This window comes from Myripristis murdjan, chromosome 10 (genome assembly GCF_902150065.1).
Source record: "Myripristis murdjan chromosome 10, fMyrMur1.1, whole genome shotgun sequence".
In the NCBI taxonomy this organism is placed as follows: domain Eukaryota; kingdom Metazoa; phylum Chordata; class Actinopteri; order Holocentriformes; family Holocentridae; genus Myripristis; species Myripristis murdjan.
In genome coordinates, this window is record NC_043989.1 from 33,937,176 (window position 1) to 34,009,264 (window position 72,089).

At 39.8% G+C, this 72,089-nt stretch overlaps 1 protein-coding gene across 4 annotated transcripts; it reads left to right on the forward strand.

Moving 5' to 3' along the window:
* The first annotated feature begins 2,262 nt into the window (after nucleotides 1-2,262).
* csnk1a1 (casein kinase 1, alpha 1) lies at nucleotides 2,263-53,929 on the forward strand. 4 transcript variants are annotated; one of them, XM_030062316.1, is made up of 11 exons: nucleotides 2,264-2,973; nucleotides 3,316-3,422; nucleotides 18,801-18,927; nucleotides 19,771-19,869; nucleotides 27,191-27,274; nucleotides 37,218-37,357; nucleotides 37,781-37,859; nucleotides 39,692-39,766; nucleotides 39,882-39,988; nucleotides 41,316-41,464; nucleotides 51,233-53,929. In XM_030062316.1, exons 1-11 carry the CDS (start codon nucleotides 2,851-2,853, stop codon nucleotides 51,238-51,240), a joined length of 1,098 nt encoding a protein of 365 aa, XP_029918176.1. In that variant the 5' UTR covers nucleotides 2,264-2,850; the 3' UTR covers nucleotides 51,241-53,929. The 4 variants fall into 4 exon arrangements, with proteins under 4 accessions (XP_029918177.1, XP_029918176.1, XP_029918178.1 ...); XM_030062318.1 differs by having other exon boundaries at nucleotides 41,316-41,428; XM_030062317.1 differs by lacking the exon at nucleotides 51,233-53,929 and having other exon boundaries at nucleotides 2,263-2,973; nucleotides 41,316-41,469.
* The last annotated feature ends 18,160 nt before the right edge of the window (nucleotides 53,930-72,089 follow it).

Below are 72,089 nucleotides of genomic sequence, written 5' to 3' on the forward strand. Positions count from 1 at the left end.
GAATCAGTTCAATAAACTGTGAGCAACAGCAAGTTTTCATCCAATAGCCTATCTTGTAGCAAAAATGTAAGCTACAAAACAAATTTATATCCAATAGGCTACATTTCTGATGAATGACTGACAATACATTACTTGATCAGTGTGGTAATATTATTAGTGGGACATGTCCCAGACAGGAATTAACCCTAGTCACAGACTAAAATGCCCTTTTAAACTGGCATAACTCATGGATTGAAATAGTCCTAGATTTATCTTAATCTAGATTTTAATTATCTAATTTCTGGGTCAAAGTTTAGTGTTGGTCTTGAAGTAAAGGTTTAAAATAAACCTCCAACACAGCAGTTTTATCTTAAGATTTCTGCTGTTGCAGAAAAACACAGGAAACACAGGAAAAACAGCATCCATCTTCGGCCTCCCCTCCATTTCACAGACAGTTATGGACTTGTCAAGATCCAGTCCACACTTTACAATAAGTAAAGTCTTCACCGAGTGATTAACTGTGCAGGGATAGTGCTTGCTTTGAGTGATACACACCAAAGCAATAACTACTTCTCACCATTAAAAAATGGATCTGGTAGATCATCCCTTTAAATTCAATCAAGGACTCTATAATCCTTAAGTAGCAAATCTGAAGTTAGGTTGTGTTTAAGAAAGTCACTTTTTAACTTTAAGCCACGATTAGCAAGCCCTATATGTTGGAACTGACTACATTATTTGGTCAGAGTGACACATAATTAGTCCAAGGGACTGGTGTAGGCTATCAGTGGGATAAATTATTAGATGTAGCCTACGTTACAAAACTATAAAGAACATTGGTCAGTTGAGTTTTTATTTAAATGTTAAAACGTGTTTCAGCAATAGATGGCGTCATTGGACCAGTTAACAACCTGCTATTGAACTTCATGGCTTTTCACGCCTCTTGTTATGGACCCCTAAATTGACTGTCATTAAGCCCAGGACCCCGACTTGAAGGGAATTTACCCTCCCCCAGTATTCTGATGTGACACTGTAGACGGTGGTGAAGTTAAAACATAATCACTCGTACATATTTTTGTGTCAAAGAGTCAAGTGAATTAACCCTTTGAAATCTGAGCAAATTCACTTGATGTCTTTCAAAAAGAACAAAAATCCTTGTTAGCAACCCGTATTAGCAGAAAAGTGGCAAAAACTACCTGATATGTATCAAAAATAATTTACAAAATGACAAGAAAACTGTGTTTGTTAATTATTAAAATGATCTATTGAAAGGGCAGATTAGTGGTACTGGATCAGATTTCTCGTGTTTGAATGCATGTGGAAAGTTCAGACGCCTTCCACAAGACTTAAAATTACAGTGCATTTAAGCTAGTCCTCATTTTGCTGTGGACCCGAGTGGACCCGAATGGACCCCTGGGGCACCGAGTGCAGCAAAGGAATTTTTTCCAATAGGGGTGGTCATTTTGGGATCATTGGTTAAGGAGATGGTTAAGCATAAGTTAGTTCTGGCTAACATTTGTGAAAGGCTGTAGAGAATTAAGTCAATTGGAAATTTCGTCGCTGTACTTGGAAGCTTGAACTCGTTAGCCAGACTTGCGTGTCACAACACTACTGCGGCCCAACGAGGCGACCGTGCTGCACAGAACTTGCTGACAGGAATGTAACTGGCCACTAAGCAGCAGCTTTTGGTTAATATTTATGTTATATCGTTTAATTGATATTAGTGACTTAAGATAAGTACGTTTCGTGCCGGTACTTATTTAATCCATTCAGAGATTGCCAGTCGATATCTGCCTGAACCACAAGAAAAAACAAAGCGCGTTCCCGATCCCGTGCTCATTCCCTGTGGCGACTGTTGCCTTCAGGAGCGCCCCATAAGCTTGTAATTTCCAGCTCGTCAATCGTAATTATTAATTATCAGCGCATTCAAGTGCGTGGTGGGATGTAGAAATAAAATGGAACCTATAGTTTTGGCAGTTTCGTTAACCTGTTTCAGAAACCAAGATATAAGTTGTGTAGAAGTAGAATGGCCAAAAAGAAATACACAACAGGTCAACACAAGCACTACGTACTTGATGGTTTGATTAAAGTTTTAACCAGTTTTAACCTGAAGTGTATCACTTTTCCAACAGTCAGTCATTGACTACTATGGTATCATAAAATGTCCCCCTTTCCTCTCGTATTTACTACTTCGTTGGGTCCTTCGTGTGTTAATTTAGTAGATGTGGCATAATTCCGACAGCACGTGGAGGCAGCATAAAATAGCTAACGTTAGCTAATCGCTTCCAACGGAAACCAGCACAGAGAAAGACAAGTGAAGACAAAATGGCGGAGTGAGTGGGTTGCGCTTTGTAAAGACGGCTGTGACCCTTGAAGTTCGTCAAAATCGCGTTTAAAGGACTAAATAGTCTAAACAAGTAGTCAGCATAGGAAGTGCTGTTAAAAAGACTGATATTGTCCTTTAACACGGAGGAGGCTCGGACATTTTTCCGCGGTGGTCCTTGCGAAATCTTTAGCTTGATGCTAGCTACATTTGGCTAGCTGCTACTTCGAGGACCTGGATGATTGTTAACGGCCATCATCTTATCAGGATTTATTGTGGGACAAAAACGTTTTGATTTAGGCAGGGTATTTCATGTTCCGGTGGCGATATCATTTTAACAAAGAATTTTTTATATACTGCCGTGAATACAACGAGTGGGAGAAGCAGTTTTCCAGCTTGTTTGCTATCTGACCACAGTATTGTTAGTTCGCCCTTAATTGCCTCGACCATATATCCAGCACAGGACTCTGTATGTTCTGCTAACATTTGGGCCAGATTGTCCCTCAGAAAATTTCCTTAAGTGATCGAGTGGATATTGGGATTTGGTGGTTATGGCGAGCAGCAGTGGCTCCAAAGCCGAATTTATTGTCGGTGGAAAATACAAGCTTGTCAGAAAAATCGGATCAGGATCTTTTGGTGACATATATCTGGCCATCAACATCACAAATGGAGAGGTATTGAACTGAAATCGACACTCTTTGTATTTTATTTTTGTATTCAAGTTGTCATTTCCCTACGTAACGTATAACGTTAGCACAATGGTGGCTGACTCAGAAATATCTGAGCTAGCTAGCAAGGGTAGCTAGTTTCTCACCATCAATTTCTTTTCTTAAAATTGTTAACTCCACACATACATTGCATTTATCCAGTTGGCACTGCATGTCATTACGGTTTAGCTGGCATTAAACTGGTAACTTCATGGAATGTGATCTTAGGAGCCAGACTCTAAAATAACTGGTGCATTATCGGCCGTCCCTGAAAATATATTTAACCGATTATGTGTGTGTTGTTTTCAGGAAGTAGCAGTAAAACTGGAATCACAGAAAGCCAGACATCCACAGTTATTATACGAAAGCAAGCTGTATAAAATTCTACAAGGAGGCGTTGGGATTCCACATATAAGGTAAAAACAATCCATACATTTTTATTGTACCGTTAGTCTTGCCATGGTCAGGGGTGATTTGACAAGACGCCTGAAATACTGTCTTGTTTGATCTACAAAAATAGTTTTCGTAAATACAGTCAGCTGGAGTGACCACTCGTCCATCTATGGCAGCAGCCTTGCTGGCATTAGCCCTGCTAATCTCCCTAACGTCGCCTGCTCTGTCCTGCTGTCTTTACACCGACGCAAAAGCCATTTGTTTTTCAACTTTGCATAGTTTTGGCGTGTTTACGGTTGTAAGCGTCGTGTTTCGACACATATAGTGCCATTTCGCTGTCAGATTGCGGTAGTTGTGGATGGTAGAAGACCACTGTATGCTTGGAAATGGCCGCTCCTCTTTTGTTGTGTTTGCTCCCAACATGTCTCCCTCTGCCCTGTTAGAAAATGGCGGCGGAGCACAGCGGTGAAAACAACTCTCTAGACTTCGCGTTAGTGGTGGGCTTTCTCTGTGTAATTTCAGCCGAAGCGCACCTTTGATGTATCCATCTAACACCAGTATGCCAAATAGTGTGTATTTTGTTATTGTGGACAGTGCAGTGTGGGGCAGTGCTACGTAGCCCCTGACCTGTGGAGTACCCAGTAACACTAAAGAGACACTGACAACAAACAAATGGTAATACAGCTTTCAGAATATGTCGTCACTGATCGTCATGCTGCAGTGGGACTTCCACCATTACTAGAGGCTAGTAGATATTAGATACAGCAGAATGCTTTGTGGATTTGCTTCCATTATTTAAATTGTCTGGGATTTAACATTCATTAACAGTTCATAAGTGTATGCAAAGTCAAATGCCAGATATGCACCAATATCATTGACTGTTATTGCTATGTTAGTGTTGTGTCATTCACAAATGAATCCATTCTTTTGAATGGCTTGAGAGAAACTGAGTCGTACTGGCTGAGAGTTTATTTTCTTTATTTCTTATTGTACATGGCAGAGTCTCATTATGAAGATCAGTGAAGTTTTGAACAAAATATTCAATATGGTTAGCTTTAGGGTCTTAGTTGGGAGGCTGTATCTGACCCACAATTTTCAGAGTCCGCTAAGTGGACTTTCAATACAGTGAATTGAGATTTTGTCCACCCCCAGTAACTATTTGAATTAAAAAAAAAAAAAAAAAATCGATTCTGTCTTCTCATTCGACTTTGGAGGTCTACTCTTCATCTTTCTACTGTAAAGTTGATCATTTTTCTGCAAAGAATGACATTCTATTTACTATTAACTTACTAAAAGATTCAGTATTAAAGGGTAATCCTGGTGCTGAATCTCAGCTCTATTTTGCAGATAAACCAGGGCACATCCATCAAACCCCTGCAGCAAAAAAAAAAAAAAAAAGCAATAGGGCTTCGCACTGGGACAGTGCTCGGGCCCTAAAAAAAAAAAAGGAATGGATCCATAAGAACTGGTACCTGTGCAATAAACAATTTCCATTAGTACATCATATCACCTCTTGGCTTCCTTTGTGAGCATTTACTTTACACATTCCTTGTGCTCTAGTGTCCCAAAAACCCAACCATTCCATTAAATAGTGCAGCAGAACCAATGTGTACAGGATAGCAGTGGAATGTAAACAAAAATGCTACATTCAGGCAATTATTGTGCAATCCCTCAATGCAGCATGCCTTTCACCTACACAGTGACATTGATTCGCAGGCTCTATTGGGATATGACCACCCTGTCATACTGACATCATGTAATAATTTTTGGTGCTGGGAAGCCAGAATGATTTGAATATGATACTGTACTTCGTTTGAGTTTACATGGATCTTAAAGCAATATGTAAGGGTAGTAAAACATTTGCCTTTACATATTATTAAGCTAAGTATAATTGCATTTCCTGCCAGTCAGATTCATCCTTAGTTCTACTGTGCAAGGCAGGCCCGATGTTTTTCACCTCTCCTGGGGGTTTAAGGAAGCAAAGGCCTAATAGGTTGTGAATGTTGGTTGATGAGTTTTCATAATATAACTGTCTGAGGGAGAAAGTAGATCTGGCTACTAAACAACAATAATCAGCTCAAGTCAGTAACCTTTGTTAATAAAGGGGACCCACACAGCAGGCTTTGTTTTTATGATCTGTGTTCAATTGCACAACAAGTTCAGCAACATATGAATTTAAGATGAAGTAATATGTTTGCAACGGAGCAAACACGAAAGAGGGAAGTAGGGCAGGACAGAAAAAGGAAGCAGAGTAAACAGTGACAGTATAGCCTGTTTGGAGTCAGCCAGTCTGCAAACGCTATATGTTAAAGGAAAAATGGCCAGGATTTGTCTGAAATGAAATTACTTTTGGCCTGCTGGCAACTTCAGTGCTCACCAGCAGGTGAAAACCAACCCTAGATTCACTCTGGTTGTGGAAAGAGCTTTGTCTGCTTGGTGTTTTGCCCTGCTATATTTACTTTGTTAAATAGTGAAATTAGTGATGTTGGAAATTTCTTCTTGAATACTGAAATACACAGATGTGCTGTTTTCTGAGGAAAGTGAATCAAATTGAAAAAGAATAGGTATGAAGTTATCCAGCTGTTCAGTGTAAATGATGGTAAAATATCATCCCATCATGCTGCAGTCATCATGTATCATGTCTGTTCATAACCCATTTAATTATTTAATGTAGCATGGATGGGGCTATTGTGCAGATTGAAGGTCCATATCAGTGATTCTGCATGTTTAGCCTAATATTTACAAAATGTTTATGCTTCACGTTTCTGCTACTCTTTTGCGAAAGCAAGCAGTCATATTTTAGAACTGTTTTTTTTTTTGTTTGTTTGTTTTTGTTAACATTCATTCCACTACAGTATGAAAATGAACTTTCGGAGACTTCAGACTTTCTTGACACACACATATTTGGGGCAGTGCAGCTATTGATGAGATAGAAAAACTTAAAAAGGCACAGAATAAAGCAGCTGGAATAGGCTTGGTGTTAATGACACCCCAGTGACTGAATTACATAGTATTCCATGGTAGTTAATGATGATATAGTTATTTGCATATAAGGTGGTTTCCTTGCTGTTCAGGGTTAGGACTATTTGAAGAAAAGCCTAGTTGGGCAAAAGATGTCCTAATAAATCACATTAGTATTCTATCACCGTAATAAGCACTGAAGAAAAAGAGTGTCAGTTAAAGCTAGCAATGTAATAGGAATTAAAAATAGAAATTTGGCGTGTTAACAAACACAAAATGGCCAGTTTGTAACTCAGAAGTGTTGTGTTGGCTTCGACCGCCACCGTGTGTGCTGGCTTGGGCAGCCATGCTGTAGTGTCATCATTGTAGCTGGCCAGATTATTGGCCTGCTACTTACTCAACATTGTGAAAGCTTTCTGGCACACTGGCCACATACACAATCCTTTGGTAATCACAGAGCAGCACTAGTCTGGATTCCACACAACAAGACCAAATGTCTGAAATAATTTTGACACTGTTGACTGGTTTAAGATGATCAAACCACTGTCTGTCCCAGCTGCCCCAAATCTGCTTAGTCAGCACTGTCTTGACTGGGATGTCCATATAGGGCTAATAATCAGCTGGTACTTAAGTTGCTGAGTAGTTGAGGAAAACAAGTCTAGATTGATGGAGTAATTGCAGTTCCACTATATGTAATTGTGCAATTGAACACGATTCAAAGTTAACTGTTTAGATTTTTTTGATTTGCCCTTTTTGCTTACATCTTTTGTGTGCTTTTAAAATGTTTGGTGACAGTATTAAATATGGAGCTGAGGCAGGAGCAGCAGTACTGTTTACATCCTCTTAGCCACTCCTCCTCTGCTGCATTATTAGTAGCAGCAGGGGGGCATGTCTTGGTCAGCATGTAGACTAATTCTGGTCCCTGTGTTATTTCATAGAGGACATAACACCCTCCACCCCCGGAAAAAAAATCTTTAGTGTTGGTGAAAAGTAAAAACTGTTAATTTTTTCCCTCTAAGTAGGGAAATGTTAGAGATAAGAATCAAAGCAATTGGGAGTAGTTGGGTGCAAGCTGCACTTCTCCTCCCATTGCTGCCCTTACAACAGAAGGCCTGCTAGTATTAGCTTTGCTGAAAATGGATCACACCATTGTGTGTCTGGCTGGAATCCCAAATGGATTACTCAACCTGAATATAGCAGCTAGCTATACTGAACACAACGTGTGAATTGTAAAAGAAATTATTAAAGAAAAAATATCAAACTTGATCATTTGAATAAAAGACAACATATTTTGTTACAAGATTGTTCAGTAGACTTACAGGACACAGAAAACTGTAAAGTGTTGAAGAGAGCTCTTGTAGAGATACCTTGGACTAATGATAGGTAGGGTAGTCTCACCTGACTGATCCTAAGTGCTGCTCCCCATAGTTACTGTCACAAGCTCTGACAAGGTGTAGGTGCTTAGCTGTGTTCAAACTGAAAGTGAATTTCAGTGATAGTCTACTTTATGTGTTGTTTGGAGCAGTTTTAAACTAACATACACATTTTATATGTATATTTTAAGTGTCTTCAGGGCTCTATGCCCTTTTTACCTTTTTACCCAAGAGTACCTGTGCTTCTAAATGAAAAAAAAAAAAAAAAAAAAACAATAGGAGCACAAAAATAAATTATGGCACACAAATGTTCAAGTAACAGAGTTTATTAACAAATAATTTGTTGCATATACATATTATTAGGGCTGTGTGATATGGTAATATATATCATGTGCCGGGAGAAAAACATCTATCATTCCATGTTTTGCTCTGTCGTTTATGTCGACGTGTCACAAATCAGTTTGTTCTGGTCATTTCTTATGGCAGTCTATTTTCTGTAATTTGAGGATGCTTAGCATTCATCTGCTGTGCACACATGAGCCTATGCAACATAAGGTAAATGCACAACCTATGTAATACCAGTTTACAATAAAGTTGCAAAAAGTGCCAGACGAAACAGCATTTTTAGAGAAGTTAGGCAGGAGCTTGGCTCAATACGTCATATTCCATTGTTGGCTCACTACTACCCCCGTAATAACACAGTTTAAATAAATCCTTTGTCTTAAGTGTTGGCCGCAGTTTCGCTATACTGGACAGCAGTGTCAGGAGAGGTGCAGGAAGCCCTGGCAGCAGCCTCAGCAGGAGCCACACACACATGCAGTGTAGCCATGGCAGCGTATTGACAGAAAAGTAGATGGCCTCGGTAATTGACTGAAGAAGTGTTGCTCCACATGGTGCATTCACAGTACTGTTGTTGCCTGGGAAAAATTGTGTCAGCATCGGGAAGCATGTACATTGCACGTGCACCTATGCGCGAGCTTGTACTAAGGGACACAAATCTGTGCAGTAGCACATACCACCAAAATCACATTTTGGCCCATGCCTACTAGACACAAATGTTGCTGTATCATATTAAAAGCTTTCCATCAGCAAACCAGCAAGAGGCTTTTATTGTGAAGTAGCTACAGGAGATGTTATGTGTTTGCGAGTAAAAACTGGTAGTTTTAAACAACCAGATATTTTGTACTATTATGTTAGCAGACAGGTGGTTAGTTTATCTGCAACAACCAGTAAGTGTCTGTACTGTAAGCTTGAGTTAACGTTACCACTGTTGTTTTGCATTCAGCCAATATATAAATGTTTGTAACAAAAGATTACAATAAATTATAATCTTTACTTGCACACTACACTGTGCCCATAAGTTATTTTTTTTCGGTTCACACATCTATTTTTAGGCGCAAATGAAAATGAAAACCAGAGTGAGGCTGTCTTCTGCTGAATCTAACCATGCCAGGGTCATAGCAGTTTGACCTCTGCTTTTTACGAGATGACCTTTAAATGGTTCTTTCTTTCTGTGTTCGTTCTCACAGTTTCAAACATGCAACATTTTATATGTCAAAATGTTTACTGTCTTCTGCTGAATCTAAACATCTCATGGTCAAAGCAACTGTACTTCTTTTTACAGTACGTGTCAGAAGTTGTTTGCATCATCCAAGTTAAGCTACTAATAATATTAATTAATATTATTAATATTCATGTGTGTGGTGGGACATACAACTGAATCCAGACGAGGCTTTTGGCTTGGTCCTGTTTTTTAAGGCTTCAGCATAAACCTCTTAGAACACCTCAACATCTAGAGTAACTTCATTCACTTCACTGAGCATGTTTACATGCACACCATATTCCTGTATTAGTCGGAATATCCTCAATATTCTGGTTGCGCAAGAGTCATGTAAACACGCCCCAAACCCGATTAAGGTCATATTCCGGTTGGAAAATATTCCGAATAAGGCCCCTGGCATATGCCTGTTCTAACTGGAATATTGTGCCATGTAAACACCTTAATCAGAAAATGCCCGTACTGGAATATTCAGTTACATCTGCGCATGCTTGATTTGCAAGGAATCCTGGGGCGTCTTTGTTGCTATGGTTACTCCAAGCGGGGAGAATGACATGGCGAACAGCAGCAAGAGCCAGGAGACTGCAGTCTGCCTTCAGCTGATGAAAGACTTGAATATCATGGAGTATATGGGTGGGAGAAAACACAGAAATAGCGACTTCTTCTTCTTCTACTTCTGTATTTCCGGCAGACCAGACGCCTGTAGGCGTATTGCTGCCCCCCGCAGGTTGACTGTTGCATTAAATAAGAGTGTGGAATACGCCAAAACACGGAAATATGCCAAGTAACATGTAAACAGAATTTTCCAGTTGCTGCAGCGCATATAAATGTCAGAGGATAACATTTACTAAGTTTAATGAAGTCCATTTTGTAGAGAACAGCCTCACGTTACTGTAACAGTATTACTGCTTGAAAGCAAACAGTGATTGGCTGGTTTGGATTAAGGGGGTGGGCATAGCTAGTTGTCATGCCACCCTGGCACAATGTGGCCACACCACCTGCCTTGGAGCCCCCTCTGCTTGCTTGCCTAACTTCCTTTCTGGTAGAAACCCCGTAACCTGACAAACGACATAGTGAACAAGGTGTGCCACACAAATTTCTACTTTTATTTACTTTACTTTTACTTTTGGGAATGTTGTCAACATGAGGATTGCTGCTAGTAACCATTGCACACATAGAAAACCTCACCTATTTGGGGGTAAGAGAATTTAAAGACTGTTTTATCTCCTAAAATAGATACTCTGCTAACAAACGGAATCATAATTTAGCAACAAACTGAAGTTTTAATGTTGTTCAGATAAAAATCTGGTGTTTAAAGATTCTCCCGTGTATGAGCCATGTATACTTTTTCAGAGTACAGGAGTAGTATTTACCTAGTTACCTGCTAATTGTCTGACTAATAAACTTAGATACCACCATTTGGCAGGTGTTGATTTCCTACCCGGCTTAATATTTGGCTAACAGCCCAAACACACACCCACACACTCTGATCAATGGCACATGGCCAGTTGGGGATATAGTGGCTGTGGAGCCACTAAGGAATCACTGTTTTTTTTTTTTTTGTTTGTTTGTTTTTTAAGAAACCTGAACACACACACACACACGTATACCTGTCCTACAAATGAGGCTCGGTCTATGTTAGGTAACTGCTGTCATCAATATGTGGGTGGGAGTGTGTTTGTTGGGTGTCAGTTGTGCATTTTGGTCCTTCAGCGAATTGTACAATTCTTTGGTTCCACGTATTGTGTTTGATAGTTGGAATTTAGGAAGTGAGTCTAAACAGTATGTAAAAGTACCGCCACTGTGGCTCATTGGAGGCAGTATTAAAAATGGAAAAACAGATTTAATAAAAACTATAGGAATGTCTTCTGTTCAGGGCTAAAAGTTTTTTGTTTGGGTTTTTTTTTTTTTTTTTTTTTTTTGGTGGGTGGGGGGGTGGGGGGCTTACAGCTTGTCATTTGTTCGGAGAAACAGGCCCGCAGCTTAATTGGATCTGACCCATAGTTTGAGAAAGCCAAGATGAAAGATGGGAAACCCTGTTGTTTGCACTTTAGTGGTTTTGGTTCCATTTGGTTCTATGGTGACAGTTTTCAGTTTTATTGTATTGCAAGGTAAGAATTTCACTTTTTTGTCTTTGTGGTGCTAGCACTGGCTTTATGTGGCTGCTAGGTCCTGTCCAAGCCTGTCCAACCTGCTGATCCTGCTGCTCCTCCTCTAACACGTCATGTTCCTGTCTGTAGTCTCATTTGCAACCTTCCAGTGTTCCTTTCTTGCTCTATATGCTTGTTGTATGCTTGTCAGTTTTCAGTAGGTGAGGCTTTGGAGATGTTTTAAACAAGATGATCTCTCTCTCTCTCTCTCTCTCTCTCTCTCTCTCTCTCTCTCTCTCTCTCTCTCTCTCTCTCTCCCTCTCTCTCTCAGAGCTCACTTAATTTGTGGAGCTGTGGAACTTGAGTGAATTAAATTTGAACTGAAATTTGGAGAGCACATTTACACTATCCAAAGGATATATAGTGTTTCTGATACACAGACAATTCTGTGGCATCCGACCAAAACACTGACCACAACCAACAGAACTTCTTAAAATGTCTTTTGAAACTATTTCAAACAGAGAGAATTAATGTGCAGCTCTAAGCAATGCAGGGATGGAACACAATTCTTCCTAAAGATCCTGTACATAGACCAGTATATTATAGTTGGGCTGCAGTGCATAAAGCCCTCATTACAAAGACAAATGTGCATTTTAGAGTTAAGTGGCACTGGTCTGCAGTGATGAGGAAAAAGTGATTTGGTTGTGAGTCATCCTTCACCGTATTCTGGACAAGTGAGTACATGTTTGGCATCCACCAAGAGAACACTTGAGGTCTCAATGTTGGATCTCTACAGTGAGGCCTGGCTCTGTATGCTTTGGGTGTCATTGTCCACTTGTCCCCTAAGGACTTATTCAGACAGAATTGGGCATTGTGGCAGTGTGCCACAGGTCTGTGTGTTTTGGGCATGTCACTACAATGCCTGTTTGCCTGTTCAGTCTTTTTGCCAGCCACAAGATTGACTGCTGTAGCCTGACATTGGGTTTTGTTGTGGCAAAAATTGGTTCTGGTTAGAGTTGGGATGATGTCAGAATTTTCAGATTGATTTGATATTAAGCCAAGCACCAGACTGGACCAGCAGTGAACCCAGTTTTACGACTAGGTGTTGCACCTGACTTGGCCAGCCGTGAGCCACAAGAAGCCACAAGAAGCCCTGCAGTATGTTGTATAGTGTGTATTGAGAGGGGACTCCAATTAACTGTATTCCCTTCTTACTAATGGTTATAATTTAGAACATAACAAATTAGAACTAAATCTCTTCAGTAGCAAAAAAGAGATGTTGTTGTTGTGTTTTTTTGGGGTTTTTTTGAAGTTTTTTGGTTTTAAAAAATCCACCAAGTGTGTGGTGGGCACTCTCAAGTTTGCTTGCTTTGGGAATGCATTAGCGCCCATGCCCTCCTGCAGCAGTTCAGACATGAACTTGACCAGGTCCTGGCTATTTTTCTTCCCTTGGGGAATTTTACAGTTTTACGCTTGGACCAAGGGGATCTGTCCTGCATAATTCCTATGGGACTGCATAAGCCGGACCATAGCTGCTGGTAGCTAGTCTCAAGCAGGCCTCAGAATGTTCATCACTCATCATAGAATGGTATTTGGACTTAATAATCTTCATGTTAGAAAAGGCTGATGCACATAAGTTGTGGCGTAAAATGATGTCGGTGAGGTAGTACATTTCCTCATGTTTGGATGCTTGTCTGCCAGGAATACATTCCAAAACTGTACAGCATCAGTCTGCAACTTGAACTGAATGTCTGCCTGCAATGACAAGATTTCATCCTTCAGCACAGACGGGTTAATATGAAACAGAGTGGCAATTTTTGAGGCCAGGGACCTAACTTCAGTGTCTTTTCCAAATGGAAAGCACATGAATGTAGTGATTGGAGTAACACAAAATCTTGAACACATTTGTCAGTCTGACCGGACATTTTCAACCTGCTCAGTTTAGCATATACTGTCAAGTTACACAGTCCCTTCTTTGTTTCTCCAGATCAGATGCAAAGTTTTGGAAGATTCTCAAATTATGGTGTGGCAGCTTTTTGAAGACAGCACCTGTAGTTTTCCTGACACGGTGCAAATCATGTCAGCCACAGTTTTGTCTTTTCCTTGCATTTCTAATTTAAGCTCATTCAGCCAGTTGGTCAGATCTGCTAAAAATATCAAATCTAGCAGCCACTGATCATCGTCACGTTGCTTGTAATCTGCATGTGAAGTGCCAAGGAGAAATTCCCTTGTCTCTGGTAGGAGCTCTTGAAATCTCTGCAACAATTTGCCCCTACCAGAGCCATCTGATGTTGGTTTTTAGCAATAGGACAGTGTGGCTGCAGTCAGCCTCCTCTAGATATGCACAAAACAGTCATCTGTGACAAGATTTTGAATGAATGGAACAGGCAAATTTCATTGACACATCCATGGCATCTTTCATGAAGATTTTTTGCACATAGAGCTTGTTGGTGTATTATGCAGTGATGTTTAGTTTGGAAATGTCCTCCTTGCATCTGGCAATGAATCCATTCGCACAGCCCAAGTTTTTGAATGTCTAAAAATGTCATCATCCCCAGTGTGTTCTTTCTAGGTTTGATACCTTAATCTCTCTGTAATAACACAAAATGTAAAATCCAGTTGTAAAAAAATAGGTTTAAACTTATGTGTCAGCATTCATTATTTTTTAGGATTGTTATTTATTTAGAACATTTTGTTGCAAATGCACCACACTGCTGCCAAACCCTCCATATATGGGAGTTTGGCCCAAGGGAACCAAACATGGAAAGGGCCGAGCTAGCGCCATGGTCTGTCAACACACCACCACTGCCGGCTATGTGATATTCACAGCAGCTGGCATTGTGTCTCTACATTGGTCCTCATTGAGCACGTTTACATGCACACCTTATTCCTGTATTAACCGGAATATTCGCAATATTCTGGTTGCGCACGTGTCATGTAAACACGCATCGAACCCGATTAAGGTCATATTCCGGTTGGAGAGAATTCCGAATAAGACCCCTGGCATATGCCTGTTCCAACCGGAATATTGAGGCATGTAAACACCTTAGTCAGAAAATGCCCCAAACCGGAATATTCACTGCGCGTGCACGACTGGCAAGGAATTCTGTGGTGTTTTTGTTGCTATGGTTACTGCAAGCGGGGAAAACGGCATGGCAAACAGCAGCAAGAGCCAGGAGACTGCAGTCTGCCTTCAGCTAATGAAAGACTTCAATATCATGGAGGATATTGATGGGAGAAAACACAGAAATAGCGACAGAAAAAGAAGACTGTTTTTCCGGCAGACCAGATGCCTATATGCGTACTGCTGCCCCCACGGCTGAGTGTCACATTACGTAAGAGAGTGGAATACACCGAAACACGGGGGCATGCCAAGTAAAATGTAAACGGAATATTCCAGTTGCCGCAACGCAGTTAGCTTAACCGGAATATTGACCCGAACCGGAATAACTGAATTTCCCCTTGTGGGACAAATAAAGTGATTGATTGATTGATTGAATATGGTGTGCATGTAAACGTAGTCACTTACATCCCAAGCAGCATTGAACAAGGAGGAACGTGACTGAGACACACACCCCTCTCTTTAGTGTGTGCGTTGTAGCGTATTCCACACTAAAGAGGAGGGCTCTAGATACACCTCTCAACCGGAGCTTTGAACTGGGGCAGTGAGTACAGTGGAGTAATTTAGTCTCACTGACTCTCTTTGTCTCTGACGTGTACTCTCTCACCCAGATCCGCACTTGCAGCAAGTGGTAATGGATTGGTATAGTTGAGGGCCTGATGGCAAAAAAAAAAGGGTCATTTCGTGCAAATTCATCTACAAGCACCAAATTTGGCACAGATGTAGCTGAAGGCATACTGAAATGATTTAGCCAGGGCGCCCAAGCCAGAGACCCCTGGGGCCAAGTTGGCAGCCAAATCCAATATGGCCACCGCCTGAAAAGGGATTTGGCTATAGCTTTTGAACCAGTTGAGATACAAATACAGTCTTGATGTCTATTTTGCTTTTTTTGAGCATGGGGAACCCATAGAAATACTTACATTTGTGATTGGGTATACCAGGCCCCCAAATACCTTAAATCCAATATGGCCGCTGTCAAAAAAAAGGTTTGGCATCAACCTTTTTAACCAAATCAGCTGCAATTGAAAACTTAATGTCTATTTAAAATTGTTAACCATGACAAACACACAGGAATGCTTAAATTTATTGTTGACCATATTTAGACCCCAAATGTAGGCTACACATTTACAAGAAAGCAATTACCTGCCAATTGATACTTTCACAATATTCCCACAAAATTTCTAATTGAGAAAGCAGGGAATAATAGAGAATAGGGAATAGAAGGCATATGTCAGAATTCCAGTCTAGATTTGGGAAATATTAAGCAAATTAAGCATAATGTTGAGAATTCTGGTCGACTCTACATGTATGGAGAGCTCCATGGACAGTGACTTCCTGAAAAATGAAGACAACAAGGATGAACTATTTGGATATATCAGTGATGAGATAACAAAGCATGGCACGTCAGGTAAACTGCTCCTTCCTACCAAGAAAGACACTGTGCTCTCCAACAGATCAGGGTATGACATGTTTGCCTTTCAGCCGTGTAATCATCCAGAAGCAGATACAAGAATAATCCTGCATCTTGCACATGCTGGGTCCAGTGGCCATAAAAAGGCATTTGTACGGACCGTTGACAGCGATGTTGTCATCCTTGCCATCCGCTTCTTCAACACACTAGGCCTCACAGAGCTCTGGATTGGCTTTGCGGGTGGAAAGAACTACAGGGACATTCCTGCTCATGAGATCAGCAAGGTTCTTGGTCCCCAGAAGTCACTGGCCTTACCACTCTTCCATGCTTTAATAGGATGCAACACAACCTCAGCCTTCCTGGGCCATGGAAAAAAGAGTGCATGGGCAGCTTGGGAGGCAACACCAGATCTCATAGAATCCCTGGTTACCCTCACTTCAGACCCGGAACAGATCAACAATGATGTCCATGTACAAAGACTGGAGCATATGGTTGTCGTCATGTACAGCAAGAGCTGTGGTTGCAGCCATGTTGATAAAGCGGGACATCACCTTCTCACAACTGGTACCAAGTCCCTTGAAAACCTGCCTCCCACCCAAGCTGTACTGATACAGCACACCAAAAGGGCACTACTGCAATCCAGCTTCTTCTGGAACCAAGCAACAGCTGTGCAGCAAGATATCCCAGAGTTCAGTACATGGGGATGGCATAGGGACTTTATGAGCAAGACTTGGGAACCGTACTGGACCAATCTTGCAGATTCCAGTAAAGTTTGCACCATTCTCCTCCACTGTGGCTGGAAGAAGGCTTGTAGAAGGCGCTGCAAATGCTCAAAAGCTGGAGTTCATTGCACTTCTATATGTGAATGTGAGGGTGCCTGTACTAACAATGGTGGTGGAGACGATGAGTGATCTGTGCATGATTAGGATAATTCATATGAGAGACACCATGAAAATGAGAGAGAGATAATAAGAAAGAGAATTCATGTTGTTGCTGTTTGTTGTTATGCTAAGCAACCCTTTGTTTAACTGTTTTGGACAATTTGACAATTTTATTATTCTTTTAATAATTTTACCTTATATAAATATTGCCTGGCAAAAATGTGTCTTATGATTACACTTCTAATGCATACACATGGGTTACACTGAAAGCACTTCAGTTTTATAAGGAAATTAATCGACATTGAGAAAAACCTTCAAAGTTGTTAAGGTAAGTTAAGATTATTATTAAGTTAAGATTTTCAACCACAGCCTTGAAAAGAATAGAGGGTCCAGACTCACACAAGCATAAATATAAGAATACCAATGGACTTCCCATGGTCTGTAAACACAAAATAGACACCACATAGTCCTTTGTAGCTCATTTGGTTCAAAATCTGTAGCTAAAACTGTTTTTCGAACAGCGGCCATATTGGATTTTAGAAATTTGGGGTCCTGATATACCCAATCATAAATGTAAGTATTCCTATGGGTTTCCCATGGTCAAAAAAGTTAAAATAGACATCAAGTTTGTATTTGTATCTCATCTGGCTCAAATGTTATAGCCAAATCCCTTTCCAGGCGGCGGCCATATTGGATTTGGCCACCATCTTAGCCTCAGGTGTCTCTGGCTCGGGCACCCTGGCTAAATCATTTCAGTATGCCTGACAGCTACATCTGTGCCAAATTTGACACTTATAGATGGGTTTGTGCGAACTTTGCCGTAAGGCCCCCAACTAGTAGTGGTAGTGGATTTTTTAAAAATTCTTGTAAGGATTCTCATCGATATTTATTTGAATTCACAACACAGCCTGACTTCAGGGTACTGAAATTTAGCACCAATTGACCTAACATGAATATATTCAGTAGTACTGTCATATTGTGGCTGTTACCTTTAAAAGCGATGTCCAACCATAGTTCTTTAATTTGAAGTTGAAGTTGAACAGCTTTGTGAGATTTTGGAGTGACATGTTAGACAGCGCTCTCCAGTACCATCATCAAAACATCAATTGAGGGGGTATCTTTTGGATGAATGGAGCTCCATGCCTCCAGTGGAGTGCCAAGACTTTTGACCAGTCAGTGTCATCCTGTCTCATGATACTGTTTCAACCAGAAACACTGAAATGTCTTAACTTTATTCACTTTGCTTTGGGCCATTTTGTTTGCCCCCACCGTTTAATGTAAGGCAGTGCTGCCAGGCAATGTGTCTTAGTATAGACATGTTATGTACGTACTGCAGCTAAATGCAGTTGTCACATCTCCTTGGTGTACTTAATCCTGTTTAGTTCACATTCAGCTATTGCTGACAACTGCATTCTAAAACCACACTCGCTACCTGAAAAATCCATTTGTTTTTTTTGTTTTTGTTTTGTTTTGTTTTGTGGGGCGTTTCGTCAGGTATAGTTAGAAGTGGAGGTTGCTGTGCAACACCTCGGGAGATGAAACATGCAAAACTAAAGAATACTGCATATGTGAAAGTCCTCACAGCCCAAGAGAGCGAAAGTCTTAAGAGAGTGAAAGTCAGTGAAGAAGACGGAGTGAACTTGATCTTGTGTTAGAGAAGTGAGAAGCGGGATCCATCAGTTGTTTAGGAAAATCCATTTGTTGACTGGGATCAAATTTCATTGTAACTGCGTTTGTAAATTCATTCATATTAACAATTTGCAACTGCAGTTAGTATGCATTGTGTGCACCAGTTACTCATACATACTGTATACCTAACTGGGACAAGGACAGTAACCAGAGTGTGAGCTTTTGAGTCTGTTGGTTTCAACATCATATGGTTTTATGTGGTTGATAAGAGTCCAAAATTTCCTGACCTTTTCACCAGCCAAACAGATTTATAGTGCTTTTAGCAGTTTATCTTTATAGTACCCCCAGTAATAACACTTTTTTTCTTGTCATACCAGGTGGTATGGCCAGGAGAAGGACTACAATGTCCTAGTCATGGATCTGCTGGGACCCAGTCTGGAGGACCTGTTCAACTTCTGTTCTCGCCGCTTCACCATGAAGACAGTTCTTATGCTGGCAGACCAGGTAAAAACACACAGGGAAAACACCTGGGAAATTGGAAAGCTGAAAAAACATCCTGGAAATAATAGTGGGAATCTGGAACATGATATAGTTAGGCTGAGATTACATTTATTAAAGTTTACCTGAGCTCACGTTGCACATTTTTAGCCACTGATGCCCCATTTCAGTGCCTAGTCACTGCCAGCTGTTGTGTTTTGGCATTCTGCAGTGTCACATGTATGGAGGCCCAAACAGGTCAAAATTACACAAAGCAATGTTTTAATTAGTGCAGTGTATGGGTAATCAACGCATCTGTGCGCACAGGCCTACAGTGCAAAAACATGTTGATAACATGCAATTTTAGATGTCAGTTTCACACAGTTTTGAACTTTTTGGCTAAAATAACTTTCTGTGAGCAACAGCTAACATGTACGTAAGTCATTCAGTATGTCCTTGAAAAATCCTGGAAAATAATTTCCTTTTAAAAGAGTGGCAACCCTGTCATAGCACCATTTCTGAGTGTGCTATTATTGCAGCCACCTATGGAAAATTCCATTGAAGAGAACTGTGGTCATTTCTGTAAGCACCAAAAGTATGTTTAACCGTGCTGGCACCATGAGGTGACACAAATTTGAGGAAGACCTCCCAGTTTTGTGTAGAAAATAAATCTTGTTGAGGTTTGCTGTCAAAGCAGCAGTAGCTAGCTATAGTGGAGGCGTTGGGACTGTGATTCAAAGTTTGGTGGTGATAAAACTAGTTCACTAACATGTAATATAGGTACACTTTCAAGGTAACTCGTCCTCTGTATTGGAAATATGGCCCATGCACAAATTGTAACTTTGAGGTTTTTTTTCCTTTTATCTCCAGATGATCAGCAGAATTGAGTATGTACACACAAAGAACTTCATTCACAGAGACATCAAACCAGACAACTTCCTCATGGGCATTGGACGTCACTGTAACAAGGTAAGATTCATTCAGACACTTAGAGGGGCACCACTGCTCCATGGCTGTTGCTAAAGAATCTAGCATTACTAATCTCACAATGATGATGTCACAGATTGACACTTCATAACTCTAGGGAAGAAACTGTACGCACGTTCACACATACATTTTCATCTCCAAGTTTCACATTTATTTTTGGGAGGTCGGGGGTGGGTGGGACTTTGACCCTGGGGCTACCCTGGTACCTGGTGGGAATTTTTCATCCCAGGGAGAGGTTATTTTTCCGTTGGTGAAAAATGTAGTGTGAAAACAGGGGGTTGAGCTCACCCCATTTTGGCAGTATTCAGAGGAGCAGCTCATAGCTGACATCATCATGATATCTAATACACAAGAATGAGCATTTGTCTTTTCTGCCGTATCCATGTTGTGAACATACTGATAGCTAAATAGGCCCTTTCTGGCTTTCGTATACAATTTTCACATTACTGTGGTTACTCTGTAACCTAGATATTTCATTTGGCAAATTCTTCATTCTTCACAGCTCTTGCTGTACATGGCTTAAAATATTGTCTGATTGTGAAAATGCCTCATCTGTGGCTAAGACGTGGCCAGTAAATAGACAAGACCATGGATATTTTCTCGGGACAAATGGGCCAGTAATTTGTTTAAATCTACACCATGCAATTTTAGAACCAAATAACAATCCTGGAAACTAATGTGCCTTTTGTGGAGGCTTTGAGACACACACAGTACATGTTTAGATGTAAACTTGTTGCTACCCTGAATGCCATCAAGTGGTCAGATCAAATCACATAGTACATGCTGAGGGACAGCGTCTCTCAGGGATTTTTCCTGTAACCACAGCAGTGAAAATTACGGCTAGGATCAGTTCAAATAAACCATGGAAACTCGCAGTGTTTTGATAAGAGAACATTAATTCTCATTTCTTATTTAGAATTTTTTCATTAACTGAGCAATATCTTAGGTTTAATGAGACAGTATTCTCATGCAAGTTTTTTTCTGCCTCTGTGCTGGTGATAGCCAGCTGGTGATAGCTGGAGGCAGTGTGTTTTCATGTTCTCCGTACATCCATTCCTTTCTTGTGAACACGGTCTCTCAAGACTGCCTTGAGGGAGTTTCTTTAAATTTGGCACAAATGTACACTTGAACTCAGAGTTGAGATGATGTGATTTTGGTGGTTGAAGGTCAAAGTTATTGTGTCATCACAAAACACATTTCTGGCCAGAACTCAACAATTCATCCACTAAATATGACAAAGCTTCACACAAAAAACAAATAGGATAAAATGATGAAGTCATGGCATTTTATATCCATGGTATGTAAAACACTTTTGGCCATTAATCAATGCCATAACTCAGGATTTTTACTTCACTTATTGTCCCTAAATGACAACTGGGCCAGGGGGCCTCCTGTTTCTCTCGTAGTCCACCACAAGCTCATTGATTCTGCTGATATTGATCTTCAGGTGATAATTGTTGCACCTTGTGACCAAGGTCTCTATCAGTACTCAGTACTCTGTAAAAAAAAAAAAAAAAAAAAAAAAAAAAAAAAAAAATAGTCAAAGTGAAGACAGCTTCAGTTTCTCACTGGAAATTATTCACTGGAATCATACATGTCAGTACAGTGATAACTTCAGTTTCACCAAAAAATACACTTAATACCTTTTTATTAAATTCTTTCAAAGTCTTCATAACTGAGTCTGATTACAAATATGAGACAGTTGAGTCTGGACAGATATGGATGTAGACAGAAACTTGCGAGGTTTGCTGAGGCATTCAATCACAAGGCAATAATTCTAGTCTTAATATTTAAATGATAAGTAGCTTCCATCTGACTCAGCATAATTCAAATTGAATTTAAGCCAGCATCAAGTGTTCACATGCCTCTTGTGCTACCTGATTTGTGTGTTACAGCTTGTACTGATTATACAACTGATTATGTCATGCATATAAATTATTCTCTCTTCTGACTATTGATGAAAATAGAGAAAAAACATTTCACCTGGCTTAATGAAATAATTTATCTTTGTTTTAAGCCATGTGAGTCCAATAGATACACTCAAACAGGCAGCACATTTTGATCAAATGAGTAGAGAACAATGAAATTTATTTTTTCTTATTTCTTTGTAGAAAAGTTAAGCTGTTAGCTGTTTACTGTCTGTCTTAGTATTAGGACATATGGACATTTTGTATAGGCTTTGATGTCACACGCTCAGTGTCAAGAAGGTTATCAACATAAATGCCAAACTTAGCAGTGAATCCTTTGATATCAGCAGTAAGATAATACAAAAAAACTCTTAGAATATTTATGGTTGATTTAACATGTATAATTAACAGTGATTTTGAATTGAATTGAATTACACATTGAATTACACACATGACAGCCTACACGCTGTCATGTACTAAGACTGTTCCTCTGGTGTGTTGTGAATGTGGCAAGACCCTTTTCAAAGCCCTCCGCCCTAAAATGAGTTTAAGGCTGACATACTAGATTTGTTGCACTTAAAATTTAGCTAACAGTAATACAAACACTATGGCAGCATTCAAACATAAGATTATAACAAGATTACCATGTATCAAATCGACATGATGTCAAAAAAACAACTTCACTTATGAAGCTAATCCGTCATAGTTTGTACAGGCACACAAGGCAGCACTACAGTTTCTCTGTGAGAAGCAAGGGATAGCAGCCACCATGTGAGCACAAATAATGAAAAGTATCACTCTTTTTAACCAAGGATTCTAAGACAGTCAAGCACAGTCTCTGTTTTACCAGGGCTCTTTCTAAAAATCTGTCTCTGCATGCTAGACAGTAATTACACTGATTTTTTTTTTTTTTTTCCTTGCTCACATATCAACAGAATCATTCAAGACTGTTTACATTTTTTGTATCTGGTCAGAGGTATGTATCTGTGATCATGTTGCCTGAAATTAATTCTTATTTTGTACCTCCTTATTCTGAGCCGTTGCAGACAGGCAACATTTGGCCAAGTTAAAGCATGATGTATGGTTGAACTACCGCAATATGGCCTCTGCCACACAGGCACTCAACCAGAGCCCAGCCAGAGCTGAAGTCAGTAAAGTCATATCAGCCTTCATTGTGTTTCCTGCTCACTGTAGCCTTGTCTGTCTAGTTCAGGGTATCTATGGTCGCCAAAAGTTAATTTGTTTATAGGCAGGCTTTGCACTGTTCATGGAATTTTTGAAATATTGAGCAATAATGTTGTTGTTTTTTTGCCAGAAAGTGAATGTCAAGAAATTTAATTAATTCTCTAGAAAAATGGGCAAATATTATGGGACTGTACAAGTGGGCCGTTTTGCAGGAATATAACTGAGCGCGCTTTATAACTTATTTCATATACTTATTGCATCAGATGGGTTTCAGCCCAACAGGGGAGACTGAGCATTAACAAAGTCAAAAGCAAACATTTCCTGATGAAGGAAGTGCTCTGACTTAGTATGGAAAGTCATCTAGAAGTGATGGTATGTTATAGTCCAGCTCCTCTGGTCATAACAGGTTACCATGTTTATGTTACCTCAGATATGTTGTACAGATTAGTAGGAAATTATTATATCAACAACCCAGTATGATGTGCTTTTTTATTTTTTTTTTATTTTACTTTATTTATTTAGATTTTTTTTTTATTTTTTTCTGGACAGGGCCCTATGAAATCCATTTAAATTTTTTCCAGAATCTGTGCCTGTGTAGGTTGGTCCCAGTTAATTTTTTCTGATTTCTGCGTTGTACGATTTAAGCACATTTGTCATCAGAAAGTGTTTAATCATGTGTTGGATGAAAATTTTTATCAATTCAATAAGAAAATATTCAAAGTTGAATGAATATTAATGAATTTGTTCATTTGTTGTGTGTGTGTGTGTGTGTGTGTGTGTGGATACACCAGTTAAATGAGGTGTTGTTAATAGATAATGGGGTCAGAATATCAGCTGTACTTGCCTGCCAGCCAATTGAATCTTGTCATTTGAGCCATACAGGTATGTATTGGCTTTTGTGTTGGGACCTTTTGTGGTCCAACCTACAGTTCAGTAATCAGCGGTCCAGCTATAAAGACTTATATGTTTGGATGTTAGTACAGAGGCTAGTTGAAACTGAATTTCCAGTTCAAATGATAAAGTCAGAATACAAGAAAAAATAGGGAAAATAATACATAATATCAATACATTATTGAGTGGGAACTGTCAGTTTCTGTCTGTACTGTGCCATCTGTAAATACAATATTTGCTGTACTTTTTCCAACATTTCCCAGAAAAAAAATCAGCTGCTCTTACTTCTGTATCTGGGTGAAAATTTGAATTTGGAAAAGAAAAGAAAAGCCTCTACCATGTATTTCGTCTTGATCGTGAAGTGGACACTGAAGTAATATGGTCGTTTCTGGTAGTAAAATCAAAGTGCATCAATTCACAAACAATGTGTAACCATTGGTTAGTTCGTTTTACAGTGAATAATTTACACACATGCCTTTATTGTAGTGTTTCCTTTCATCCCTCTTATTCTCACCCTTGCATAAGAAGTGTCCTCTACTGGTCTTCTAGCATGTGCACACTTCTCCCATTTTGCAGATTAACCAGTCATGGTGACTGTAAGATGACACTTGAAAGTTCATTCAATGTGTAGTCTTGAGGCTGAGCTTCCAGTGTTAATCTGCAATTTTGTGACACAAAATAGCACCTCAAAATGTTGTGCTGTTTTATCTTGCCCTCTGAGGACAAATAAAGATAAATATGAGTTTGAACTTGATCCCTCTGGAAATACTTGTACAAATAACCCAGTCCCGCTAGTAGTGTGACATCAGCAATATGAAATGACAACATGCAAGGCAAGACGTGACAAGTTAATTTACAAACTGTCTAGCCAAACCATGTATTGATCCCATTCTTAGCTACACATTTTTATCAACTTGTGTAGCTTATATTATTGACTTAAAAATGGATAGCAGAATTTAGCAATCTAAATCAAATTTGCTATGAATAGAAAAGTTTATTCCTCATCCTGGCCACTGGAAAGTAGTCATTAAATTAAATGCATTTTCATGTTGTATTTATTCTATGCTGTCATTCAAATTGCAACAGACTAAGAGGTAGGAAAATAACATATCTTTGATTTGCTTTTCTTTTCTTTTTTTTTTCTTTTCTTTTTTTTTTTTTTTTACTATTTCTTGTCATACATTGGTTGGAAAGTAAGCCTGGAAAAAGATGTAAAAGCATCAGCCGGAAATTATTTGAAGAGCTTGTTTGAATTTGTGGGGAACTTTTTCTTGAAACTGGGACCATTGTGCAGTTATCTTTACACTGGTCGGTTATCCTGTTTGTTTTGGTTATCTTGTTTGCTTTACATAAGCTCTTACTCTTTTATTCAGGTATTATTTCAGTAGTCACTGTTGTCAGGCAGGAGAGAACGTTTAGACTGAGATGGACAATGAACATAAGTGCAGAGTCCATCTGATTGAAGGGGAATGCCATTGATTTTAAGAGTTCGTGTAATTCCTGGGCAAAACACAGTTCAGTCAGAACTTGCACTGCTCTTTCCTAAAGCAAGAAAACATAGGGGGGTACGGTGAGTTGTCACCAAAATGAAGCATACCTTCTAACACTGCTAACATGGGTGAATCAGAATTTAAATCCCTTCTGGATGCAAGAACTTGATCAAAAATCTTACAGGTGAGTATTTCCAGATTTTACATTGACTTCACATATTCAAGGCACTACTTATTCAGTTTTTGGCTTTATGAAAGCACGACAAAGTATTTACTGAATTATCCTGGGGCACATGAGTATCACATTATCTTAAAATGGGTGTTTTCCCCCATAAACATAGAATTAGGCAGAATTGGCATGGGCCTGTGGTTCAAGGTAAGATGGAGTATTACTGGGTGGTTAAAAAATGTTCCAATTTTTTGGGCACAATACCTGGTTTCCCACTTACCCACACTGAGACGAGATGTTCAATACCATTTTCATCTCTATACATTCATTGGTTCGGTTCCTATGGGTAGCATTTTTTTTTTATTACCATAGCAAAATGACTAGAAGTCGATGGGAGTTATCTCCATCAAAGTGAAAAAAATATACCTTACAGCAAAGCCGAAGCTGTCTTATTGGATGTACAAAGGTGAAAATGGTATTAAATATCTTGTCTAAGTCTGGTTGAGTTGGAAAAAGGGAATTTTTCCCAAAATGTTGGAGTGTTTTTTTCCGTTATTTGGGGCCAGGGTGGTAGAGAGTGGTGTCTCTCTGCTACAGTTTTGGTTCAGTAACAGGGTCTCACAGTTTCTGCTAATAATAACCCTCCGATGTGTGCTTTCTGGACCACAGCGACACCTTTTGGCCACTTTGGTCAAATCACAAGTGAAGAAATCTTTCATTACGTTTATTTTTAATGATGCGTGTTTTGTTGAAATGGAACTGTGGAAGTTATTCTAGCAGTTTCCCGAATATGGCTGCCAGTTGGCCCATTAGCAACTGTAGAATCCCCTATACAATACCGATTCTACTCATTTCATTTCTGTGGTTTCCGCTTAAGAACTGTTTATGAATGTTAAACTGCTTCAAAGGCAAATAAACCCTTGGTCCATTGTCTACCTTGCTACATTATTAATCCAACTATAGTAGAGATTTGGCCTAAAAGCTTTTCAGTTTTTTTCAGTTGTTTATGAAACTTTGTTTTCAGTATTGTCTTAAGGCATGTGAGCCCTGCTTCAGTTGTCTGCTAATGACCTTTTGCTTAAGAACAGATAAACTTGACTATTTGACAGATAATCAACATAAGCTCTGTCCTGCTGTTCTGCTTAGTGGTAGTCGAAGGACAGCCATGGGCCCCCTACTTCCTTCTGTGCCCCATCTTGTCTCCTCCTGCCAGGCTTTTTCTGAGCCGTGGTGTTGCCTGTCTGCACTGGCCTTCATTGCTGCTGTCTGTCAGACGTGAACCTCAACTCTGAACAGTTCTACATACATGGAGGCAAATGCGTAAAAATAGATAATTTTGGCTCTTTGTGGCATAAGTTTGATCTTACCTAGGTTGTCCCAGGCAGAAACTCATTCCACATGATTTCTGCTAAATCCAACAGTTTAGAAGATCATAGCTGTGCCACAAAGATTTTAAAGAGACCTTTTGTGTCTGTTTAGATCTAGCCTTTGATGTACAGAAGGAGGCGTCTCTATGATGTACAGGACAGTATTAGTTGTATCAAAGGGAGTCAACCATGAGGGTACAACCAGAAGTACTTGTTGTACTCAATGCTAACTGTGACTGAAGGTGGATAGAGGCTGTGTGTTGTTGACCCCTGCCCCTCTACTGTCTGCCCTAGTGTTTAGACTCGTCAGTGGGGAAGAGGAAACGAAGCTTGGCTGTTAGCTCTGCTCAGGATCCATCTTTCTCAGGATTAAACCAGGTGTGACCTTTACCACAACACCAGTTGCCTCACAACAGCAGTTGTCGCTTTGCTACCATACCTAACCACACTGGTTCAGACTTACCCAGACCAGCAGCCACCTTGCTCTCAAATCAGCATATATAGTATATCTGCATCCAATGTGCACCTTAGCATGGAGGGCAAGGAAAACATTCTTAACTTTTTAATTGCCGATTAAATTTCATCATCATCAGTCATATTGAACTGTAACAAGAGGGATGCCAGCTTCTCTAATTCTTGCTAAAATGACTTCCTGTCTACATTCAAGGACAGTTCCTGTCTTGGCCTGAGAGTAGTCTAAGCACCAGGTGAAATTGTAATACATGGTTTGGTTCTCTAGTAAATGCAATGCAAACATCAGTAAACTTAAAACTAAAGCTAGTTTTCATAGGGGCCAAGGCAGCACTGACACTAATCATCAATCTGACAAACATAACAGTGTTCACTTAGACAGGCGAAATTGTACTTTTGAGTACCAAAGCTCCATGTAACATGCTTTCTGAGCGCATACAATGTAATTTTTACAAAACATACTGGTTTCACACCATTTGCTGGATGCAAATGTTTGCTGTGAAGACGTCATTGCTACATTGGCCCAAGACTTTGATTATTCAGTCAATTGAATGTTGCTAGTTGGCCAGCTCAATAGCCAGATATCTCCCAAAAGATGTTACTGACAAGATGGATATGTAAACACACCAGCCACAGACATGACCATCGGATTATTTGTTGACCCAACTGTTGTCTCCCTGCAAATTTTGCAGTACAAATTTTGTAACATAAACATTTAGCTGAGAACTTGAAGTGAGCACTCATAGGTGACAACATTACAGGCTCGTTGTGATTGGTTAACCACTAAACCAACACTATAACAGCAAATGCCTGCTGACTGACTACTGAAGATGGGGTTGTAGCTCCAATTCTCACCACCAAAACTAGAAACAAACAAGAAAAAAAACCCTGTTTTTGTATCATTTTATATCATGTTAAAGGATGATGTTATCTGACATTTGAGATATGAGCATTTGACCCTTATAACTCATTCCTATAGCATTATCAGTGACTTAAACTTGATTGTGATTGTGTGGAAAAGCCTCTCCTAATGTACAGTTTCTGTTGGATCTTAAGACTGTTCTCAGGCCAAAGAACAATGTGAAAGACACATTGTATACCAGGGATTATCCTTTAAGTTCTGCTGCTGCTGCTTCTGCTACCCCAAACACGGACTTATTCAGTTTCTTTGTTTAGAATTGTCAAGTGTTTGTCTTTATAATTTTTTACGTGTTTGCATTTTTTGTTTGTTTGTTTTTACGCTGGCGTGGTGCATTGTGAATCGGTAAAACTGTGCTACGTGAAAGCACACATTGTCAACGCTACAAATACGGCTTCTTAAATAACCCTGAACCAAGACAGGATTGATTGCCTTTGACCATTGTCTAAAGCTGGCAACGAGAGGGCATTTCAAATACGGATGGTTAGACATTGCTCTAGCATGTATTTCTTAGTAGTAGACAATCTGACAGGTATTAAAGAGGACTGAACAGTATTGTCTACTCTTAAGGTGTTGTGGGAAGGAGCTGCACTAACAAATGAAGCCTATTCTTACCAAGAAGATAAAGTGAAATAATTAAAGACAGTCTCAAAGACACAAAATATTCACATTATTCAGATTGTCATGTTATCTTACTTCAGATTACCATGATCATATTTAGAGCTAAACGTAGTAATAACATATTCAGACGCAGGATTTTCACATTGTACACAGTAACCGTTTCTGTATTGTAAAATACATATCACATACTATTTGTTTCCTAATGTCTGGGTGTCTGTGCTATTTGCAGGTGAGCAGGATGCACTTCTTTGCTATGTACTATACACCAATAATTTAACTCCAATAATTTAATAACATGTTAAATGATTATTATTATTTTAAAAATGTAAATTACTTATCAAACACACCTAACAATTCAGCTTCCAATGAATGAGCAGTAGTATGCATGTGATAACATAGATTGCAAAATAATCCATGAATAATCTATGAATAGACAAGCTAAACCAGTGTGCTGCTGTTAGCCAGTGAAAATAGAGCAGCGTGTAGACAGGTAGAGACAGGCGGTGGTTTTGGGGGTTCAGGTGATGGATAATACACCTGACCTCTCACCCCCTATGCGTTCACGTATCGACCATAAGATGTCGCCATTGCGCTTTCAACCGTATCACCAGAAGCGGTTAAAAGCTCTGTATACCGTCTTTGGTATCGCTGTTTCTGGTACATAAAATAAATAAACAAGCAACGCTTAGCCTGGCGGGGGGCAAGAAAAGCCTCTCGATGAGCTTCAAGAGGTAGTCACCTGAAATGGTTTTCACTTCACAGGTGTGCCTTATCATGGTTAATTAGTGGAATTTCTTACTTTATCAATGGGGTTGGGACCATCAGTTGTGTTGTGCAGAAGTCAGGTTACTACACAGCCGACAGGCCTATTGGACAACTGTTAAAATTCATATTATGGCAAGAACCAATCAGCTAACTAAAGAAAAACGAGTGGCCATCATTACTTTAAGAAATGAAGGTCAGTCAGTCCGGAAAATTGCAAAAACTTTAAATGTGTCCCCAAGTGGAGTCGCAAAAACCATCAAGCGCTACAACGAAACTGGCACACATGAGGACCGACCCAGGAAAGGAAGGCCAAGAGTCACCTCTGCCTCTGAGGACACGTTCATCCGAGTCACCAGCCTCAGAAATGGCAAGTTAACAGCAGCTCAGATCAGAGACCAGATAAATGCCACACAGAGTTCTAGCAGCAGACCCATCTCTAGAACAACTGTTAAGAGGAGACTGCGCCAATCAGGCCTTCATGGTCAAATAGCTGCTAGGAAACCACTGCTAAGGAGAGGCAACAAGCAGAAGAGATTTGTTTGGGCCAAGAAACACAAGGAATGGACATTACACCAGTGGAAATCTGTGCTTTGGTCTGATGAGTCCAAATTTGAGATCTTTGGTTCCAACCGCCGTGTCTTTGTGAGACGCAGAAAAGGTGAACGGATGGATTCCACATGCCTGGTTCCCACTGTGAAGCATGGAGGAGGAGGTGTGATGGTGTGGGGGTGTTTTGCTGGTGACACTGTTGGGGATTTATTCAAAACTGAAGGCACACTGAACCAGCATGGCTACCACAGCATCCTGCAGCGACATGCCATCCCATCCGGTTTGCGTTTAGTTGGACCATCATTTATTTTTCAACAGGACAATGAGCCCAAACACACTTCCAGGCTGTGTAAGGGCTATTTGACCAAGAAGGAGAGTGATGGAGTGCTGCAGCAGATGACCTGGCCTCCACAGTCACCGGACCTGAACCCAATCCAGATGGTTTGGGGTGAGCTGGACTGCAGAGTGAAGGCAAAGGGGCCAACAAGTGCTAAACACCTCTGGGAACTCCTTCAAGACTGTTGGAAAACCATTTCAGGTGACTACCTCTTGAAGCTCATCGAGAGAATGCCAAGAGAGTGCAAAGCAGTAATCAGAGCAAAGGGTGGCTATTTTGAAGAAACTAGAATATAAAACATGTTTTCAGTTATTTCACCTTTTTTTGTTAAGTACATAACTCCACGTGTTCATTCATATTTTTGATTCCTTCAGTGAGAATCTACAATGTAAATGGTCATGAAAATAAAGAAAACGCATTGAATGAGAACGTGTGTCCAAACTTTTGGCCTGTACTGTATATATATATATATATATATATATATATATATATATATATATATATATATATAGAGTGTGTGTATATGTATGTATAAATAGGGTAGAAATAGTGTCATGTACCTTTCACCATAAAGGTCAAAGCACCAAACACAGTCAGATCATGTTCTTCTTCCCAGAAATGTTTGTTTTCTACTGTCACAAATATGGCTTTGATGGTATGGATTTTTTCCTACCGTGGTGAAGAAGTCATATATCCCTTCAATTGGTGGTTTACTGCCAACTGCCAATAGCATAAATGGACTCAGCCTTTATGCCTTTTACAAACACAAATAGCATAAGATGGACTCTGAACAAAGCTGTTCATTTCTTTTACATCTACACAGGTGGTATTGCAGGCCAAGTAACAATTGCACATATTTCAAATTGATCTCTGGCATATATACTACTCACAAAAAGTTAGGGATATTGGGCTTTCGGGTGAAATTTCAGGATGAACCTAAAATGCATTATAACCTTTACAGGTGAACTTAATGTGACCTTCTGTAAACTTTTGAATGCACATGTCCAACTGTTCAGTGTTTCAGTACTTTTTGCACAAGTTGCTGTTCTCTAACAAGGAGTTTAACGGCAAAATTCACATCAGGTGTTTGATGCTCCAGCTCATCGAGGTCGTATCATTAGGGAACGGCTGCTGGAGACTGGGGTACCTCAAATGGAGTGGCCTGCACTTTCTCAGACCTGAGCTCCGAGCCTCTACACGGCGACTCAGCTGATCCCATAGGTTTTCTATGGGATCAGCTGAGTCGCCGTGTAGAGGCTCGGAGCTCTGTACCCCAGAACCTCAATGTCCTGAGGGCCGCCCTTCAAGAAGAGTGGGATGCCATGCCTCAGCAGACAATAAGTCGACTTGTGAACAGCATGAGACGTTGTTGTCAAGCTGTAATTGATGCTCAAGGGCACATGATGAGTTATTGACACTGACATTTTTTGTTGTGGTATATCCACCACTGTTGTTGGCTTTTGTTTCAAGAAATTGTTTGAGATGAGGAAATCACCAGTGTATGCTTCTACTTAAATGCCCTACTTTCATGATATAATATCACTGTAGCGTGAACTTTTTACATTTTCCAAAGCCAAATATCCCTAACTTTTTGTGAGTAGTGTATCTCCTGAACCAAATCTCTTAGCGACTTGGAACCAAGGCCTGGGGTTTTGGGGACTCTGAACACGCTGGACTTGGTGCCGTGTCTCTACATCAGTCCATCCTGGAGATGCCGAGAATTGCAGAGGATCAGTTAGAGCCCCCTGGCCCTAACCACAGCTTGAAAATGTGTTTTTCATACCTCATCATTACTTCTCAATGTAAAGTTGGCCTAATGTAAACAGTTAACTATCAGCTAGGGCTTAGATGGTTCTACAGGACCATAAATCTGTTGAAGCTGCAAAATAGTCTACATTGATCAGTTCATTCAAATTTTCTTTAGCATTTTTTATCCTGAACAGTTAAGGCACTTTTTGAAAAATAGGGATACATCCACCAAGGTTCCCTTTGTGGAGATTTGTGTCATGTAGTGGAAGGGTGGTTGTGGGAGAGTTCTGTTAGACTTCATGGCATCCTCGTTGGGATCGTTCAACTCTGTGTTTGTGTGTGCGTGCGTGTGTGTGCGTGCGTGTGTGTGCGTGTGTGTGTGTCACAATGGTGAGTTTGCTGGAAATCTGTGGAGCCGTTACAAATTGCATGTTTAGCATTTATGTGTCACATTGTCATCTGTCACAGTAAATAAGGGATGCTGCAGATTCTGTCCAAAATCAAATGTTTAAAACTATTGCCTTTAGGGCCGGAATATACTTGCTGCATGACCAAATGTACGCGTACACAGTGTGCTTCGTGAGTGCACACACTTGCTGCAGCACAACGTGTCCAAAACGCATGATACTGGAGGTCTCCACTAGGGGCAGACAGCAACAATCAGACCCGGAAATCGCGAAAAAGCCGGTATTGCCCGGATATCGCATGCCGTTATTGTAAACAAACAAAGATACGCTTGAGGAGGAAGAACTCATTATTTTGCTTCTATTAAGATTGTGGCAGAAACGAAAACAACGTCGCCATCCGAGGTGGTATGTTCGGCCCCTCAATCAAACCCATAGAACAAACGGGGAATTTGTTTCCCTTGTTCTGCTGATGCGCGCGATTGACAAGGGGAAACACTGGGAATATTTCTGTATGTCGGCCAGTGCATTTGATGAGCTGTTATCCCTAATCGCTCAGTACATTCAGCATTCCAACACACACAGCAAGCCTCTCTGCTGATGTTAAACGACCACAAAATTCGCATGGCAGCCATGAAGTGTACATGCACGAGTTGTCAGCAGCAAGTATATTCCAGTCCTTATATTTAAGATCATTTTGACAAATGGTGGGTGTGCTGTCTAGCTTTTTCTTGAGGTCTTTTTTGGAAAAAAACATGTAGCCGAGGGTTGACACGATTGAAGAAGTAAACAATTGGATTAGCTGACAGCCAGCAGTGGCCGCAGTCCCTTGCACCTCTGCCGTGCTCCTGTCTCATTGTACTTCTGTCCCGGCTGATCCTAGTCTCGGGGGGATTTTTTTGAGGCATGTCTGTAGTGAAGAATGAGAGAAACCATGTTTGAAAGTCAGGTGGAAAGTATCTCATACAAAAAGAAATGGAGTAAGATAAGTAAGTGCAGGGCATTAAGAGCCACAATACTATCTAGACTTTTCAGTAGTCTGTTTGGTCAGCATGAACTGTTACTGAAGTTTCTGTTGCTGTCTTGCTGCTTTCTGTGTTGATTACATTTTTTGGTTATGTGTTAGTAGTACACATAATCATTTCTGAACCAATAGGAGCAGACATATTAGCATATGTCTGCAGTACCGGAGGCTGCCAGTTCAGGACTGCATTTTGTAGGACCATAGGTGATGTGATGGACAGTCTCATTTCACACACTAGAATTGTTGTGACCATATTGTTTTTCCAGTTTTGGTGCCTAATCCTAACCTTTCCCTAACCTTAATCCAGTGCATTTTCTTGCCAAACCAAGTGGTTACCCTTTTGCTAAAGACTGGGGTCCTCAGACTGCGGTCCTGAAACTGCAGCCTCTGGTACTGCAGTTTCATAATGGTAATCTGAGCAGGTACCTGTTTTCTTTAAACTTTGCTCCCATGTCTTGCTACACAGGGTCTCTAGTTTTTGCCTATGCAAGCACTGAGGTTCATGGTTGACAACTCTGTTGTGTATTTGCTATACATTTGTTGGGCATGTAATTTTTCCTTGCTGTCAATGGCCTGTCTTCAGATATTCGTTCAAAGAAAAGGGGCTAAATAACAAGTTTGTTTTTGTTATGGGTTGTTTTTTTTTTTCTGGACAGACTGGAGGATGTCATTTAGTTACCATTAGCTTAGAGTGTCGCTATGTCTTGCACAGCTGAATATGTAGTTGCCTGCACCTAGTTCCTACCTTGTGTATATCCTGTGTGCACCATGTGGTGGTTGGTTTGATGTATTGTATTTCCTGGTATTTTGCAAGAATGTGTTCTTCCAAACATCAAAAGTTAGGTAACCAGGGTAAAACCAGATCATAGGTGACGCTTGCCTTTTGAAAATGTTAATAACAGTTAAAACATCCTTGTATATAGAATATAGAATACTGGCAGGAACCATTACACAAGCCTGGGCTAAAGTTAATGAATCGGCTTTTATATTGGTGACCTTAAAGGTGCGCAAGGCATACTTTGTTCAGGGACGGCTCTAATGGTTACAGGTAGGCTGACTTTAAAACATTTCAACTTTACTCCCCAGAAAACATCTCCCACCAGTCTGTGATGCCTAATACCTGCTATTTAGGAATCACTTTGGGTTGTGCTCTCAGTTGGTTTGTCTTGATTCAACATTTCCTACATGGAGGAGATTTTGTTAGAATTGACTGAGAATGACAATTTGTTTGACTTGCAACCCTTTAAAACATAGCAGTGTCCACTCATGATCTCCATTACAGGTGTGTATTTGCAGTGCACTGAACAGACCAGACCGGATTTTCCTGTTTCAAGTTGTGTCATTCAGTTAATTATCAGACGATGCCATTGTTCTGACAAGGCCAAAAAAGATCTGAAAGCATATACAGTGCAGCACTGAATGGTATTTAGCTAATGGGTGCCCTTTTGTGCTCGGATCCTGTCAGTTGTCTTATAGCTATATAGCTATATTTTTTATTTTATTAGATATTAATTTTTTATTTCCGTTTTTTTTTTTAATTCTATTTTAGTTTCTTTAGTTCTTTTTTTTTTTTTTTTTTTCGGACCCAATGTAAATACTCCAAGTTACTCCCAGTAAAGACAGCAGCAGTTTTAAAGCCGTGGATGTATAAAATGTAGTTTACTTTCCATTTCGTTTTATGGATAGTAGCTAGAGGGAGATTCTTGCTTGGGTTTTTTACTGGCTTGAGTGGGCTCTTATTGACAGGAGCCAGGTCGTAACATAACCAGCTTTTGGTTGAAAAATTTGTTTTGACAAGTAAAACAAAGAACTCAGACACCTAGTGACCTCAAAGTGCTACCTTGACTCTTGTTTATAAGCAGAAAGTGTGGAAGTAAGACGACCACCTCATGTGTTATCTTGACTGTACCAGGACTACTTCATCCTTAATATCAAATTCTTCTTGAAGTGGACACACTTTCCTGCGAAATTTAGTTTGCAGCTTGATATTAACATTCTGATGCATTTTGCTAAACACAATTTTTGACTTCTCATTCACTGATCACCTTTGTCTACTGAATCAGAGGTCTTCGGAATTGTTCTGTGCTTTTTTTAATTGAATGGGGGGTCAGTCAGGCTGATACTGTTAATGGTGGCAAATCAAAACGGTCAGAATTAGCAGTAAACTAATGTGAAATGTCAAACTGCGGCTGTGACAATGTGGAAACCACCTAGATATGTCTTTAAATCTTTTGAATCCATTTGTATACAGTTACAGGGTGTTGATTGGTTCTTTGTGAAATGTTCAACAGTTAAAACGTTTTGATGGACCCTGTTTTGATGTCTTCAAATTGCATTCTTTTAATCTGTGTCCAACAGCAGCACAGAGGTCTCACCGATGTACATGGCATAATGCCTGCTTTTTTAATGTATCACAAATGCCCACCTGAATTTGGTCTGAGAATTACATATGGAATCGTTATTATTCTTTTGATTATTAGTCTTTTGAACATCTCTACAAGTGCACAGTCTGAGTGTGGCTACTTCAGAGGCTACACCGTGGGTCTGACATTCAAAATAGTGAGCAACGATGTGTTTACAGAGCTAGCTGCAACATAACCACAGATACTCAGATACATACATAGGGCAATGTTCCTCTGTTCAGCAGTGACTATCCTTACTGATGAGTATTTCTATGCTTGCCATTGTAATAGTGCGGTTTCTACAGAACAGATCTGGAAGTTGGATAGGTCTACTGCAGCAAAACAGCTCGGTTGCTACAATGAAGCCAGAATCAGTAAATTTATTTTTAATGGGGGGAGCATTCCTCAGCATTAAGTAGGGCTGGGCAATTCGGACAAAATCAAATACCTTATTTTTGACCAATCATGAAAATATCAGCACTATGACAATATTTTAAGGTTGGTGCTTTCTCCAACTATTTCCACAATGAGATTTTGGGTGAACAAACCAAATTTGGATATGATGACAAAGCAGGTCCAAATACAGAACAAGTACAACTGTCTAATAAGCTCAGAAAACTGCATCCTTTTTCTGTAATGCAACATATAAAAGCAGGAAAAGACATCTCTTATGCCATATCACAATATTATGATATCTAAAATTCCACCACACCTAGTCATAATATGATATCAGTATAATATTGATATATTGCTCAGCCCTAAAGTTAGGATAGAATGTCAACCACTCATCCATTTTTTTCTGTACATGGTCAGGCTGTCATTGCAATTTAAATTCTGTCCGCTTTTCCACTTGAAAGTTTACATGGCCCTTTATGAGTCGAATACGTTCCCTAGTACAAGGATCCATAAAGTCCATCCAAAACTCAACAAACTCAACACTTGAAAACACGGGTGGAAAAACAGAATGCAAACAAAAATAAAATCACATCTTAGTTCCTGATAAAGTTTTAGAGCACTTTTATGTGAAGGTCAGTGATGGCAGAATACAATGTTGTCTCTCCCTCTCTCTCTCTCTCTCAGTTGTTCCTTATTGACTTTGGTTTGGCTAAGAAGTACCGAGACAACCGAACACGGCAGCACATCCCCTACAGAGAAGACAAGAACCTGACTGGCACGGCACGCTATGCCTCCATCAACGCACACCTGGGCATCGAACAGAGGTGTGTATACACACAAACATTATTTTAATATTTTCTTTCAATTCACAAAGAACTTTTCTTATTTCTATGGATAAGTGAACTGGTCTCTTCTGGAATCATTGGAACTTATTCCCAGCACTCAGGCATGTGTTCATCAGGGCTGTGTCAGCTCCCTCAAAAAGCTGACACAGTGTTGTGTTGAGGGAGCAAGTAGTCTTCGTCTTAATGCCCCATTACAACATTGGTGAAATCCCCCCCTTCACCCTAGCATCCTTTTAGTAGCGATACTTGTGTTGAACTTTAAACTTCAAGTCCTTTAACTGCCCATACTGAATATTTTTTTATTTCCATTGCTGTGCTATTGAAATGCTGTTGTAACTGCATCTGTGGTAGAGGTTGTATCCATTTTGATTGTATATTATGTCTTTCTTGTTTTCTCTCTAGTCGTCGTGATGACATGGAGTCGCTAGGTTATGTGCTGATGTACTTCAACAGAACCAGCCTGCCTTGGCAGGGATTAAAGGTATAAGACTGTGTGAGTCTGTGACTGTATACTATTAGCTGTGCATGTAGAGGACGTGCTCTGGGGAAAAATGTGAGATACAACACTACTGTAGTTTGGATCCATTGTTGTGTAAAAGTGAGTATAAAAGAGCACAGTGTTGCACCGTTATTAAACAACACATGACATTGCAGCCAGCTGCGTAGAGCAGTAGGCATCCACATAGCTGGTAGCAGTGGGGAAAAAATTGATACAGCACAGTATCGGGATACTTTGTGTGACAGTATCGTGTTTATACATGGTCACGGATACGGTATCAATATTGTATCAACAAGCATCGATGCAACATTTCTGATGGAGTTAGTCAGTCTGTCCCATTTTGCTGCAATAAAAATGATTGAATGAGATGAACAGAATGAAAACTTTATCTTGTTAGATAAAACAGATGTTTACGTAGTTGTCCATTGAAGGCATAATGTACAGTTGAAAAAAGGTAAGAAATCGCAATGTATGTTATCACAGTACCCACTGTGTTGGAAAATTATTAAAATCACAATACTATCATATTGTGACTGAAGTATCATGATTGCGTATTGTGGGGCTTCTGGATATTCACACCTCTAATAGCTGGCTAGATGGAACAGAATCCTATCTCCCTGCAGGCTCTTTTTTGCTATTAGCTTATTGTATCTTCTTGATCTTAAATCATAAAGCTCTGCAAGGCTCAAAACTAACAATGTCCCAGGACGATCAAAATCAATAAAACATGCTTGCATGTCTTCTAAATTTCCAACCTGTGACAAAACATATATTTGCTGTGTCATTAAGAATCCATGTTCTTTTCTTCAGTCAGTTTCTTCTTGTGAGCATCACTTTTTTCCTGAGTTGAAATACAAAGTTGAAATGTCAGTGTTGTCAGTGTTACCTGCAAATACAGCTAAATGTCTTCCATTTTACTGTATTTGACTGCACTCTAAGCTTCCTGTTTTCAAGAAGGACTTTTGCAGTAAATTTTTGAGTTGTCTGTTTCTGATTATTTGATTGGTGTGTAATGGTTGTGATTTGACTTACGACACAAATCACTGTCATAGTCTATGAATAACTACAACTAATGCTGATGCAGAAAAAGGACAACTTTAAAATTTCTGTTTTTGAGAAGACTGTTGAAAAAAGGTTTGCATTTTTGACCATTTCTGTATCAATATTTGACTCGCCGGATCTCGTCATCTTGATGCACTGTGTCTCAGCAAAGAAACACAAGTGACAGTACTGTGTTTAAAAACAGTGAGGCACAACTCATGGTCAAAAGATGTCCACCTGGTGCATATTTACATTCAGAAGCAATTAAAAAACAGCGCTCTAAAAATCTGACATGTCTGGTTGCATGATCCCTATCACTACATGGTAATCTTTTAAATATCTTCTTAACACTTATGTAAGCAGGTTAACTTTTTTGTTATCTTGCTTTTATCCACTAATTTTTATGTGACATTTTATTCTGTACCTTATGCTATTTCAGGTTCAGGTGCAGGTTACATTATTCATTCCCATAGGTAGATATGTCCCACAGTGAGTTGTCCATACACACATGCAACATTGCATCATACAAACATAATAACCAGAAACCATGATAAAAGTGCTCCATACCTCAAGGCTCCACCAATAAACACACAGATTTCCTTCTTGTGGGTTTGTTTGCATAATGTTAAAAGTTAAGTCCTAAATCTGTGGAATGACTGTGATTTAGTATGTTGTCACCTACATTTCTGTCATGGCTGACAGTAAAAGGTCAAAGTTCGGGTGTGTGATAGTTGGTGTACAACAATGTTGATGATAATCCACATGCTCCTCAGGCTGCCACAAAGAAGCAGAAGTATGAGAAGATCTCAGAGAAGAAGATGTCCACCCCTGTTGAGGTCCTCTGTAAGGTGAGAGCAAGCTGAACACAGGATGGATGAATACAAAAAAAACAAAAAAAAAAAAACAGGACTGGTCCACATTCACACTCATTCTATGTGTTTGTTTGTGTGCACATGCATGCAGGGTTTCCCAGCAGAGTTTGCCATGTATCTGAACTACTGCCGCGGCTTGCGCTTTGAGGAGGCTCCAGACTACATGTACCTGCGCCAACTGTTCCGCATCCTCTTCAGGTAAACACACACATACATGCCTGCTTACTGTTACTAAACAAATGCACTTGTGCTTCCTTGGCTTCCTCAGTAGGGTGTTAGGTGGCAAGTGTGCATGACTGGAGTGTGTAAATTATGTTGACCTGTAAAACACAGTGTTGCTAGAACTAGGAGAATTGTTGAGCAAAATATTTAAAGGACCATACCAGTAGTGCCAGGCTAATATGAGGTTTGTCAAACCAATACAGATTTTATCATCATCATTACAGCAGAAAATAGTGATTGTAGACTGTGCACCGATTTTGCAGCAACATGACTATGCAGGTGTACTCAGAGGGCTGCTTTCTCATACAAATTACTTTATTAAAGAATTCATTATTATTAACCATTGTCAACCAATTGTAGAAATGAACAGTGAGAAAGTAATTAATAGCTAAATAAACACCAGTACTGTTCAGTGTCAGTTAATTGCTGACCATTTAAATAAAGGAAAAATAAATATGTATAGATATAGACATGTTAATTCAACCTGAATTAAGTAAAACGATCAAGTCATAGAAAATTCATTTCTAAATTACCCAAAGCCTCTTTTTCCTCCCTCCAGCCATTGGTTTCTGTTCCTTCCACAACGATATGAAAAGTAACCTTTAGAGACTTAAAACTTTATTCACACTGGTATTTCATCACCATAATAATGTATTCCACATCAGCTTTCCTAAAAGCAGCAGCACTGTTGTGTTTTGATGACCATATGTCTGCTGGAAGATAGCCCCTTGGGAAATGCCAATTATCAGTTATGTGGTTTATGAGTGACGACAAGTTTGGTAGAACATTCAAAAGTTCAAAGTTATCTTTATTGTCCCTATTGGGAAATTGATTTGCAGCCAGGAAGTCCAGTACACATCGTAAGGTGGGTGTTTCAGCCAAAAATTCTAATTGGGGAATTTGTGGATTTTGATTGTATGTTGCTAAATATTTAGTACTTCTGCATGATTTTCAAAATGGGATGTTGCAATGAAAAATTTGGGTAAGTTGCAGCAAACCGGCCAAACATTAAAAAATTTCTGGTATTGTCCAATTTCTGGTATTATGCAGGGCTCTGTCCCACCTAAAACATTTGTATCATGATTCCTCTAAATGCTGCACAAGGCAAAAACACACAGAACCCTTCTTTTATAGTGGAGCTTCTCATCAGTTGAAGTTTCCAGCTCTGTTAATTTGTCTCTATACTGTGCTTTTTTGTTATCCTTATTTCCATCTCTATTCATCCTCCCCTCCCTCCTTCTGCTCTCACTTCCTCTCCTCTGGCCCTCTCCTCTGTCCTCCTTTCCTCCTGCCTTCCTTTCAGGACTCTGAACCACCAGTATGACTACACGTTTGACTGGACCATGCTGAAACAGAAAGCAGCCCAGCAGGGGGCCTCCTCCGGGGGCCAGGGCCAACAGGCACAAACCCCCACAGGCAAGCAAACTGACAAACCCAAGCCTAACATGAAAGGTTAGTAGCCAACAGCCAAGCGACGTTTTTTACAGACACCAATTGCTCATTATATATTCATTTTTTTATTGTATTTAGTATTATTAGGGTTATTATTGTTTTATCTCATAACCCACACACCAGTGTCGCTTTAAAAAAAAAAGTATTTGTTTTAAAAATTGGGAACATTTGCTTCCATTAAAAAAAAAAAAAAAAAAAAAAAAAAAAATTCTAGGAGATTCTGATTCTTGTAAAAACAAAGCCAAACAGCATTGTTAGTGCTAGGAGGCAACCCCAAAAGAACATTAAATTTAAAAAATAAATAAATAAGAAGAAAAAATTGATACAATTGGTCTGTCTTGCAGAAGCAAAGACGTCCTTGGGGAATTTGACTACTAACTTTGCTGCCCCGCTAATCTGTCCCACAATTTGGGACAGACAACGGGCTGTTCTCTGATGTCATACTGTTGTAATGTTGATCAACACATTCTGATCACACACCTGTGACTCTCGTACATACTGTTATTACCCTTTCCTTTCTAAACTGGATCATGATGACAATTACTATTTTTTTGCAATAATCAGTGGTGATTTTTCTTGGACAAAATAAAATTCCATAATCCTATAAACTTCACATATGTTTTAACAGTTCTCAGTATTACACAATGCAATGAGCCTTATGGGGAGCCTAATGGGGATCCTCTCTAATGACCACCTGTGGGTACCGGGCACTCACTACATTGAAAACTTACAAGTGCATCTCATAAAATTATATCATGGAATTAAAAAAGTGAAACTTTCTTTTATTTTAGACTCATTACACATAAAGTGAAATATTTCAAGCCTTTTTTGTTTTAATTTTGATGATTATGGCTTGCATTTCATGAAAATCAAAAATCCAGTATCTCAAAATATTATAATTATATAAATATATGTAAAAATATTTATAATTATATAAAATCAGCCTAAAAAAAGGATTTGTAGTACAGAAATGTCACCCTTCTGAAAAGCATGTTCATGTTCTGAAAAGCCATCAGCCTGTGGCACTGCTGAAGTATTAAGGAAGCCCAGGTTGTTTTGATGGCAGCTTTCAGCTAATCAAGAGGATACATAGGTTTTCTGAAGCTTTAGGTGCCATATATGGCCATCCTCTGATAGATTTGAATTAGATTTCAGTTAAAAGGAAGTGAAATACTTAGGAGTGGTTATAACAAACTTTATATATGGTCCAGACATGCTGAAGGCCACTATCAAAGAAACCTGGGCATCCATAACACCTCAGCAGTGCCACAGGCTGTTGGCCTCCATGCCATGTTGCATTGATGCAGCCATTTGTTGCAAGAGGAGCCCTGACCAAGTATTTAGTGCATAAATTAACATACTATTCAGAAGGGCGACATTTCTGTATTATAAATCATTTTTCTGATTGTTCATAATATTTTCAGATACTGGATTTTTGATTTTTATGAACTGTGAGTTGTAATCATCACAGTTAAAAAAGTAAAGGCTTGAAATATTTCACTTTGTGTAATGAATCAAGAATATATGTAAGTTTCACTTTTTGAATTAATTTATGAAAAAAAAAATGAGGCTTTCCATGATATTCAAAAATTTTGAGATGCACTTGTATTTATGTCACTGTTTGTAGATTGCGTGTTGCTGTTTCAGTTATGTTTTCTTATCTGCCCTAGTAGCTGTTTACATGGCCCAGTTATCTGCTTTCTCCAGAAGAAATTTGGCTGTGTTGATCTGGTTTCTCTTTCCCTCTTTCTGTCTATCCTTTAACCTGAAATCAGGGGTCTTTTTTACATGGTATTCTGAGATAAAATGAGATATGAGATAAAATTACTTTCAAATGATGAATAACCTGATTACTAAATTGCACATAAATGCACCGAATAAAAAGATGTGTCTATATATATATCTCTATATCTATCTATATCTATATATATCTATATATAGAGACAGATAGACGCGTATGTGTGTGTGTGTGTGTGTGTGTGTGTGTGTGTGTGTGTGTGTATTTATGTATATGTACAGCCCTGCAGTGCTAACTTTGGGCTTAGAGTCTCATGGCTAAAGCTGTAGAACTGAATTTAGAAAGAAGCACCGTCCTTCCCCTCCATCCCGCTTCTTGTCTCTTGCTTACAAAACTTATGAGTTAACGCTTTTTTAGGCAAACAAGGTGTGTTTTTGATGTTTCTTGTAAGGTTTGCATTGTTGAGTCGCCACCGTCATTATTTGTCCGGCTGGTAATTTGGTATGAAGAATGCAGTCTTAATCTAATGCTCTGATCACAAAGGTATTAAAAATGTGTTAGCAGAATTGAAGTCAGACTTGATTAAGTCCAGTCACTTACAGTTGTAACCCTAAACAGTATTGAGGTTTGGGGAGTCTGTAGCATTATTGTAAGCCTTGGATCCACAACACTACTATTAAAATCCCAACACATGATGGAAAGACTGGGCTTATTACAATAGATTGCACTTACACACATAACAAATGAGATCACAGATTTACTATTAGTAAATGAACCAAACTGCTTACACCAAACTTGGGAGAATACAAGATCTCATGTTACCACGACTTTTGAAGTTTGATGTGTTAGGTGCTAAAAAAGATTAGAATCATGTGAATAGTGTAATAAATCAATATTGTATGGCTTATAAAAGACTACGTATCGTCTGCGAGTCTTGATATTGTGATATCTTGATTTGGCATAACTTGATTTTAAGGGCTGTGTTACACTAAAGGATGCAATTTTGTGAACTTACTAGATTGTTCTAGCAGTCTCTACCTGTGTGCTCATCATGTTCCCATTACTAGTGACAGTTTATCAGAAATCTCATTGTGTAAGTTTTTTTTGAAAGCACCAATACTTATTGCTGTAATATCATCACAATATTGATGTTTAGGTATTTGGTCAAACACATCCATGAAAATGAAACATGTTCTATACACTCTGACTGGACACGCTGACTAGCCCTGATTCAGCCTGACTGCAAATCAGGCTTGTAATTGGTGGAAAAGTAATGTAACTTCAGCCTTGGTATTACACACACACACACTCACACACACACACAGAAAACACATATTCTAACCTAAGAGACAGCTGTTCCATAGCTTCTCTAAACCATGACATTTGCACACGTGCACAGACACATACATTTTATGTATATAAATAGTCTTTTTGAGTGCCCATATAGAGACAGGACACTAAGATTCACACTTTTGAACTGTGACATTCACACTCAGACATAGACGTAAGACATTTAGATTGTATGCTGAAGTCAACATCCAAAGAACTTAACGTTTATGACGATTTAACCATGGGAATGTTAGTATGTTTCTCTCTAGCTGTGTGTGTGTTTCTATGTTTAGTGGTCAGATGGAGGGTTCACATGTTGTCCTTGGAATGCTGGTAATTGGCAGGTTGTTGTGGTCCATAGTAAGTGCAGTGCTGTGGGAACTACTTGTTGTATTGCGTCAAATAATTCCCTTAGTTTGGTATTTTCCTTATCAATTTCTACCATGCTAAACTGATGATTATTCATAGAAGTGCCAAATATAACTAGTAGTGACGCTGACTTGCCACAGTATGAAGCCCAAATCTAGCTTTTTGGTACCTTTTGACAAATTCAAAAATAATGATTAGTGATGTACCAATCAGTTGGCCACTAGTCATAATTGATTCATAGATGTGGTCATTAGTCACTTTTATTAGTTATTTTTATCCATGTGTGTGCCATATGACAGTAACTGAATATTTGTTTTCATTCTAGTATAGTCAATTGGCCTTGGTAATTTGAGAGATATTTAGCCATTTCATTTCACTGCTTTCTCAACAGTTTGAACATAGGATTCATTCACTGTTCAGCTGTTAATAAATACGGACAGCTCATATTTCTCTAGCTGTCTTTTCATAACCTGAATAAACAAACAGTGAGTTGAAAGTTTTTGTACAGAAAGAAAATCTAACCAGAAAGAGCACTGTTTGAATAAAGACTGGTTTATTTCTAGGGGTGCTCCATCACGGGTACCTCACGATTCGATGCGATTTCGATTATGGGAGCTTCAATTTTTCGATTATAGCGATTACAGCGTTTGTCGATTCAATGCGATTATTGGTGCCACTATTCTTCGATTATTGCGATTTTTACAGTTTTTTTCCATGCAAGACTGATTTTGTGTTAATCTGTGGCTAGCTTTGTAAATAAATAGCCCATAAATTAACTCATGTCACTCTCAAAAGAAAGATTTTTTGAACATTTGACTAGGAATTATTTTTCAAAGACACAAAATATTTTGTAATGTAATCTGGGAGTAGCTCCCAACATTTAACCCAACATGGCCATAGAGCACAGCCCCATCTAGGGGCCAGTGAAAGAATTGCATAAGCCAGCTCCATCATAACAAAAAGTAATTAAAAATTTGGTACACAGGCGCTACAGTACACCATTGACTTTTATTTATTTATTTATGAAGTAAGAAAGTACCTTGACGGTGGCGTTCGGCGGATCAGGAGGGGGCTTGTCTGTAAAGTCTGGTTTGACGTGCAGCTTCATATGGGACGCAGGGCGAATGAGGGCAACCGCAAATTAAAGCCCGAGTCCTTCAGCATTCGCCACGACGAAAATGGCCTAAAATATGTCACCGTGTCTTTCAACGAATGCACAAAAAAATCACAAAGATGCAGCCGAAAAAAAACATAGAAAGCCTGCGGGGATTCATATATGAGCATCCGGGTAACCCACTGTGTCCGGTGGCCTCCCTGGAGGAATAGCCTACCTCTCCCTGCTGCCTCCTGATCCACCTGCCTTTTATCTCCACCCAAAGTGGACACAGTGTGACAGATGTACCGATGACCGATGTATGGTAAATTAACAATATACTTTTATTATTATTGTTATTGTTACATCCGACGTTAGGCATACGACTGCGCTAAAACGCACCTGTCGCGAAACGCTCGCCACCGTCCCTGCAAAGAGGAGTCCAAACATAAGTAGTAGACAGTAGTTTGTCAGTATATTGATAATAATCAGCACTGTATTAAAACGTGAACAGTGTGAAGTTTTACCTGTAGTCTGTTCTCTAGGGATTTAAAAAAAAGTTTTTTTCCTGATGTCTTCTTTCCTCATTCTTCATCTCCTTCCTTCCGCCCTTCCTAGTAGAAAGATTATTGCTGATAGCAGAGTGAAGAAGGTTGATATAGCAGAAACCTTGCATGACTGTTGGTTTACAGGTGTTGAGCACATGGTTTCTTTCACGCATGTACCCATTACCTACCCATTTGTCTTTGTCTGTCGTGCAGTCCTGATTTATTTCTTCCTGTCCCATCACAGTCCCATGACTTATGCCATAGCTAGTCCCATCCTGATCCTAACTCATTTACCCCTAATCCCATAACCATCCTAATAATCTTATGTATACAATTACATAACTTCTACCTAAACAAGCTTCAACATACACAAAACTTAGCGATGTCAAATACATGTTTTATGACTTTAATCACAAGATAATAATGGATTAATCGTGTTTAGTCACATTGTCACTGTCCAGTTAAAACCATGTATCTCAAGTTTTGTTGATTTTCATGTTTTTACTTAATTGGAGAATTTACCGTGTCCTCTATGGGTTCAGGGCGTTCTACAATTATTGAATTTAATTAACTTTTTCAAAACTAATTTGATAAACCAAAAAGTTCATTGCTATCAAGCTAAAAAAAAAAAAAGGACTCTTAGTTTCTGAAAAGCTGATATTTTGGAGATGCATGATTCTAACTGAACTTGCTCACTTGCCTGCCTTTTCACACTGTTGTTCTTCAGGGGGGTTAATATGATGGATTCCAGACATGACCCATCATATTAACCCCCCTGATGTTTTTCAGCCTGCTGTCTTGAACATACCAATGGGCCTACAGTTCATTGCAGGCAATTATCAGCAGAAATAAAGTGAGATACTTCAGCATTACATACTGTAATGCTGAAGTATCATTCTATTGCATCATTATGAAAATTGGTGGGGCGTTGGTCAGTGTTGAAGGTGGTATGGACCAACTTCCAACACTAATTGGCGGAAAGAGCTGTGTTGTATGACAGCAACATCGCCCGAAAAGGGCAAGACCTACCATAAACAGGGCCGTAGTTGTCAAACACATCCACATAACATCATAAGATTTGGTGTGGATGCTGGTTATGGATCAAGGCCTCACTAATTTGCCAAAAAGGTCATGTCTTATGACAACAGCCATGCCAGTGGGGTCATGGCACAAACCGAGCTCTTAATTCAAGCAAAGTGTTTCGGGGAGATGTTCAAGAAATAACTAGCTGATACATTAGGCCGATCACTGTCGCTGTCCTTGGAAAGGGAGTGCAGTGTGACTGGAAAGCCAGCTCTCACTAGTGGCTCCCAATAATAGGCAATTGAAGTTTTACAATATTTGGCAGGAGCTTGACTCAGCCGGTAGAAATGAAAATGTTTTAAAAAATTCTGGGGTGTTTGGCACTAAGACAGATTGCTGTTTTGGTGACCTGGAAACAGGATTTGCCAGGAGTGCAAGGCGAGATGCTACTATTAGGGAAAAAAAATATTGCAAAAAGAGCCCCAAGAACCACATGTAATCTCAGTGCAACATCAATCAGCTGGTGAAATCTGCCATTCCTGCAGCCTTCCAGGGCACTGCCACTCTATAAGGATGATCTGTTGTGCATGTGGCTTATGCCAGGGCCATACTGTCCACCTAAGAAGGGCGGGTGTGCCATGGAACCTCCAGATTTTCATTTCATGTGAACAGATTACAGCAGCCACACAGCCTTTGTTAGCAGTGAGTCTCAGGCACCGCTTGAGCCTTACTGAAGCAGTGCGTCAGCTAGAGTTTGGGTGTGGAGCTTGTTTCTCTGTGTGAGGCACGGTTCTCAGAAAAAATAGACAGGGAAGATGACCTGCTTGTAGTCATTGACAGCATGCCAGCAACATTATATAACTGACACCATAAGATTGCACATCACAATATAGTGCTCAGCAAGTCAGTGCATTATTCATGGCATGCTATGTTTTCTATATAGCACAGGATGCCAAGAAGACAATTTAGATGAAACATCACACAGCAGGGCAATGAGAAGTTGAACTGAATGTAGCAATTGGTACAACAGAGGAGAGACCAATTGGCAGAGGAGTTGTACCTATGGATTGCATTTTTTATTTCATTAATTACATCTGTTATTTTAAGAAGAAAAAATACAATGAATGGCATGTCTACTTGATTTATTCATCTATCCCTCTGACATAACTTCTTCTGTGAAGCTGATTTATTTATCTCCAAATTCCTGTAATGTATTCCATTACACTCAACCACTTTACGCTTAGAGTGCATGGAAAGGCTGTGCTTAGATGAATGAAAGTAGAGAGTTTGGATATGCACTCATTGACTGTGCGTCAGGACACAGTGTTTAGCACTGGGTGTTTGATTGGTAAAATGGTAAATAGACTGCATTTCTATAGCGCTTTTTCTAGTCTACTGACCACTCAAAGCGCTTTACAATGTTTTACCTCACATTCACCCATTCACACACACATTGACGGCAGAGGCTGCCTTGCAAGGCGCCAGCTGTCCATCAGGAGCAATGAGGGGTTCAGTATCTTGCTTAAGGACACTTCGACACACTCTGCCTCCAGAGTGTGTCGAAGTGCTGGGGATCGAACCGGGAACCCTCCAGTTACCGGACGACCACTCTACCTCCTGAGCCACGCCGCCCTGTAGAGTAAAAAAATAGGGCCAAGTTTTTATAGCCCACTACCTTTCCCTTGATGGTTGGTTCTTCATATGATGGAAGAGGAAAGGAAATGTGGTCTGTGAACATTACAGGTTCTGTTTATTCCCAGGTTACGAAAAGTTCTGGGTTACCCTAATACTTTAAAAGGGCCATTCTACTGTCTTTCTGTGTGTTTAGTATGTTACCCCTCTGAAGCATAGCTCCTGGTCTGACCTACCTTTCTCAGAGCCTCTCCAGTAGTTCTTTGTAGTACAACATCCAGTGTAGACAAAGTCAAATATAGAGTATGACTTAACATAGTCAGGCCTGCATTAACTTTTTTCCCCATGAAGTACATGTGCTCCTTGGGGTAAAATGTAGGAGCACACAAAGAAATTATAGAGCACAAATGTGAGTAACACAAGTAACACAGGTTATTAAGGAACAATTTATTACATATACCGATTAGAAACATTTATACCGTGTGTGTGCGTGCACACTAAGGGACAATACTGGGAACTGCGCACACTGGGAAATAGTGCATACCACCAAAATCACACATTGGCACATGCCTACTACTACAGAGGCTGCTACATACGCTGTCAATCAGAGAGCCAGGGGGAGGCTTTTATTGTGAAGTAGCTAATGAAGCAGGAAAATTCTATGTGTTTGTGAGTAAAAACGGGTAGATTACCACTTTACATTCTGCTGTTGTTTAATGACCGTTGGTGTTTTTGTATCCAGCCAATTCATCAACATTTCTAACAAAAGATTGTGCTTGTGAATTATTTTTCCAGTTTGCACATATTTTTTTTTTCTCAGGGGCAAATGCGAATGCACATTTTGATGAAATTTGAGAATCAGCCCATCCAATATATTTGTTAAATAGTATGACTCCTGTTTCTGAACATCCACAGAAAACATTAGAAAATACAGTCTGCATGGTTTCCTTCCTTCCTCTCCTCCAATAACTTCCATCTCCACTGAAAACACATTTTCCATCAAAGGCAAAACAGCTTCATGTCTAGAGCTATAATACCTGAAATTTGGCTTATAACTCAACAATTAACTTACCCACTTATTCCATATGTTTGACAGTTGTGTTGACTCGGAGAGAGTCAAAGTGCACAGGCCAACAGACAGGATTTACACATAATCAGCACTGGAAAAAATCAGCTTCTTGTGTAAACAGACAAGCTCCTGCATGTTTGCGAACATGCTGTCAGTTAGTTGGTCTCTCCCGGTCTGCCTCTTCGTCTCTTTCCTCATTATCTTTTTTTAAAATAATCTCCACATCATACAGCTACAAGTTAACTTACCTTGCATTCACCCTGAAGTTGTGGGTGGTGGTCATGTAATGGCTCATGAGATTGAATGTACTCCCTTTCACAGCATTGTTTTTTCTGCATGTTCTGCAGAAACGGACCATCTTTGATCAAGGTTCCCTCAGCACTCTTATAAAAACCAGAATACAACCACACTTAAGACGTAGTCCTCTTAGAAGGCTTTTGTTTCAATGAATCAAAACAAACCCGTGTTGCATGCTGCACCTGTGCACCTGCATCTTGGGAGACTCCTGATGTGGCAGAGTAGACACAGGAAAGGTGTATGCTGCTGTCTGGGAGACTGTCACTAACTTTGGCTGATGTTGACCATATTTACCATGAGTTTATCAAAGCACAGCAATCAAACACAATTTTAATGATAATTAAAATTGAAAATGGTTATGCTAACCGTGGAATTTTCCCTTGCTTTATCATGACACCAGTAATTATTTCATCCTTACACAGTAGTCACTGTAAATTTCCTGTCTTCCTCCTGCTTTCCTGTTCTTCACATCAATTTTTTTTTTTTTGTTTTGAAACAGTCACATTGCTACACTAATCTGATGATCTTCCCTCCAGGATGGAGGGGACTGTTGCTATGGAGATGAATTGCTGTGTGTCTGTAGGTTTCTGACGGCTTGTTGTACTTAGGCTCTGTGTGTGTGTTTCTGAGCAGTGTGATCACATTGCTACCTCTCTGTCTGTGTTTGTAGGTTTCTGAGCAGTCTATGAGGGCGGAGCAGCGCAACCATTGGTAACCAGGACCACCAGTCTCTCTTCCTGGACAAGTGACAAAGTCTGTCTCTCTCTCCTTCCATAATAACTATCTATGTAATGGATATATATAGATATACACGCCTCTGTCTGCTGCGGTATCTATATATCGGTATGTATATACAGTAAAACACTCTCCACTCCGAAAGAAAAGAGGAATTGAAAAAGCAGGGTTTTGGATGTGGAGGCTGTAGCCCCCCTCCCCCCACACAAAAACACCCTCCATCCATCCCTCCATCCCTTTCCTTCTCCCTCACACTCTCCTCTTCTCAGCATTGTCTTTTCATTGGGTTTCTTTGGAAACTGAAAAGTTAAGAGGATAAAAGGTCGGCTGACCCCCAGTTTTTCTCTCCCAGTGAATACATCTCGAATGTCCCCCCCCCCCACCCCCTCCACCCCACCCCCACCCCCACCCACCCACTTACCCTCTCCCCACCTGCCATTGTTTTACCCCCTCCCTCCTTCTATCAAAGCGAAAGTGAAAAGATATAAATCTACAAAGCTGTTTTCCCTTTTGTTGTTTCTGAAACCAGTGAATGATGGAATCTTGGGTATTATTTACTTTAAAAAAATTTAAAAAATGTCAGATTTCTATTTTTTTTTCTTTTTGTTTTCTTTCTTTTGTTTTCCTATGGTGATTAGGAGTGTGCCTGTTGACAGTATAAGCATCTGACAGCGACAGTCTATGGTAGAATGATACTCTGGCTCTCTCCCTCTCTCTTTAGAGCTCTGTATTATTATTAAATCTGTTGTAAAACATGGTCTTCTGAAACAGTCTCCAAAATACAAATAAAAACCATTAAATAACTCAGACTACCAAGCACAAGTCCTTATCCCTTAGCCTCTTGAATGTGAATGGCTCAGAGAAGGAAAACAATGTTTGTCTGTCTGAAGATGGTGATGTTTGACTGATGTAACTGTTTCATACACACACACACACACACACACACACACACACACACATACACACACACACTTTTATTAGGGGCGCAATTAACCCATAATTGGGTTATGTTATATTTTTTTGTGTCATGATTTCGGTTCGGTTACTTTTGCACATCGGGGGGGAAAATACAACCATTCCCAGTGCTCTCTGTGTTTTGTCTTATTTGTTAAAATAACATTAGTCTGGTTTCAAACTAAGACTATTTAAATCAAACACAAATACTTAAAGTATATTCAGTTATTCATCAGCTAAGTGTATGGTTGTATGACTCACACAGTGGATGTTTGTAACACTGCACGTTTTATCTCTCAGTTCAACACTCAGTCAAGGAACTCATTTGCTCTGAACGTCCAACCATCACTGCTGAGAACTTTTATAGGGTGTGTTGTGTATTGAGCAGTTCATTTTTTCACAATTTGTTGTTACACCCCAACAATCAGATGATTTCCCCTCCCCTTATTTTTACAGTGTGCATCTCCTTGTTCTTCTAGTGCTGGTGTTTTTCATTCTCTCCTGTTGTGTTGCTGCCATCAACTCTAGTCAGCACAAACCATCTGGTTGACTGATTGCAGAGTGTGTACTAAGATAGTAACAGTAGGAGAGAAGGCTTCCTGATCAGAAGTATACATCAGTAATGTATAAAACCCCACGACACTCAATATTACTCTAATTTCTGTAATATTTGTACTTCTATGTAAAATTCATAGTTTTGGGTTCTCAAAATAGCCTTATTTTTCTGCTGCCTTATTGGCAGTAAACCTCAATGTGTTTGAAGCTTAGATTCTCAAAATGGTGGCTAGATGGTTTGCAATATTAATTTGGGCGCAGCCGTCCTCTTCCTCCTCTGTTTTCTGCTGTGAATGTCAGAGCCACAACCTTGTGGAACATAAAACCAAACCCCCATACGCTGATGATACATGTTTTGGAAATGAATGTGTTCTTGTGTGTTTTCTTCCTCCGTGAATGTGCAAGTGAAAATATAGTGATCTGGACACACCATTTTTATGTTTATCATGTGTACATGTTAGGTAATGGCTAATTTTAGGCCAGTAAAACAACTTTGGTTTGGTGTAGCCATGAGTTTATGCTTTGGAAATGGATCCCAGGTTGTCACAAGCAGAGCATTAATGTCTCCGCCCATCAAACTATTTCTGATGATGTCTCTTCTATGAAATCCTCTCCTAGTGGGTAACATATTTTTCTCACTTTATATGCATGAAGGTATATCTTTGCATTTGAGACGGTGTGCTTATTTCATGAAATTTCATGAGTCCAGGCTGTATTCTGTTAGTCATTATGACAAACACTTAAGATTTCACATGTAACCCAGCTTTTGCTAAGAAAAAAATGTCAGTACATTGAATATTTTTGTCCAGGAAAGCCAGGGTTTCAACTTTTGGTGATGGTGTCATCCTTTCATCCTGTCCTCCTATCCGGGGAGTGTGGACACATCCAGTTCCAATTTTCTCAGACAGCCTACTAGTGGGACAGAGATGGTTTTGAGTTCTAAGATGTCGTGGCTGTCCTCTCTTCACCTCGTCTTTCCCTACCTTAGCCAACCCTAGCTGGCCTCCCCTCCTGTTTTCTCCCTCATCTCCAGCCCTCACTGTAATTTATTCCCTTTTAGCATGTCAAAATAAAAGGTTATAACTTGTCAGACATTTGCTGTCCATGGCTCTATGATTTGAACAGAACAGCAAAAAATAGTCCACTGGTGTCTTAAGCTTGTCTGAAATGAGAGGGATGTATCAGGGATTAAAGTTCTCCGTCTCTAGACGGATTTCCGTCAGTTGGAAAAAGACGGGGGGAAAAAAAGAGACCCAAAAAAAAAAAAAAAGTTGCACGTGCATTTTGTTGTGGTACAGTTTTGACTATCCAATGAAATCATGTTAAGCATTAAACTGACGCTGTTGTAAACCAATAAATCCAGCCAGAGCCGTGGTATTAGCCAATCAGAAACAGAGGAGGGCGGGTTGACCCCTGCCTCTCAGGGAAGGATCAGGGGTCCGTTTCACAAAGCAGGTTTAATGAAAACTCTGAGTTTTCCGTTTCACAAAGGGAGGTAACTCAAAGCAGAGAAAGAGGGGTAACTCAAGCCTGTTTCACAGAGGGAGATAACTTAAGCTCTCAGTCAGTTACCGCAGTAACAGACTCCATGAAACTAACCTGGTCGGGACCAACCCTGCATTCCAAATCACATACACTACTCACAAAAAGTTAGGGATATTCCACTTTCGGGTGAAATTTCAGGATGATCCTAAAATGCATTATAACCTTTACAGGTGAACTTAATGTGACCTTCTGTAAACTTTTGAATGCACATGTCCAACTGTTCAATGTTTCAGTACTTTTTGCACAAGTTGCTGTTCTCTAACAAGGAGTTTAACGGCAAAATTCACAACAGGTGTTTGATGCTCCAGCTCATCGAGGTCGTATCATTAGGGAACGGCTGCTGGAGACTGGGGTACCTCAAATGGAGTGGCCTGCACTTTCTCAGACCTGAATCCCATAGAACACCTATGGGATCAGCTGAGTCGCCATGTAGAGGCTCAGAGCTCTGTACCCCAGAACCTCAATGTCCTGAGGGCTGCCCTTCAAGAAGAGTGGGATGCCATGCCTCAGCAGACAATAAGTCGACTTGTGAACAGCATGAGATGTCGTTGTCAAGCTGTAATTGATGCTCAAGGGCACATGACAAGTTATTGACACTGACATTTTTTGTTGTGGTATATCCACCACTGTTGTTGGCTTTTGTTTCAAGAAATTGTTTGAGATGAGGAAATCACCAGTGTATGCTTCTACTTAAATGCCCTACTTTCATGATATAATATCACTGTAGCATGAACTTTTTACATTTTCCATAAATTTCACCCAAAAGCCAAATATCCCTAACTTTTTGTGAGTAGTGTACTTGTACTTTTTACTTTTAGTATCTACTGCAGCTGCCCTTACAAAGTATGTAGTTTAGTATGAAATATGCATGCATATGCATACTATTGGGACACACTACATACATCGTCCCTGAAGTCCGCCCCTCTAGCTCACTTCCGCCGCCGTCTGTAGCGGCAAATTTGAATGTTGTTGTCAAAAGACATTCTTTATCTCAACAAGCTTCTCTGGTTAAATAAAGGTAAATAAATAAAATGCCACGTGCTGTTTCATACTGCGCTGCCGTCTGTCATATTTCTGATCTTCTGTCTTCCTGTCGCTTCTGCTGTCTCTGAGCGAGTTTTGGGCGATATGTGTGTTTTGTTGTCTTCCGTATGAGTTGCCTGTACATGCAACTCAGTCAGTGCGACGTAACGTCCGCTGCGCATAGAATTGTGGGTCAGAATGTCCAGAGCAGCATGCTGAAATCCATACTGCGAAATCTGACCGGATGTAGTAGAACATCCTGGTACTCTTGGCATACTGCATCTGACATACTATGTACTGGGACATACTAAATCTTTTTTTTCCCTACTAAATAGTATGGTAGTATGAGTATTGGAACGCAGGGCAGGTTTTTCTAATGTGTCCGCCCTCGTGTGTCCGCCCTCTTTCAGTCACACACGGTATTTAACTTCCTCATTCATTCAGTCAGCAGGCGAGTTTTGGCATGGCATATTAGTTCTGCCGTCTGTTATTTTTAAAAAATAATAATAATAATAATAATTTAAAAAAAATAGTCAGTAGGCCTTCATTAGAAGTCCATTAGGTAGGTGGTGATATTTTTTCACGAACATGACATGTCCTTTCGACAACGATCCCGTGAGGTGCAAAGAATTACTGCGCAAAGAATTAAATATTCATCGGGAGATGGTTATAAGACCGCGCATAGATGTTTATGCTGAGGTCTTACCTGTTTGAACAACGTTTCATATTTCATCTTAAGCTGCTGCCAAGTGCGCTTCTCCCCCGCAGGATTGCACCTAAATGAAATAAATTAATAGGCTACCATTCAAGCAGTTTTCCCCTGTAATATTAGGGAATTTAAGCAGAACGGTTTTCAGGAGGGCTCCGCTAGGCGGAAGTTCGGCTGCTGTGACGTAATCGCCGTAGCAGTCAAAATCGTTAAGCACACAGCCGTCAGCAACGGGTACCCACCCCTTTCACTGAACTCTTGGTTCCCATGGTGACGCGTCTATGCGCGTCTCACCTGTTCGCGGCGTTGTGTGGCTACGTCAAAGTGTGCTTTGTGCCGTAGTAGAATGGACTGCTACGGCAGGCAGGTTTATATGTCGAGCGCCGATCCGTTTCCGGTTACCGTAGCGGACTGCCGTAGCGGCCCATGCTTAAATTCCCTATTATTGTGATTGCAACGGACTACATTTAAACTTACGCATTGACCCCAGCAGCAGTGTTCTCCCACGCCGTCTCCCTCTCCTTAGCCGCTGCAGCGGTGTTGCAGTTTAAAAAAAAAAAAAAAAAAAAAAAACGCTCTATGAATGCATTAAGATTTCCAATTTAATTGGGGTGAAAAACGCAACCCGACGCTTCCACGCTTCCCCGTTGCCATGGTGACTCGTCAACTCAGGGCTCTATTGACGCTGTCTTTTTTTTTATAGCTGTAGTGCACGCGCTTAACTCCAGGTGAAACTTCTCTGAGTTGATCAAACTAACTCAAATCAGCTGTTCTGGAACTGAAAACTCAAAGTTTCCTATCTCAGAGAAGATCAACTCAGAGTTCGGGGTAAGACTCGGAGTTTGCTGAACCTGCTTCGTCAAACGGACCCCTGTTGTAACTGCATGGGTAGAATTAACAGAGATGTAACGTGGATTTTTGACCAGCTCAAAATGGATAGCTGATGGATAACGTCATCTGAGAGCAGTCTCTTTGGTAAGTGTCTATTCCCTGTAGAGGTTCAGGTTTACTTTATACTTTATTTGAATAGGGACAGAGCATATTAATCGTAATGTAATGAAAGCTGAATGTTAATATCCGTGTTACTACAGCTGCTGTCGCCGACTTTTGCGATTGGTCATTTATCTTTAACACAAAGAAGATTCCAGTAAATTTCCCCATACCAACATGGAGGCATTCATAGTGAAGGAAGGCTCCGACGTGTCAAAAATAGATCAAACTGTGAAAAACAAATGGAGATGCGATGGGAAGCGATCACATGGCAGAAAAGGGGCCATTCTTAAAGCGTGGTGCAGCGCATTTCGGGGGAATATGAACTGGCCTGAAAAAAATTTCAGTCAAAAAATTTTTTTTTTTTTTTTTTTTTTTGCTTTAATTCCTGATGTATTCTTTTGTGAAACACAACTATCCCTCTTGTCAGAAGAGAGGGAAGGAGTGGACAGTGATATAGGAATGAGCAACAGCTACTCTTAAAATATATCCATCTGTGATAACAGCTGTGTTCATACACTTAGTAAAAGGGTTCTCATAGGCCTTTTTGACCAACAGTTATGAGCATTTTGACCCAAAATAAATTTTGGTTGGAACCTGAAAAGTTTGTTCTTTATAATAAGAGTGGGTGTGTATTATTTTACAGGGGAAGATCGACATGACAGAGAAATCGAAGAGTGTCCAGTGCTCTGGCAAAGAGACAAAATACTGGTTTCAATTTGGACATCTCCCAAATGTCGGGGGGAGTTCTAGAAAAAGTAAATGATATCAAAATTGCCGAAGAGCTGGTGAAGGCTGAATGTTTTGACCAAGTGATCCAAAAGGACCCAGTAAAAAGTAGAGCTAATATGGAATAGTATTCCAAACTCCTGCAATTGTGTGCTGGGTCATAGAGCAGCAAACCGGCTGACTGGGGCCTAATACACACATAAGTCAGTGGCCATCAACCCGGCGACACCGATGTCATAATGGTTCCTCTCAAAACGTGTGAAAAAGCACGTAGGTTCAAGTTAGCATCTTAGTTCGATGAATCCAAACTGAACTGGTTCAAGAACCAGCACGGTTTTGGCCAAAATAGAGGAGCAAGGGTTCTTTGCTCATAGGTGTGCTTCTATATTGGAACCTTAATGACTCAAAGAACCTTTTGATTTGTTTAACTGGTAAATCACAAAGAACTGAATGAGTGTTTAGAGGTTATTTTAATACTCTTGGTTTAGAACAGTCATGGGTTTATAAGGTTCTTCATAGCACAAAAAGGTCCTATGTAGATCCAGTTGAGCATGCTGTCAGAGTGGCCAACTACCACACAGTATTGTCAAACTTATCAGATGAATTAAATGGTATAGTGAACCGTTTTACCTGCTTGATGTTAGTCAATTGGCCAGACAGTTGAAGTGCCATTGGACGTCATGTATTTCTCTTCTGTCATCACTTTTCACTCCTCTGTTGTCCGCTCTGATAGTCCACTCACTACCACACAGCCACAAAAAGCATTCAAAGCAGCTGGTAGACGGTGTCGTCACGCAGTACGGTCCAGAGTTTACACTGTAGGCATGAACACTTGCACACTTCAACTTACAATTTCACAACTGTGAAGGTGGTGGTGAGGCCTCTCTTCTGGTTTATAAGTGTGTCTGTTTAGGTTTAATGTTTCTGTACTGAAAACCATTATGTAATGTGATGGTGATGGATGTTTTGGTGTGGTTGGGAGCTGTAGGTGGTTGTAGTGGTTTTTCAAAACAAAGGTGAAACCAGTGAACTCCAACTATATATTGAAAAAATGAATTCATTGAAAATGGTTTAATCATTTTAATATTGACAAAAATTACACTGCATATCTCTTCAGCTATGCAGCTTGGATTTGCTACTCAAGCATGAGTTCTCTGATTTTCAGTCAACATATAAACAAATAAGGTTGACGCAGAATCAATATCCTTTCGTTTGATTGTGCAGTTCCCACCTGCAAGTATACTGAGGACTTAACTGAATTCAGCTGATGCATAATGTTGCACACCACACAAAGCAAAACTTAAAATACACTACCAGTCAAAAGTTTGGACACCTCATTCAATGTTTTTTCTTTATTTTTACTACTTTCTACATTGTACATACATACTGAAGACATCAAATATATGAAGCAAGATATATGGTATTATGTAGCAAAGAAAAAAATGTTAAATAACTCTAAATATGTTTTATATTTTAGATTCCTCAATGTAACCACCCTTTGCTTTGTTGAAAGTGCTGCAAACCCTTGGCCTTCTCTCAATGAGCTTCATGATGTAGTCACCTGAAATGGTTTTCACTTCACAGGTGTGCCTTGTCAGGGTTCATTTGTGGAATTTCTTGCCTTCTTAATGGGGTTGGGACCATCAGTTGTGTTGTGCAGAAGTCAGGTTGGTACACAGCTGACAGCCCTATTTGACAACTGTTAGAATTCATATTATGGCAAGAACCAATCAGCTATGTCAAGAGAAATGACAGTCCATCATTACTTTAAGAACTGAAGGTCAGTCAGTCTGCAAAACTGCAAAAACTTTGAATGTGTCCCAAAGTGCAGTCGTAAAAACCATCAAGCGCTACAACGAAACTGGCACACATGAGGACCGACCCAGGAAAGGAAGACCAACCCTGCGTTCCAAATCGCTTACTGACACTTTTTACTTTGAGTATGTACTGCAGCTGCTCTTACAAAGTATGTAGTTTAATATGAAATATGCATGCTAATTCTTTTTTCCCCTACTAAATAGTATGGTAGTATGAGTATTTGAACGCAGAGCAAGAGTCACCTCTGTTGCTGAGGAAAAGTTCATCCGAGTCACCAGCCTCAGAAATCGCAAGTTAACAGCAGCTCAGATCAGAGACCAGATAAGTGCCACACAGAGTTCTAGCAGCAGACCCATCTCTAGAACAACTGTTAAGATGAGACTGCGCCAATCAGGCCTTCATGGTCAAATAGCTGCTAGGAAACCACTGCAAAGGAGAGGCAACAAGCAGAAGAGATTTGTTTGGGCCAAGAAACACAAGGAATGGACATTAGACCAGTGGAAATCTGTGCTTTGGTCTGATGAGTCCAAATTTGAGATCTTTGGTTCCAACCGCCGTGTCTTTGTGAGACGCAGAAAAGGTGAACGGATGGATTCCACATGCCTGGTTCCCACTGTGAAGCATGGAGGAGGAGGTGTGATGGTGTGGGGGTGTTTTGCTGGTGACACTGTTGGGGATTTATTCAAAATTGAAGGCACACTAAACCAGCATGGCTACCACAGCATCCTGCAGCGACATGCCATCCCATCCGGTTTGCGTTTAGTTGGACCATCATTTATTTTTCAACAGGACAATGAGCCCAAACACACCTCCAGGCTGTGTAAGGGCTATTTGACCAAGAAGGAGAGTGATGGAGTGCTGCGGCAGATGACCTGGCCTCCACAGTCGAGATGGTTTGGGGTGAGCTGGACCGCAGAGTGAAGGCAAAGGGGCCAACAAGTGCTAAACACCTCTGGGAACTCCTTCAAGACTGTTGGAAAACCATTTCAGGTGACTACCTCTTGAAGCTCATGGAGAGAATGCCAAGAGTGTGCAAAGCAGTAATCAGAGCAAAGGGTGGCTATTTTGAAGAAACTAGAATATAATATATGTATATATATATATATATATATGTTTTGATTTATTTCACACTTTTTTGTTTACTACATAATTCCATATGTGTTCATTCATAGTTTTGATGCTTTCAGTGAGAATCTACAATATAAATAGTCATGAAAATAAAGAAAAAAACATTAAATGAGAAGGTGTGTCCAAACTTTTGACTGGTAGTGTAGTTTGGCAATCATAAATGTTGGAAGATAATTCAAAATAACGGTGTGATTACAAAGAAAGATTTTTTGTTAAATAATTAACTAATATCTTCCTTGGATCATTGTGAGTCGCAGAAGAAAACATGTTGAAACATGTTGGCATTTTCTTTTGTTTTTAAAAGGATGGTAAACCCAGCTAAAAATTGATTATATTGTTTTGAGTTATTTTGTACTATCTTCATCTGCAAAGATTTGAATTTGTAGAAGTCAGCAGTAATCTATTACTGTGTCCGTGCCAGTGGCCCAGCTCTAGATCCACTTCCAGAAAAAAAGATTCAGTGGTGGTTAAAAAAAAATGTTTGGGACTGGAATCTAAAGAAGTTGATTGTTTTGTGATATACAAGTCAAATGTGATTAAAGATGCTGCCAGCTGTCGTCACTCTGAAGATCTCCAGTGGGACTCACTCCATGGTTCCATGGAGTGAGTCCCAGTGTAGGTCAGTGGGTAGACCAGGGTGTTTGTATTCTCATGGGGCACCTAGAACTATGCAATACTTGTTCTGCATGGTGTGTTCTAAAAGAATCCATGTAACTGAATAATTGTTAAAAAAGTCATATTTAACTGCTGTGATAGGAGCATGGTGCTTCTTAATCCCAGTCCTCATGACCCAGATTCAGTTGTGGATGAACAGACAAGAGCTACGAGCTGTACAAGGATACAAGGAAGTTTATTGGTCATTATACAACAGGTTATATAATGAAATTAAAATGTGGTTCCCTCTTGATTGATTAATTGATTGTATAAAAAATAAAATTATTAAACATGGAGGAGTTCAGATGGTGCATTTAGTAGTCTCACTGCCTGAGGGAAGAAGCTGCTCTGTAGTCTGGTGGTACGGCAGCGGATACTTCTGTATCTTTTGCCTGACGGCAGCAGGGTGAACAGGCTGTGGCTGGGGTAGGTGTTGTCTTTTAGGATTCTTTTGGCTCTGCGCAGGCACCTCACCTCCCCAATATCACTGAGGCTTGGTAGATGGGTGCCAATGATGTTTTGGGTAGTTTTAATCACTCGTTGCAGAGTCTTCCTGTCCTGGGCCGTGCACATCCCATGCCAGTTTGTGATGTTTCCAGTCAGGATGCTTTCAGTCGCTCCTATAGCCATTCTTTCCATATTTTTCCATATAGATTCACTTTGTTTCCCTTCCAAAGGCCTCTGTTTGCATTGCAAAAACATTTTTGTCATTTTCCCCCAGAATAGACAAATGCCAGTTTCAAGTTCATGCTCAAAAGGAACTTAGAGATACCAGATGATACAAGTGGTTTTCACAGTGGGTCTGGGGACCCTTAGGGATCTTTGACGGTCTTCCACAGGGTCCTCAGCATCATGAGGAATAGATTAATTTTAGTCTAATGTGAATCCTTAAATCTGATGAGAAATCTGATGTTGATCTTGCATCACTTATCTATTGTTTAAATAATTGGCTAATTTTCTAGTCCTTATTTTTCCTCCATTTTCAGGTGTCAATACCTCAGGAACTACACCACATAGGAAACTGAAATTTGGTACAATAATACACCTCCACCTACTCTCTCAGAATATACAAAAACATCTGTCATACATCATAACTGGTAGGCATGCCAGCCCCTCAAAAATGGAAAAAAAATTTCACAGGTTTCGTGGTCGACCATGTTTGGGCCTTCAGAAAACAACTTTGTATATGCCCCAGCTTCTTGATTTTTTTCAGAGCTTTGAGATACATACATGGACTGTTCAAAGCATTAATGGTTAGTGAGATATATGCATTGGTTTCTGGATGGCAGCCTCTCCAAATCCCAAAAAATGTTTTCATGTCAGATTTTCATTGGCCCATAACTGCATGTGGGAATGTCTTAAAAAATCTGATCTCTGTTTTAGTTTTAAGTTCAAAGCTTGCTCTTTCTAGGGATATAAAACATTTTTTCTTTATGCAAGTTCTTCATTTTGGAATATTCCTTTGTTTTGCTGGTTTCTGAATCACCCTTTTTCCATCTTTGAAACAAAAAACATCAAGTCAAAGGGTTTAATTGACTAGACATTGCTATGAAACAAAAATATGTAACACAAATCAAAATATCTTTTCATATCAATGTCTCAAGGGCAAAATCACTTCAAATGGGGGTCCATGGCTTAATGTGAGCCAACCTGGGGTCCACAGCATGAAAAACTTTGAGAACCCCTGTTCATTCATGTCTTGTTCATTCATGTAGTATAAACATACTACATGAATTTCATGTAAACCACAGCAGCAAAAAAAGACATTTTGATTATCCAATTATGCAGCAGAGCACCACAGTCAGACATGACAAGCAACACTAGTTGTGGCCCTCCTGTCCATAATGCTGCTTCACCTGCAGACATAAACATGAAAGGGATGTCACAGGAAGAGACTCATGTCCTGATCCTGTTACAAATCAACTGTATAACTGGACACCTAGTACGGAGCTGTATTGCAAATTCAGAAAAACGGCCAAATGATGTTTTTTCTCCATTAAAGTGTGGATGGATGTCTGGAAAGGCTCTACTACTTCAAGCAAAACTGAACTTTGATAGAGTGCTGGGTTGTAGTTACCTGGGTGTCATATGAGTGTACATGGTGGGAACATATCTGTCATAAATTTATACTGTTGTAAAATAAAGACTACAGAGTATACTAGACTGAAGTTGTTTTCCAATAAAGATCCAGTCAGAAAAAAAGTTTCTGTGTTGTCGACTGAAAGCTCCAATAATACTGTATCTCTGTAGGCCTCTAAGGAGCCTAATGATGCCTGACCCAGCCAGGTCCATGGGTCTTATTGCATACAGCTGAATGGAGGAAACACACCAATAGTGTGTCAATGTGTAGAGGTTTTTCATTCACATGGTTTAGATCAGTGGTTTTCAAAGTGGGGGCCAGGGACTAATACCAGTCCATTCTCGCACAAAACATTACGCCTCTGCTAAAAAGTTGAAGATGAAGAGGAATTTCACTTTTCAGCATGACAATGACCCAAAATATACAGTACGACCAGAAATTATTCACACCCCTTCACTTTTTTCCACATTTTGTTACATTACAGACTTATTCTAAAACTGATGAGTATAGTTTAAAAAAAAAAAAAAAAAATTCTACACGAAATAGCCCATAATGACAACGTGAAAACATGTTTTCAGACATTTTTATAAATTTATTTAAAATATAAACATTTAAGCATAATAGGTATTCACACCCTTTGCTATGACGCTCAAACTTGAGCTGTGCATCCAGTTTCTACTGATCATCCTTGAGATGCTTCTACAGCTTGAGTCCACCTGTGGTAAATTCAGTTGATTGAACATGATTTGGAATGGCACACACCTGTCTATATAAGGTCTCGCCGTTGGCAGTGCATATCAGAGCAGAAACCAAGCAATGAAGTCAAAGGAACTGTACTCCTGCCCAAAGACTTGAATGCTGACATAAACTCAAAAGCTGCTTCAACAAAGTATTAGTTTAACAGTGTGCATACTGTATTTATGCAACCAGGGGCCTATTTCACAAAACCTAGATTAGGCTTTAAGCCTGGATTTAGCAGCTATCCTGGCTTACTCTAGCCAGGATTAGGGATTAATAGGTTTCATGAAAGGTGGATTATCTTGCTTGATTAACCTGGCCAGTAAGCCTGGCTATAATTAGCCTGAACTCGGTTTCATGAAAGTAATCCCACTTTAGTTACCATGGAAACTTAGCCTAAGCCTTAGCCTCAAGTTTAAATTAATCCAGTGCCCTGTTGTTCAGCTTTGTCAAATTACTATTAGTCAATGACTCCAATCGTAAACCGTGACTTTGTTAATTCAACACCTGTTGGTTTATGGACTAATTTCAAATTATGATACATTCAAATAAAATGAAAATAAATGCATTAAGATATAATCAATTTAATTATATTGCTCTAATAGTGTGTGACAGCAGGAATAGCTTAATACAGTTGGGCCCGGTGGAATTTACTCTCTTGTCCACCGTCATGCTACCAGTTGTCACTGCCTTCCTCTCAGTCTCTCATAATTATGGAAGAACACATTTAATTAGTATTGCCATGCAATCGTGACATTGCACAGCACTGCAGATAGATAAAGCGCATATAATAGGCCTATGGCATTGGAGATTAGTAGGTTGACAACTGCTTAGCCTATATATTTATGGACTAAATAATAATAATATAAATAATGAATATATTTATGTATAAGTTTATGTATAGACTCGATGAGTCACAAAACTGTATTATGATGATGCTGTGTAACCCCAAGTGCAGTTCGGTTAGATACTGTTCGCATTTGTGGAAACATTGGTATGCGTGCCTGCTAAGATTGTCATAAATTTAGTATGTCTTTTTAATCTGTCTGTATGTTCTTTTTTTTTTTTTTTTTTTTTTTAAATGTTGTTGTTTGTTATTTAATTGGGCTTGAGCCTGCAATAAAGTTCATATATATATTTTTGGACGACTTACGCATTAAGTTTGTCGGCAACACTTTGCCACGCTTTCTCCCTTGCTTTAATTAGAACGCTTGTATTGCCTTTACGGTTAATAACCTCTTTTACTTCCTCATATGTTTGCATTAGGCGCTGAGTCTCGTCCAGACTGAGGGACGCAGCCCTCTGCTTCGCTCTGATTGGTCACGTTCAAGGAATCTACGATCGACCGGCATGGTCTTTTGAAGGGAGGCGTAATCGCGCACCAGCCTGGCTTTCACAATCCAGACTCGCTAAAGTCGCTCCTTCTCAGCCTGACTTGGCTTTAGTGGAACGGAATGAACCAGGCTGTGCGGGGCAGGCTTTAGCAAGCCTAGATTTGGCTTATATCCTGGCTTATTTAATCCACCCTTCGTAAAATAGACCTCTGGTAATTGTAAGGGTTTGTTTGTTTGTTTGTTTGTTTGTTTTGTTTTTTAATTTTTTCAGTTTTTTCCACCCTAAAAAATTTGTTTGTTCCTCAGTTGAATTGCACAGGTTATAGGTCTCTTGGTCTCGTTTTTTTTACATCACAACAACCTGGCATTTTAACAGAGGTGTGACTATTTATATCCACTGTTTATATCCAACAGTTGTTGTCGTAGCAGTAGATCAGCAGTAGCAGCACCAACAGCATTACCAGTGGACATAATTACACTTATATTTTGTTTTAGTACCCCATGGTGGTTGAGCTGTTGTTTCAGAGGCTTTTCCACCCTAACAAGATGAATATTCTGGAGGACACACTGAACTCCAGGAATTCACTGGCATGAAACTGGTCAGTTAAAGATACTGAGTTTTAACACATAATGTCAGCTACTGGTCATCAAAAAGCCATGTCACCCTTGTACAAACACAGACATGTTTTGAACACATGCAGGATATATTAACCAGACATGTACACATGCACTGAGGCACTGGTTCTTATGTAAGAGGTGAGATCAGAATATTCACCTGACACCTGATCAGGATATCAGATAGCAGCAGGGAATCCACACTGTCCTATTCCTGTTGGTATCATTACTCTGAGCCTCCAGCCAAAATTAAGGGACAAAGGAAGGAAGGATAGATGCACTCATGATTTTCATTTTGAAGCAATAAATTCTACAATGCTCAGTATGACTCATCTTATTACTGCACATAGAACAGATACACACAGTACAACTGCAACTGCATCAAAACAGACACAAATAAGAGAAACAAAATATTCAAATACTATCAAAGGCCCACCCACTAGAACAGGTCTCTAAGACAAAAAAAAAAAAGCATATAAATACGTGCATGCATGTATAGTCTTGCACACTAGTGTACACGTAAGTTCCATAGGCGGAAATCCCGGGGGGGTCGGAGGGGACAAGACCCCTCTATCCATAAAGTTGCCCCCCCCCCCCCAGAAAAAAAAAACAAACAAACATTGTTAACACTAATAAATAATTTTGAATAATATAGTAATATTCAATGGAAGCACAATGCAAGCGGTGCTAATTATAAATGTAAAATAGTGTGTTTTTTAGGGACAGTGAGGGAGAGAGAGGACAGACCACAGGAGGAGCAAATACTGAGCTTTTTATTCTTTCAAAAAGTCTGTCAGGATATTAATGTCAGAAATAGTTCATATTTTACTGATATTTTGAGTTTGTTTCTAGATAGATATCTATTTATTTATTTATTTATTGCATTTTAAGTTGCATTGTTATGTGGCATCTGTTTTTTGAAGAATAGTTTGATGTAGTTGGATTATTCAAGGTATTTCCTCTAGTTTTAGAGCTTATTTTGAGTTTCTAGTGCTTGTAAAGCTACTTTGATGGACTGTAGTGGAAATAGAACAGTGAGCAAAGAAGAGAAAGAGGGAGGTACAGTCGTGCCAGACAGCAATTTTTTCATGTCCCCCCCATGAATTACTCTCTGAAATTTTGCTGTTTATTGCCAAGAACAGACCGGAGTCAGTCTTCAATTTTCTGATGCAATATTTATTATGGTCACATATGAAGCAAGGCAGCGCTGGTCTCAGTGAGACAGAGCTCCCGCAGGATCTCAGTCAGAAAGAGCCCCGATATCAGGAAATGATACACATTTATGTTCTTGGGCTTGGGCCTGCCCCGTACATAGGTTGGACTTAAATGCAACCGAGAATAATTGGCCAAGTATCCCGGACATGGACAGGCCAACCACTGTCCATGCCTTGTTTCTGGAATGTGCTTTGCTATGTGTGTGAATGTTGACTGGGCGTGTATCTAATGCAACAGACCTAAATAACAAGATAGAGAAAGTACATCTGGCTCCTGCTTTATCTGTCCTCTGCCTAGCGGTTCAAACTGTCCTGAACTATGTAATACATTGGATAATGCAAGAGACAATCAAACTATAAGGCCAATTGTAACAGTAGTATTTAAGAGAAAGACTTTTGTGATCACACTGACCAGCTAGGTTTGCCAGTTTGCAGATATTGACTGGAGGAGTTAATCGGAAAAAAAAATATATATATACAACCCTGTTATGTCATGCTAACCTTGGGTAACACACCAGGACACACAAATTCAAATGTTACTTGTGGAAAGTGTGCAAATGTGACACACTTCACAGTGATAGTGAACTAGTGTTTATTCTGTACAAGACAAAGGGCAAACGGGGCAATGGCTGTTCCCCTCCATTCAAGTTCTGTGGTGTTTTCATTCATTGAAACCTGCTTCATATATTTTTGACATGTTGAAACTGTTGGCTGTGTTATATTTAGTACTCTTCTGTTCTTCTAGTCTTCTGTAGGCTCTGCTTTGTGTTTTCTCCGAGTGTGTTGGGAAATTAACTAATTGTGTTGAGTCAATGGAATTTTATTTGTATAGCTTCAAATCATAACTAAAGTTATCTGAAGGCGCTTTACAGAAACCCAACAGATATTGACCACATCCATGAACCCAAATCTCCCCCAAGAGCAGCACAGGGCGACAGTGGTGAGGAAGAAACCCTTTGAACAGGGCCAAAGACCTCGAGCAGACCCCGGCTCTGGGTGGGCGGTCATCTGCCTGGACCGATGGGTTTAGAGAGGGAGAGGGAGCAAGAGAGAGGGAGAGGACATGCAGAGCAAGTTTACCATAGGGCTGTATAGTAATACTAATGATAATAGCAGTAAAAATGTGGGTTAGGGTTATGACACAGATGCAGACACCACAGCTCCAGAGGCAGAAATATCTGCTGAAAATTGACAGAGACAGGGACAAGAGAGAGGACAGAGCACAAAACTGTGGTAGAGAGAGAGAGAGAGAGAGAGAGAGAGAGAGAGAGAGAGAGAGTCTGCTCATGACAGTGTACTGAGTCAGGGACTGTAGCACAACCACACCTAACTAAGGTGTGTCTCTGTTTAAGTACACAGGTATGGGGAAGCATGGATTTGTCTGTGTGTGTGTGTGTGTGTGTGTGTGTGTGTGTGTGTGTGTGTGTGTGTGTGTGTGTGTGTGTGTGTTGTGGGACCGCTCCCTTTCCCATGAATCATCACACTTCAGTTTCAGCTAACTTTGCTCCAGGGTGTGTGTGTGTGTGTGTGTTACAGAAGGCTGGAAGTGGTGGGGGGGCGTGTCAGTTGGAAATGTCACACACACACACACACACACAACCCCCTTCCAGCTCCCTGTGTAAAGTTATCTAACTGCTTTCTCCAGTTTGGACAGTAAAATTGCTGCACGGCAAGAAACTACAGCTTGTGTTCTCTGCGTTGGAGAGCCACCTGAGCGGAGCTGAGCTGAGCTGTCAAACAGCAGTAAAACAATTCAGGCCCTTTTGAGCAACTGTTTTGTAGTCAACTGAATTTTTGAATTGCTCTGAATCAAGTCAGTACTGTCAGACAGTCCAAAAGCATCAACAGTTTGACAAGCAGTACCACCACAAAACAAGAGAAACACCCTCCAGTCTAAAGCAAATTGAAAATTGCAATTAAAGCAATAATTTTTTCCCCCACCTATGATATATCCTTTCACATACACACTTGGATCAGTGCCATGTGGTGCATCTGGATGTATCTGTCTCATGTAAAGACTCGATCCAGTTCTTCCATGAGTTTGATCCCACATGACCAGAGTGCCAGCATGTTTCAACAGGACATTTACTCAGTTCAGTCTAACATAACTGGAATACTGCCGTGTTTTCATGACAGAATGCTTTGGCCATGTGAGACTCCACATGACCAAAATGCTATTGTATAGTTTATAATCTACAGAGGCCTGCTGGGGTCAGCTGAGAAACAAAAACAAAAACAAAAAAAACAATGTGTAAATCTCTACTCTTGTTTTAGAAATCTGTATGTATGCTTTATAAACCATGCTCATGGATTCATAATCCGTGCCCTCGGATTACAGTTCCTGTTCTCTGCAGTAAAAACATACATCAGTAAAAAAGTACATCAATTGCAAAGCCAAATGGGATGTTTGGGCAGGACACACTGCTGGTAAGGATCATTCACAAGACCAAACCCTAACCTTAAGCCAATAAGGTCTCAGTTTGGGCGAGAAACACAATTTAATTTGAAGGGACAGAATGAGAGAGGATATTTACAGATTTGAAGGTTCTTTTGGTTGAAAGTTTAATATACACCCACGAGTCCAGGATGATGTCACTATTTAAGATACTCTGTGTTACAGGAAGTAGAACTCATGTGACATAATTTCATGGGCACTTGACAACATACTAATCCACAATTTAGCCAACACCGGGGAGTTCCCTGGCTCAGCATTCTGGCCTTCGGTCAACATGTGAGCAGGGTGAGATATCCACTCCTGTCCATCGAATTCTCTGCTGTGTTCTGCAGTGCACAAATAATGGTTGCGGACTCTGCTTTTGGTGAAATTGTTTGTGTCCGTTTGACTTTGTGTCCATTTTAAATAAATATGCTTTATCCTGTTCAGCCAATATATCAAGGAAGTTATCTCTCTAGAATTCACTATCTATGAAATATCAGAAAAAGTGAAATATTAAAAGTAATCTTTGGGGCGGTGTAATAAATGGACAAAAAGTAAACGTGTACCTATAGGACAGAAAAAACTTTTTGTCCAGTTGGGTTCACACAAACCAAGAACACAGAAAAATTGAGGTTAACAACTGAGAGCTTGCCCTGTAAAAACATTTGATTGGATTTCTGGATTTGTTAAACATTAAACTTTTTTTTTTTTTTTTTTTTTTTTTGAAAACTAACAGGCTTCCTGCCAAAACCAGCTGGATGCTACAACTGCCCCATCTGGTGGCCTCATTTGACTTTACGGCACTGATTGTGCCTAGGAATATGATCAATATTACTTATTCTTGTCTACTGAAATGAAATTTTTTTTAGGACATATTTCAATATGTGAAGTCAACCATATTTTTTTCTATCTTTGATTTTTTTTTTTTTCTTTATGGGTGTTTTTTAAAATGTTTATCTATCTATCTATCTATCTATCTATCTATCTATCTATCTCCAATTTTAACATTGAGATGAGAGAATATGAAGTATGAACAAAGTTCTATTCTATTCTATTCTATGCTAGAACTGTGGTAGGGATGTTGTTGGGGTGAGTTCCTTGTCAGTTTTACAGCAAATGTGTGAGGTTGTTTTGACCGTTCACCTGTAAAAGTCATTCCACAAAAAGAAGAAACAACAATATATTGAATATTTATGTGTATTTATTTTTTATTTTTTTCTTCAGGTAAAAGTAATAATGAACTAAGAAATTGTATACAGATCTGCCAACAATATTACAATTACAATTACAATTCATATTTGGCAGACACATTCATCCAAAGCAACATACATGTGAGATATGAATCTATACATTCCAAACATTTATTGACTATATCAGCAACTCAAAATGTCACTGTTAATTCAGATCTGATCTTGACATAAACAAGGCTGAAATGAGTTTCCCTCAAATCACACAAAGTCACAAAGAGTCAAAAACATGATATTGGATACTTTTATGAGATTTGAAAAAGACATTATGCTTTGCTGTTATGTATATATAAACATAAACACAGCGTACACATACTGCATGGAATTTATTTAAAATTGCTGCAAAGCCCCGCCCCCAAGAACAGTATTTCCAGGAATCCCCCTTTTCTGATTTGTCAAGGGATTCCTGGGAAAACTGGACCCCAGGAGAGGGGAGAGAGAGGAAGAGGAGGGAGTTTCTCTTCATCTAGCATCAGGAATTCTTAGTTATTCCCAGTCTAGGCAGTCCTAAGAAGTCCTGTCTTCATTTACAGCAATACTGAATCATTTGCAATATGGATCAAGAAATTGAAGAAGAATAAATGTAATGCTGTAATCAAACTGCTTCCCACATATTGCACTCATATATGCAGCTTACATTTTGAAACTGTCATTTATGTATTTTTCAATTTGCACTTCTTGTTCCTGCTGAGTTTTTATGATTACATGTATTTTTATTGCTCTCTCAGCAGCCCAGTACCCCCATGGGGATAAAAGAGCCTTCATCTGATCTTGTAAGCATGGATGTTGCTATGTATGTGGTGGAGGAAAGCACGTGGACTGCTGTTTGTGTCGTGTCCTCTGTCCCGAGCTACAGTGCTTCATCTCAGACTACCAACTGACCAGAGATGCAGCACTGCACCATGGGCCACAGGGAGGCAACAGGACACAGAGTGAGACCAGGGATGCAGTGAACAAAAAAATATACGTAGATGAACCTTCTTCCTTTAAGGGATACTTAACCAATTTTGAAAAAATAAATA

Excerpts from the sequence above, each read along its gene's own strand:
- csnk1a1 (XM_030062316.1), top strand. The coding sequence starts at position 2,851 with ATGGCGAGCAGCAGTGGCTCCAAAGCCGAATTTATTGTCGGTGGAAAA. Across the intron at positions 37,358-37,780 it reads CACCTGGGCATCGAACAGAG|TCGTCGTGATGACATGGAGT; the intron begins GTGTGTATACAC and ends TTTTCTCTCTAG. Across the intron at positions 37,860-39,691 it reads TGCCTTGGCAGGGATTAAAG|GCTGCCACAAAGAAGCAGAA; the intron begins GTATAAGACTGT and ends CATGCTCCTCAG.